We start from the raw sequence: 72089 nt of genomic DNA, 5'->3' as shown, positions 1-72089 counted from the left end.
AACCCATTATTATGTTAAATGACTTGTGTCGCAAAAGCAAGAAAACAATGCAGTACAATAATGCTGCAAGTTAGAACCAAATAGGGTCACTGCATCCCTTCAAGTAAAAAGTACTAAACTTAGGTCCTAGAGATTCTTTAATTAATTGGTATTGTGAGTTTACTAAACAAATGAACAAGTCCTCTTGGGGGCCAGCCATTCCACCTGCGGATACTTACTTCTCTTGCCCTCCATCACTTCTCCATTCACCTGCCTGCATCAGGTAAAATGCATGTAATGCCTCGTACACACGCAACGATTATCGGCCGACCGATCGTCCGACTTTTGTGCAGAGTGGTGTTTTGTTGGTTGGAATGTGCTCTAGACTGCACACGAATTTTCACGGCCAACAAAAATCTACTTCAGAAGTGATGTCATGTGCTGGTTTACTTTCCGTGGGTTTTTTCTTCTCTGAGCATGCCCAGTCTTGCTCATCAGATTTTTGTCTGCCGAAATCTGTACTGACTGACGAACAATCGGCCGTTGTGTTGACGGCCAACAAAAAGCATGCACACCAGATTTTTTCGGCCGAAAAGTCGGAGTCGGAAGCATCATACTAACAAGCCGAAAATCGGCCGATCGGACGTTGGCCGAAAATTCACGGCCAATTATCATCGCGCGTGTACGAGGCTTTACTCTGGGGTATGTGGAAGTGTGGGAAGCTATTCGGTGTCCTCATTGCTTTGTCCTAGACAGGCAACATAAGGATTCATTTTTAATTCCCATGAAGAGAAACCAAAATCTCATCCCACTTCACCTACTGTCCCTTATCTATTTTTTTTTTTTTTTATACTTTAAAAAAACTACCTAAAAGCCCCACTACTTACCTAAAAATCCAGTCTTATGATATGGAGGATTTCAGATCTTCTCTCTTTTGGCCTGTAGTGTAGGAGGGCCTGGTGTGCAGTGCCACATTGTTTCTTGGTAACATGGGCGCTGCACATTGGTCCATTGGCTAACCACTATAAGGGACAGTAGGTGAGGTGGGATGAGATTTTACTAACCACAACATACAAAGCCATTCACAACTCTGCCCCGAGCTACATCACCAATCTTGTCTCCAAATATCACCCAAACCGTCCTCTCCGCTCCTCTCAAGGCCTCCTACTCTCAAGCTCCCTTGTCTCCTCCTCTCATGCTCGTCTCCAGGGCCTCTCCCATCCTCTGGAATGCTCTACCTCAACCTGTACGGCTATCTCCTACTCTAGCTGCTTTCAGGCGATCCCTGAAAACTCATCTCTTCGGGGAAGCCTATCACACCGCCAACTAATCTGCCATCAGCTCATTCCCTACTCTTACAACCTCTTGTAACACCTGCCTGTAAGATTCTGATACCTTCGGTACCCTTCCAGCCCATTTCTTCCGCATATAGCTACCTGTCCCTTTAACTCTCATGACGTCATCACTAGGCGCCGCTCTGAGCGGCTATTTCAATCGCCGGCTTTCACTCACAAGGTGTTCGTGCAAACCGCTTGTTATACAGCCTTGTCTGACGCTGCCGAAGCCTCCAGCTATTTCCCCAGTATCTGGATAGACCGGAGTCTCGCTACTTGATCCTGTATCTCGCTACTGATCCTGTATCTCGCTACTTGATCCTTATCTCATTACCGGACCCCTCATCTCTCTAAACCAACTAGTGATAAGTATCCCACAGGGTATTCCTTCCTATCAACTTACACTATCTACTCTTGCATACTAAAGACTGTTGCTATCTATGCATTACTATTTCTATCATCTGCACTGTTACATAGATTGCTAGCTCTTGAGTCTACTACCATCTATATCCCTGAACATTACCTTTGAGTGTCTATCATTGCTATCACTACTCACGCCTGTCCTTTCAGCACATCACCTCTATACTATCATATACAACCTATCACTCCAGGAACATCTTATCTGAGTGTCTGTATATTTGCATGCTGAGGCGGGCTGGGCCACAATGATGAGTCTGGAGAGTTGGATATGGTAATTCAACACATCTCTACACGACTACTGAGTGGAAATTCTGCAGCTGCAAAGCCAGTTCACTAAACAAACGCCGGAGCGTTACAGATTGCACGAACCAGAAAAAAAAAATGGATTCAGCAGAATTAGCCACTCATGTGATACAACTAACACAAAAGGTAGATGCATTAATCCTTTCCCTTACCGAAGTGAAAAATGAAAATCAGACTTTGAGACAGCAGATAGCCCGTGTTTCACAGCTCACTGCTGCTCAACCTCGTGAGCCCAAAATAAACCCTCCTCTAGTGTTTACAGGTGATCGGAAAAAATTTGGTGAATTTAAAAACGCATGTCAATTGCTTTTTAATTTAAAATGATATGTATAAGAATTCCGCGCAATTGGATGTGATTAAGCTAATATGTTGGCTGCAGCCTACCCCAAAAATATAGATAAACTATATTTGAAAAGTAGAGATAGGATAGGGTATATTGGCGCTGCCGTTTATGGTAATAAATAGGTGGGAGACAGATATAAGTATAATTAAAATATATAATGGGCCAATAAATGATATAAATGCGAAAAAATTTTGGTCCTTATAAACACCAAATGTATCCAACCTTAAGTTTCAAATATGTCACAGATAATTATTGGTAAACACTTGACACTAATAAATATAAATAAATATAATAACTTAAAAAACAGTGCAAACAATTCATATAATAACAAGTGCATATTGGAGAGATAAAAAAATCAAATAAAGTGACTCGTGCAATAAATAATATAGCCACAAGGTGGCAGTGCCAGTGTTGAAATTAAAAAGGATATCCAACTGATGTTTCTCAATATACAAGTGTGTAGGTGAAAAAGATTTGTGCTGAGTAGTATATATTAATCACTAGAGGTAATATTTTAAAAAATGACCCCAATATACTGTGAATGTGGATATCCAGGTGACAAAGATATATAATCTGGAGAAAATATGTAAATAAAGATAACTATGGTGAATAGTGCCACATGAGTAAAAATTCCATAAAATTCCAAGGTGTAAATAATTAGTGAAATAAATATATAAATAAATATAGTATTAGAATTATGCCAAAGGGTTAATATAGTCCGTAATAAATATCTGGTGATAGAAAGTCCACAAAATATGATCAATAGGTTGATCTTCCAGAAGGTGCAATAATAGTGAATATTAAGGTGCCAGAATAAATTTTCAAAATTTATTCTGGCACCTTAATATTCACTATTATTGCACCTTCTGGAAGATCAACCTATTGATCATATTTTGTGGACTTTCTATCACCAGATATTTATTACGGACTATATTAACCCTTTGGCATAATTCTAATACTATATTTATTTATATATTTATTTCACTAATTATTTACACCTTGGAATTTTATGGAATTTTTACTCATGTGGCACTATTCACCATAGTTATCTTTATTTACATATTTTCTCCAGATTATATATCTTTGTCACCTGGATATCCACATTCACAGTATATTGGGGTAATTTTTTAAAATATTACCTCTAGTGATTAATATATACTACTCAGCACAAATCTTTTTCACCTACACACTTGTATATTGAGAAACATCACTTGGATATCCTTTTTAATTTCAACACTGGCACTGCCACCTTGTGGCTATATTATTTATTGCACGAGTCACTTTATTTGATTTTTTTATCTCTCCAATATTCACTTGTTATTATATGAATTGTTTGCACTGTTTTTTAAGTTATTATATTTATTTATATTTATTAGTGTCAAGTGTTTACCAATAATTATCTGTGACATATTTGAAACTTAAGGTTGGATACATTTGGTGTTTATAAGGACCAACATTTTTTCGCATTTATATCATTTATTGGCCCATTATATATTTTAATTATACTTATATCTGTCTCCCACCTATTTATTACCATAAACGGCAGCGCCAATATACCCTATCCTATCTCTACTAATTGCTTTTTAATTTAAAACCTCGTACTTACACTACAGACCAAATTAAAGTCTGCACCACTATCTCATACTTGTCGGGTGATCCACGGGCTTGGGCAGACTCTCTCTTTGAGAAAAATGACCCTCTTCTTAACTTCTATCCTTTATTCTTAGCAGAACTCGCTAGCTTATATGAAGACCCAAATAGGCAGAGTACTGCTGACAGCCAATTGAGGGCTTTAAAACAAGGAAGGAGACCTGTTGAAGATTTCGTAGCAGAGTTCAAAAGATGGACCCTTGATTCAGGGTGGAATGATGCATCCTTGCGAACCCAGTTCAGACTCGGGTTATCAGAAGCCGTTAAAGACGAGCTCGCCCGAGTGGATTTACCTGGCACTTTGGATGCCTTAATACAACTCCGCATCAATATTGACAGGCGACTGCGAGAAAGAAAGGTTGAGAAAATGGGAGTACTATTATCCAATCCTTCTCGGGTTTCGCCCGTTGACCCTACTCCTATGGAGGTAGGAACCATACGCCCACCATTATCGTCTACTGAACGAGCCAGGAGAAGATCTGAAAATCTCTGCATGTACTGCGCCTCCCCGGATCATTTGATAAGCGTCTGTCCCCTTGTCCGCAAAAAAGAGGGTGAGTGTTCACATGTCTTGCTGGGGGGATTAACGACTTCTTTTTCTAATCCCTATCTTTTTGTTCATTTGACCTTACAGTGGGACCACAATAGGATCACCACCAAGGCTATGATCGACACAGGATCTTGTGGGAACTACATTGACACTAGTTTTGTTGCTTTAAATAAAATACCTATTATTTTAAAATCTAAACCTGTCTCTGTTAGTTTTATTAACGGTATTCCGTTATCTTCTGGTCCAATTACCAATCAGACACAAGCACTCCTTGCTACTGCTAACGAGTCTCATGTTGAGACCACCACTTTTGATGTATTGCCTTCACCCCATTTTCCCATCATTTTGGGACTTCCCTGGTTACACATACATCAACCAATCATTGATTGGAAAACACGGACTCTAACCTTCCCCTCTCACTACTGCGAGACCACGTGTAACCTCCAATCATATAAAAAAATCCTGTCCATGGTGTCAGATGAAATTTCACCACCACCATGTTATCAGGATCTATCAGAAGTCTTCCTTGAGAAAAATGCTCAAGTATTGCCTCCCCATAGGGACTACGATTGTTCTATTGATCTACTCCCTAATAGTAAACTACCTTTCGGTCATGTTTATCCTCTTTCTCAGGATGAACTTTCTCATCTCAAGGAATACTTGGATGAGAATTTAGCGAAAGGGTTTATTAGACCCTCTACTTCTTCCACAGCTGCAGGACTTTTCTTTGTCCGCAATAAGGATTTAAGTCTCAGGCCTATTATTGACTATAGGCAATTAAATACCATTACGATAAAGGATCGCTATCCTTTACCTCTCGTTCCCGAACTCATTGAACAAGTGCGCGGAGCTACCTACTTTTCAAAATTGGACCTAAAAGGGGCATACAACCTCATCCGAATCCGTAATGGGGATGAGTGGAAGACGGCATTCAGAACCAGATACGGATTATTCGAATATCTAGTGATGCCTTTTGGGTTGTGTAATGCTCCCGCAGCATTTCAGCGATTCATAAATGACATCTTCAGAGACTTACTTGATGTTTGTGTTGTGGTATATCTGGATGATATACTCATTTATTCTCAGTCCTTGTCCGAACATGTAAGACATGTAAGACTTGTGCTATCCAGATTACTCGCACACAATTTATACGTAAAATTGAAAAAATGCCTATTTCATAAAGAAGAAGTACTATTCCTAGGATACATCATATCTAAGAACGGTATCAAGATGGATATGAGCAAGATATCGTGTATACTGGATTGGCCTGTACCAACAACTCGTAAGGCATTACAACGATTCCTTGGATTTTCAAACTTCTATAGGAAGTTCATCAAGAACTTCTCTTCTATTGTGAGACCGCTCACACAACTTACAAGTGTAAAGAAACCATTCAAATGGTCTGAAGAAGCAAATAAAGCTTTCCGCTTGTTAAAATCAAGCTTCACTTCTGCTCCCATACTACGCCATCCAGACCCATCCCTCCAATACATCCTGGAGGTAGATGCATCAAATATGGCTGTAGGAGCAGTTCTTTCCCAATGACCAACGAATACTTCACCACTTCACCCAGTTGCTTTTTTCTCTAAATCACTAAGTAGCCCAGAGGTGAATTACCCAGTGGGTGAAAAAGAGTTGCTTGCCATAAAACTGGCACTAGAAAATTGGCGACATCTACTTGAAGGTACTCCATTGCCAATACTCATATATACAGATCATAAGAATCTCCAATACCTTCAGACCAACAAGACTCTTTCCCACCGGCAGGTACGTTGGTCATTATTCTTCCTAAGATTCAACTTCCTAGTGACCTACACGCCTGCAGACAAAAAAAAAAAAGCGGATGCGCTATCACGGCTAACCGAAGATAACTGCGCCGAAATCCCTTCACTTCCTATAATACCCCATGACCGTATTATTGGTGTTGTTCGTTCCTTGAAGGAAGAGATTCTGCACAGTATAGGACTGGATTCACCACCACCACAACTAAGTGCTGATGCAGAAGGCTTCCTCTACTTTAACGACAAACTCTACATACCTCCTGGTATGCGTACCAAGATCTTGGAATTATCACATGACGTACCTATGGCAGGACATATGGGTATGACTAAGACATTCAATTTGCTCACCAGGCAATTTTGGTGGCCTGATATGAAGACGTCTGTACAAAAATTTGTTTCCTCATGTGACATCTGTGCAAGGTCCAAAATTGACACTACAAAACCATCTGGTCTACTTTGCAGTCTACCAATACCCAAAGTTCCATGGGAAGTTGTGTCCTTAGACTTTATAGTAGAATTACCACCTTCCAAAGGATTTACTACCATTCTAGTGTCAGTGGACCATCTGACAAAGATGGCACATTTCATTTCTATTCGCAGACTACCTTCATCTAAGGAAACAGCGGAATTACTAGTGAAACATGTGTTCAAGCTACATGGAATTCCAAAGACTCTTTTATCTGATCGAGGTTCACAGTTCATCTCCAAGTTTTGGCAAGCTCTATGTCATATACTACGAATTGAGCGAAAACTTACTTCTCCCTACCACCCTCAGACCAATGGACAAACTGAAAGAGTCAACCAGTGCATTGAACAATATTTGCGTTGCTACACCTCATACCTACAGGATGATTGGGTGGACCTCCTCCCTCTGGCAGAATTTGCTTACAATAACGCAACCCACAGTACTACTAAGCAAAGTCCATTCTACCTAAACTATGGGTTTCATCCCACACTTCTTCCACCACGCATACTGCCATCAAGTAACCCAGTAGCCTCTGACTATCTTACCCAAATAAAAGACTCTCTGGGTTTACTTAACACCACCATCTCATATGCTCATAGCCAACAAAAAAGGTACTACGACCTCCGTAGAAGACCCTCTCCTCAATATGCTATTGGGGATCTTGTTTGGCTATCTACGAAAAACTTAAGGTTAAAGATACCCAGTAAAAAGCTTGGGCCTTTGTTTCTAGGACCTTTCCCAATTGAGAAGCTCATTGGGAGAGCTGCAGTTCAACTCACCTTACCGGCAGATCTTAAAATACACCCCATCTTCCACGTGTCGCTACTGAAACCACATGTTCCCAACCAAGGAATAAGACCTACCATCTCGCCTCCACCTCCAGTACAAGTTGAGGGCGGAGAAGAATTTGAGATTAAGGAGATTTTGGATTCTCGTATCCACAGAGGGAAACTCCAATATCTCATAAGATGGAAAAACTATGGACCCCAAGACGACACCTGGTTGGATACTTCTGACGTTCACGCTCCCAGGCTTATACGAAGGTTCCACTCCAAATACCCGGAGAGACCAGTGCTATAGGCCTTCCGGAGCCGGCCTTAAGGGGGGGGTACTGTAAGATTCTGGTACCTTCGGTACCCTCCCAGCCCATTTCTTCCGCATATAGCTACCTGTCCCTTTAACTCTCATGACGTCATCACTAGGCGCCGCTCTGAGCGGCTATTTCAATCGCCGGCTTTCACTCACAAGGTGTTCGTGCAAACCGCTTGTTATACAGCCTTGTCTGACGCTGCCGAAGCCTCCAGCTATTTCCCCAGTATCTGGATAGACCGGAGTCTCGCTACTTGATCCTGTATCTCGCTACTGATCCTGTATCTCGCTACCTGATCCTTATCTCATTACCGGACCCCTCATCTCTCTAAACCAACTAGTGATAAGTACCCCACAGGGGATTCCTTCCTATCAACTTACACTATCTACTCTTGCATACTAAAGACTGTTGCTATCTATGCATTACTATTTCTATCATCTGCACTGTTACATAGATTGCTAGCTCTTGAGTCTACTACCATCTATATCCTTGCACTGAGTTAGCAATTCCTGTACACTTCATCTGCTGTCCCCTACCACCTGTTATTTGTACATGATTGCCAACCTATCTGCATACTATCTATCACCATCTGCTAACACTCCTGAACATTACCTTTGAGTGTCTATCATTGCTATCACTACTCACGCCTGTCCTTTCAGCACATCACCTCTATACTATCATATACAACCTATCACTCCAGGAACATCTTATCTGAGTGTCTGTATATTTGCATGCTGAGGCGGGCTGGGCCACAATGATGAGTCTGGAGAGTTGGATATGGTAATTCAACACATCTCTACACGACTACTGAGTGGAAATTCTGCAGCTGCAAATCCAGTTCACTAAACAAACGCCGGAGCGTTACACTGCCCCACCCCATTAGATTGTAAGCTCTTCTGAGCAGGGCCCTCTTAATCCTCTTGTATTTTATTGTATTGTATATGTACTGTCTCCCTCTAATATTGTAAAGCGCTGAGTAAATTGCTGGCGCTATAAAAATCCTTAATAATAATAATAATAATGATAATAATTGGCTACCACAAGTGTCCATCATAGGGTCCTTGCTAGTGTTTTCACAGGGTTTTGGATAGCACGGAGAGAAGTGTTCAATTACTGGAAGAGGCACCTTGGAGAATCATGTGACGACAAATTCAGGTGAGTATTTTTCTAGTTTTTAAAAAACACAGTACGGTGTAACGTTAGAAAACCATACCTCGTTAGAATTCCATACCCTCGTCACTTCCTGTCAGAAACAGCTGAGCAGCGTAGCAGTGCACATGCTCAGAGCCCCGGATACATCATTGAACAGCAGAGAAGTTGAAAAGTGCGCATGCTCGGAGGGTATGAAATTATCACGGTAGTGTGTGTAATGTTATACTTGCGGCGGTTACATTTAAACAGTTTGGCTGCAACAGGAGTCATCTCCGCTCCTATCCCTGTCACTTCCCAGATGTCGGCTACTAAATATAAAAGCGGCGGCGGGTGTATGAAATGTAAATGACGGAGATCTCGGCTCCGTGATCCGCTTTTATATTTATTAGCCGAGATCAGGGAAGTGACAGGGGTAGGAGCGGAGATGACTCATGTTGCAGAGGAGCTGTTTTAATGTAACCGCGGCAAGTGTAACGTTACACACACTACCGTGATAAATCCATACCCTCCGTAGCTGCACCGGAAGTGACGAGGGTATGGTTTTCTCACGGGTATGGTTTTTTCACGGAACAAGGGGATGTTTCAGGTGGAAACAGAGTGTCTTTTTCTAGCTATAGAAGTGCTTTAAAAAGGTATTATACATTTAATTTTTTTTTTTTAAAGGTTTTAGTGTAGTTATAAAGTGTGTAGTTATGTTCCCTATATACTTTTTTGCCTTACCATGTAATGATGGCTCACATGTTGTGGCTGCAGTTTGTAGAGTCATAACTGAGCGATTCCCCTATGTCCATGCATTCATTCACCTAGCTCGTTCCTACTGTATTTGCCAAAGCAACAAGCAACCTCTTGTTCGCACAGTGCCCAATCAATGCCTTGCTATCTCTCTGTGTTGAATCACATATGTGAGAGAGCTAATATATTGAAAACGCATCTCTTCACTTAATTGCTCTGTCTGCTTGTGCCTGTTTTAGATCTGATTACTATTTTTGTCCTGCAGAACACCAGGTTGGGATTGAGGGATATATAGTATCTTCACAAGAAGTGTCAGTTCTTAGAATATAGATAGGGGTCATGAATTAACCCGTGCAGTGTCATGCTGCATGCCTCATGTTTGAACATAAAATTAAAGCAGAACTCCAGGATCGAAAAAAAAAAATCCTCCAATAGTACACCCCCTACACAAAACACTAAACAATTATTACATTTGTGAAATTCCTTGCCATTGAAGAGAAAATTCTAACTGAATTTTCAGGAATTTGGTTAACTAATTTAACCACTTCCCGGCCACCCGCTGCCTTTTTACTGCGACAGGGTGGCTGTCCTGCACAAACCAACGTAGGTCTACGCCGGTCGAGCGTGGGAAGCTAGGGGGCGAGCGCATGCCGCCCCCACTCGGCAGCAGGGAAGCTGATGCACGGGTCAGGCGGCTCCGATTGCCGCCTCACACCCACGATCGTTCCCCACTGAGAGAGAGCGGTCAGCTGTTGTAAACACAGCCGACCGTTGTTCTCCCTGAAATGATCACAGAGCTCATGTGATCCTTCTATATAGGATCACATGTCTCTATGGTCATTTCACAAGCCACACCCCTCAACAGTTAGAATCACTCCCCTAGACTCACATTTAACCCATTGATCACGCAAAGGGTTAGCCCCTTCCCTGCAAGTGTCATTATTACAGTAACAGTGCATATTGTTAGCACTGATTACTGTAGTAATGTCACTGGTACCCCCAAAAGTGTCATAAATGTCAGCTAGGGGTCCGATCTGTCCGCCGCAGTCCTGCAAAAAATCGCAGATCGCCACCATTACTAGTAAAAAAAATAAAAATAAAAAAATATAATTGACATAAATCTTTCCCGTAGTTAGTAGACGCAATAACTTTTACGCAAACCAATCAAAATACGCTTATTTTTTTATTTTATTTTTTTACCAAAAATATGTAGCAGAAAACAAATTATTAAATTTTGATTTCATTTTTTTTTTTTTTTTTGAGAATGTCATAGCAGAATGTGAAAAATATTATTTTTTTTTTTTTTTTTCAAAATTGTTGCTCTTTTTTTGTTTATAGTGCAAAAAATAAAAATCGCACAGGTGATCAAATATCACCAAAAGAAAGCTCTATTTGTGGGAAAAAAAAGACATCAATTTTATTTGGGTACAGTATTGCACGACCGCGCAATTGTCCGTTAAAATAATGCAGTGCAGAATTGCAAAATAGGGCCTGGTCATTAAGGGGGCAAATCCTTCTGGTCTTAAAGTGGTTACAAGATGCCAGCATCTGTTCTGCCAAGGAGGAGGTGTTACAGCAGGGATTACATTATATCCTCTCCTCTCTATTTACACTATATTAAACCTACACTTCTCATCATGCTTTATGAAATGCAGTGAATGTGGGAGGGTACACTATGCCTGTACATGTTAAATGTGAACAAGCTCACTTCAACATAAATCACACCCCTCATTCTGCAGCCACACAGCAGGATAGGTAAGTTACAGCATGTTTGTGCTGCTATTGTCACATGTCATCTCTCCCCCTCCAGCCACAACAGGAGATAAACCTATTGTCGTTACTTGCTTTATGTAATCACTGAGCTGTGGACACATGCCAATATTTTACCCGCTGTATTCTGCTCTAATTCAGTATTATAATATTCCTCCTCCTGCTGTAGCTTTGAGATCTTTTTAACGACAATCAGTGTTTGTATGGTGTATGTGAGTACATCCCTAGCCGCAACACAGAAAGAAAAACCCGGGACATGCTGCTTTTCATCAGTATGTGGCACAAGAAAATGTCAGCATGAGAAAAAAACAAAAAAGTGCAGAGCTAACACTAATCAATACCACAATAATAGTGGAACCCTCTAATGTATGGAAATCTCAATTACCACCATACTGGTCTCTCTAATATGTAACGTCACATATAGTACACATCAAACTGAAAATAAGAAATTGAAAATGAAACTTTGCAGGGATAGTTGAAACCCCTCCTACAGATATTTGGCAGTGGACGGTGTCCACTGCTAATCAGTGCAGTTTATCAGTGCAGCATATCAAGTGCCGTCTTATTAGTGCCCATAAATGTGGTCAGATCAGTGCAGCCTCATCAGTGCAGCAGGGATCATTAGGAGAAGTGGCCATATGACACAGAGTGGGGATCTCCTGCTGTGACACATGTCTACAGTCCCGCCTCCTGGAATTGGACAGTGTGCTGTCTATCAAAGGAGCCACTGCAGAAGGCAGGACTTTTAGCGGCCAGTTTTTCACCTACAAGATGTGTCACAGTGGGAGACCCCCCCCCCCACACTCTGTGTCATCTGTCGAGCTCTCCTAATGATATCCATGCAGCAGTTACATAGTTTGTGAGGTTGATAAAAGACATCAGTCCATCCAGTTCAACCTATGATGTGTGTGTTTGCTAATAACCGTACATTGTATACCCCTGTATGTTGTGGTCTTTAAGGTGCCCATCTAATAGTCTTTTGAAACTATTGACGCTCCCTGCTGACACCACTTCCTGTGGAAGAGAATTCCACATCCTTACTGCTCTGACAGTGAAGAACCCCTTACGTAGTTTAATGTTAAACCGTTTTTCCTCTAGTTTTAGTGAGTGGCCACGTGTCTTATTGTATTCCCTGTCTCTGAAAAGTTTGTTCCTTATGCTAGGGTCGCCAGTACAGTATTTGTACATTGATATCATATCCCCCCTCAATCGTCTCTTCTTCAGAGAGAAAAAGTTCAGTGCTTGTAGTCTTTCCTTATAGCTGATGTCCTCCATTCCCCTAATTATTTTTGTTGCCCTTCTCTGGACTCTCTCCAGTTCCAGCACATCCTTCCTGAGGACCGGTGCCCAGAACTGGACAGCATACTCCAGATGTGGCCAGACCAGAGTCTTGTAGAGTGGTAGAATAATCTCTTTATTTCTGGAGTGAATCCCCTTTTTTATACATCCCAGTATTCTGTTGGCTTTGCTTGCAGCGGCTTGGCATTGCATGCCACTGCCAAGCCTGTTGTCCACTAGTACTCCCAGGTCCTTTTCCATCTTAGATTCACCCAGCAGTGACAGATGGCTGGCGGGTAGGTAGCGGGCGGTCGGCGGCGTGGGTTGTTGGGGCAGTGAGTGCTGGTAGGGAGCAGAGGAAAAGGGAGGAGAGGGACACTACCTCCATGGGCAGTATGAGGAGGGGGTCTGTGAGACCCCTCCGCCCACTACAGCAAGTAGGGATGGAAGTACATCCCTACTTGCTGTAGATAGAACTACAAATGGGCTGTGCCAAGACTGGTGGCTGGGGGAACAGGAGGAATAGCAGCTACCAGTCTTAAAAAAAAAAAATCGTCCGGCTATTACAGAGGAACTACTAAGCTAAGAAAAAGATGAATGGCATAGTTGATGAAGGTAGGAGATCAGCAACAAGGACATAGAAAAATGTTTTTGCCTGGAGTTCTCCTTTAAAATGATGACAAAATGTAAAGATTTACTTTACTATAGGCTGTGTGTACAGGACAACGCATTACACCATGAAACTGCATGATCAATGCAAATCTATTGCAGGTGAAAAACACAAGTTGCAGGTAGGAAGGTCTACAATGCCTTTACACATATCCATAGCTAATGTTTCCTGAGCTCTGAATCAAAATGTCAATCAGAGCCCCAAAACAATTTAGGAATTTGCATGTTTATGTGGGTTTCTTCCAACACCCCAAAGACATTTTGGTAGGTTAACTGGCAACTGTATAAAGTGGCTCTAGTATATGTGTTCAAATTGCATATGCATGCACATGTGTTGTCAGATTTTGTATGCTGGTCCAAAGTTGACCTATTGGGGAAGGTATAAGAAAGACCTGGCAGCCTACCGCATAAAAAAAATGTACCGAAAAAGGCTTTCAGTCTGGGTTCACATATATGCGTGCGATTGTCAAAGGTAGTTGTTCAGGTGCGATTCAGATGTGTTTCTGATACAATTCAGGGATGTGATTGTGAATACCCTTTTGTTTAATGTGAATTTAATGAAGGTGTAGAAAAAATTCCGCGCTTGTGGACAAAGGGGTGGGCTGCTGCCAACCTCAAATTATAGTCCGAAGGCTATATCAATAACTATGGAAAAAAAGTGAGGTAAAATGGCGCTGCCTAGCTGAATCCGAGTTATATAAGGGAGAGGTTAAATTAATTATCACTGGGTAAAGTGCTAGTGTGCGTGTTTAAATGATCACATGCAATCAACCAATATGCACTATACATATGTATAGTGCATATTGGTTGATTGCATGTGATCATTTAAACACGCACACTAGCACTTTACCCAGTGATAATTAATTTAACCTCTCCCTTATATAACTCGGATTCAGCTAGGCAGCGCCATTTTACCTCACTTTTTTTCCATAATGTGAATTTAATACTGGTTTGATTTTTAATCTGCCTTCAGTTGCTACAATTACAGTATCTCACAAAAGTGAGTACACCCCCTCACATTTTTGTAAATATTTTATTATATCTTTTTATGTGTCAACACTGAAGAAATGACACTTTGCTACAATGTAAAGTAGTGAGTGTACAGCTTGTATAACAGTGTAAATTTGCTGTCCCCTAAAAATATATCAACATACAGTCATTAATGTCTAAACCGCTGGCAACAAAAGTGAGTACACCACTAAGTGAATATGTCCAAAATGGGCCCAAAGTGTCAATATTTTGTGTGGCCACCATTATTTTCCAGCACTGCCTTAACCCTCCTGGGCATGGAGTTCACCAGAGCTTCACAGGTTGCCACCACAGTCCTCTTCCACTCCTCCATGACGACATCACGGAGCTGGTGGATGTTGGAGACCTTGCGCTTCTCCACCTTCAGTTTGAGGATGGCCCACAGATGCTCAATAGGGTTTAGGTCTGGAGACATGCTTGGCCAGTCCATCACCTTTACCCTCAGCTTCTTTAGTAAGGCAGTGGTTGCCTTGGAGGTGTGTTTGGGGTCATTATCATGTTGGAATACTGCCCTGCGGCCAGTCTCCAAAGGGAGGGGATCATGCTGTGCTTCAGTATGTCACAGTACATGTTGACATTCATGGTTTCCTCAATGAACTGCAGCTCCCCAGTGTCGGCAGCACTCATGCAGCCCCAGACCATGACACTCTCACCAACATGCTTGACTGTAGGCAAGACACACTTGTCTTTGTACTCCTCATCTGGTTGCCGCCACACACGCTTGATACCATCTGAACCAAATAAGTTTATCTTGGTCTCCTCATACCACAGAACATGGTTCCAGTAATCTATGTCCTTAGTCTGATTGTCTTCAGCAAACTGTTTGCGGGCTTTCTTGTGCATCCTCTTTAGAAGAGGCTTCCTTCTGGGATAACACTCATGCAGACCAGTTTGATGCAGTGTGCGGCGTATGGTCTGAGTACTGACAGGCTGACCCCCCACCCCTTCAACCTCTGCAGTAATGCTGAAGAGAAAATTCAGATTCTGTGATTGAGTGGTACAACTGTCAATGTTTATTACATAAATATATAAATTTCAATGTCATACAGAATCATACAGAAACAATCATGTTTCTGTATGATTCTGTATGACATGGAAATGTATATATTTATGTAATAAACATTGACAATTGTACCACTCAAGTCCTGGTCTTTGCCATCCAAAGTCCCACCCTAGGGGAATTTTGTCTTTTTGGTCTGCAGTAATCCTGGCAACACTCATACGTCTATTTCCCAAAGACAACCTCTGGATATGACACTAAGCACGTGCACTCAACTTCTTTGGTCGACAATGGCGAGGCCTGTTCTGAGTGGAACCTGTCCTGGTAAACCGCTGTATATTCTTGGCCACCGTGCTGCAGCTCAGTTTCAGGGTCTTGGCAATCTTCTTACAGGCCTAGGCCATCTTTATGTAGAGCAACTATTCTTCTTTGTAGATCCTCAGAGAGTTCTTTGCCATGAGGTGCCATGTTGAACTTCCAGTGACCAGTATGAGAGAGTGAGAGCGATAACACCAAATTTAACACATCTGCTCACCATTCACACCTGAGACCTTGTAACACTAATGAGTCACATGAAACCGGGGAGGGAAAATGGCGAATTGGGCCCAATTTGGACATTTTCACTTAGGGGTGTACTCCCTTTTATTGCCAGCAGTTTAGACATTAATGGCTGTGTGTTGAGTTATTTTGGATGTGGGGGCTGAAGTGTCATCTGTGCATAGCAAACCATTGAACCCTGCACTCTATAGTCCTGTGGCCAGCGCACTGTGTATTATGCAGTCCTGTGCCCAGCGCACTGTTTATTATGCAGTCCTGTGCCCAGCGCACTGTGTATTATCCAGTCCTGTGCCCACCGCACTGTGTATTATGCAGTCCTGTGCCCAGCGCACTGTGCATTATGCAGTCCTGTGCCCAGCGCACTGTTTATTATGCAGTCCTGTGCCCAGCGCACTGTGTATTATCCAGTCCTGTGCCCAGCGCACTGTGTATTATGCAGTCCTGTGCCCAGCGCACTGTGCATTATGCAGTCCTGTGCCCAGCGCACTGTTTATTATGCAGTCCTGTGCCCAGCGCACTGTGTATTATCCAGTCCTGTGCCCAGCGCACTGTGTATTATGCAGTCCTGTGCCCAGCGCACTGTGTATTATGCAGTCCTGTGCCATTTGCCAATAACCAAAAAATATGTCCCTGGATTTCAGTTTAAAAATCTGGTCGCCTTACACCTTACTGAAAGCAGCATTGCCTCTGGATGACTTGGGGGGGGGGGGGGGGGAGGGGTTACCTGCATGCTTTTGTTCTGGGATAGTGACTCCCAGTGTTAGACAAATGTGGCAACTATAATGTGCAAAATAAAGTCAATGATGGCAACATCCATGTTTCTCTAAGGAATAGTAATATAGCTGTTATGGATTATAAAAATATAAAGGTAAATTGGGTGGTGTTTAAGTCTTTAGCACGGCTGCAATGCCTCCTAAAGAACATTGAACATCCAAAATTGCTCTTGAGAACTACACACAATCCTAAACTGAGATTGTGCTTTCTACTTATTCATACTTGAGGTCAACACAGTAATGAGAATGAAAGTAGCTGAGAAGACAGTTGATAAAAAAACTGGATATATACAAACAGTAAAAGAAGAGAGAAGGGAAGTGTATAGAGAAAAGGGAGGGAGACCTGAATTGTATAATCTGTATAATGTATTATATAATGCAGGTTTACTGGGCTTCCAGCAAACTGACTGCACCACAAGTTGATTTACTGACGGCAAATAGGTTCACTTTTGCAAGGGAAGTTGCACTTTGCAAGGGAATTTTCCCCAGAGCTTAGTGAATATGTAGAAGTTTTGCTTTGCTAAGAATACCCAATCATGTTTAAGGAGAATTTAAAAAAACAAAGAAAACCAGCAATTTGGCACATTGGGACATGATTGGATGATGGACATCATTAGAGCTTCACCTCATTCACTAAGTTCTGGAGAAAATTCCCTTGCAAAGTGAAACTTCCCCCTACAAAGTGAACCGTCCCGTGATAGGATGTGTGCTACTAAGTGACTAGAACTATACCATATACTCTAAGTGTCATTATTTAGTTAAGGACCAGAAGGTTTTACCCCCCTTAATGACCAGGCCATTTTTTGTGATCTGGCACTGCGTTCCTTTAACAGACAATTGCGCTGTTGTGCGACGCTGTACTCAAATAAAATTGATGTCCTTTTTTCCCCACAAATAGAGCTTTCTTTTGGTGGTATTTGATCACCTCTGCAGTTTTATTTGTTGAGCTATAAACCAAAAAGTGTGACAATTCTGGAAAATGAAACATATTTTTTTTTTTATTTTCCGCTATATAACATTCCCAATAAAAAAAAATCGATTTTTTTCATCAATTTAGGCCAATATGTTTTCTGCTACAAATGTTTGTTAAAATCCCAATAAGTGTATTTTCATTGGTTTGCGCTAACGTTATCGCGTCTACAAACTAGGGGAAAGATTTATGTCTTATTTATTTATTTTTTTACTAGTAATGGCAGTGATCAGCGCTTTTTAGTGGGATTGCGGCGGACAGATCAGACACCTAACTGACACTTTTGAGGGGACCAGTGACATTACTACAGTAATCAGTGCTAAAAATATGCACTGGTACTGAACTAATGGCACTGGCAGGGAAGGGGTTAACACCAGGGTGATCAAAGTGTTAAATGTGTGCCCAGGGGATGCTTTCTAACTGTGTGGGGGATGTACTTACTGCATGAACACAGATATCTGTGTTCCCAAATAGGAGGAACACAGGATCCCAATGTAAACACGGCAGACCGCGGTTCTGTCTCCATGGGGAGCGATCACAGGTGCCCGGCGGACATCACGTCCGGCAGACCTGCTGATTGGCTCCCCCTCTAGCCAATCGGCGCATGCCCCCACTAACTGCTACACAAGACGACATACAGGTATGTTGCTTCGCATAACAGAGCCGACCTGCTGCAGTATAACTACAGCAGCTGGTCGACAAGTGGTTAAAGTGGTACTAAACCCAGATCCTGCATTCACTATATGTGATCTCCCGTAGTACACAGAAGATGGAAATGCAATTATTTTAGTAAATATAAACTGCTAAATACCTTTTCTCATAAGCAGTATATAGCAATCTTGTGACTTTCTATCAGTGCCTGGTTAAAGGTTGTAGGAGGAGTTTTCATATTGCACTAAGCTGTCCTATGAGGATGCAGGACCCCTGACCTTCTGTCTGGACAGTGCTGATTGGCCCTGTGATGATCACTTGTACTCTCCCAAGAAAAACAACCCTCAAGCAAAACACACCAAAACGTAGCATTCGCGGCCTGACTGCAGTAACTTTGTCTTATCTGCACATGTTATGGGGACAATACAAGAAGAGTATAATCTGTGCATACAGGATCAAACAGCCTTTTTACACAATGCAAAGGATTAACCCCCTTAGGATCCACAGTGGATAAAGCAAGCATGCATTACTGCCCATACAGACTGATTTTACTGTTGTGGGTTTAGTGACACCTTAATTTAAAAAATAGATAAGCGCAAAAATGACTGCTTCTGTATCAAAGCACAAGTTTGCAGGATTTAGTAGATTTAAACTCTATGCCTTTAAATATAACTAAAGGAAAATCTTTTTTTTTTTTTTAGTTTTGGATAGAGTGGAGAGGGATTAGAACCCCTGTCATGTTTTATTACTGTCTGTGCCCCCATTAGGGAGATTCACCCTCTCTAGTTGTCCTGTTTACCCGTATCATTAAAAGAAAAACTTGAATTTTGTGTTGTCCCCAGAAAAGTAATAGTGGGGAAATCTTCCAGTGGGGACACTAGTCCTGGTGACTTGGGGGTCCACAAGGAATTCCCTTTTAATTTGTAGGGATTTTCTTTTACTTCCTGTGTGGCTGTGGGACAGGGGGTGAAGGGAAATCTCTGCAATAGGACACACATGGCGATAAGAATCTGACATGGGTTATAACCTTTGCTTACTCTATCCAAATTGCAAAAAAAAAAAAAAAAAAAAAAACCTTTTGCCTATAGTTTTACTATAATTACGCTTATGATCACAATGCAGTGACTCTTGGAACTTCCAGATGAAGAATACCTTTTCATATTGTCTGGATGCTGCAACTTTTGCATTGCACAACATGATTTTCCAGAACCCGATAGCCCGGTGATCTCATGATTACATACTCTGCACTTCCTGGCAGTTAGGATGCTGTAATCTTTTTATGTGATTATATTTTCTCATGTTCTATTTCCAAAAAGGAAAAAAATCCCGTAATCAATGCTATTCAGTGTTTCAGCCATTAATAGCTGCTTGTGTAAAGTATTTAGAAGGAACCAGCTAGGGCAGAAATCTGGTAGGTGTGTCATTGCCGATTGGCTGTTAAAGGTGCAAGCTCTGGAGCAGTTGTAACTTTATCTAATAAGTCACTAGTAACTAAGCTATGGGTCCTAAATCATACCAGGATGGATGACCAACTACTCGGGAGCATGCAAATTAGTACATTTGATAGGTTTGCACAAAAGTTATCACAAACTAGGGAAAAGATTTGTCATTTTTATTTTATTTCTTTTTTACTAGTAATGGCAGCGATCTGCGATTTTTAGCGGGACTGCAACATTGCGGTGGACAGATTGGACCCCTAACTGACATTTTTGACACTTTTTGGGGGACCAGTGACATTACTACAGTAATCAGTGCTACAAATATACACTGTTACTGTAATAATGACATTGGCAGGGAAGGGGTTAACCTAGGGGTGATCAAAGGGTTAAGTGTGAGTCTAGGGGGGTGTTTACTAACTGTATAGGGGAGGGACTTGTAAAATGATCATAGAGACCTATGATCCTATATGGGAGGATCACAGGCGCTCTGTGATCATTTTAGAGAGAAGAACGCTCAGCTGTGTTTACAACAGCTGACTGTCCTTCTCTCTCAGCGAGGAGCGATCGCAGGTGCCCGGCGGCAATTCGCTCGCCCTCCAGCATCACACCGCACTACCGACTTAGAGCTACGTCGCTTCGCGCAGCCGAGCCACCCTGCCGCAGTAAAACAAGAAGTTAAAGTGGAGTTCCACCCTAATTTGCATTTAAATCTGCATGTGCTGCGGATCACTCCGCCTTTCCCTTTTGAATCGTTTATTTTTTTTAATATATAGTACCTTTCCTTCTAAAAAAGATCCACTTCCGTCCAAACCTGGCCGTGGCAAAGTACGTCATATCCTCTTTCGCAGTGGCTCCTGGGATACCAGTGTAAGCAATCCCAGGAGCCAATGGGCATCCTCAGCGGGTATCATCGCTTTACTTCTAAACCAGAAATGACGCGATGCTAGGCTCAATTGCTACGGCCCTGTTGGTCCAACTGCACATGCGCGAGATCGGGAGGGGCTTGCTGGGTAGCCAGCAGCACCTTATCCCGGAAGCGACTCCTAGTGGGCTTCAGATGCCCAAACTCAGGATGAACACTTGCTGGATCAGAAGGCTACAGTGAGTACTAACACTTTTAATGACACAGAAAACTTTGACATATGCAGCATATGCCGATTTCCAATACATATTTGGCGACTATCATGTGGGTGATTTAAAAAAAAAAGAAAGAAAAGGCTGGAACTCTGCTTTAAAGCGGAGTTCCACCCTGGATTTTTTTTTTTTTTTTTGTTAATACCCCCGGGACAGTCAGGGCTAGTGCATTCCACAATGGCTAGCCTCTGATCTGTCCCGGGTTGCACTTACCTGCAAGACGAAATACTTACCTTGCAAACGTCTTGTCCAGCGCTGCCATCTCAGATGTGGGCAGCTTGAAGCCAGCGCGTCCTCTTCGGCGTCTTCTTCCGCCTTCTTTGGTCCCACGATGCTCTGCGCCGGCCCCGACGTCACTTCCGGGTCGCGCGCGTCACCCCTCCACAGCTTCTGGGCATGCCCAGAAGCTGTTTAGAAGGGGATGACGCGCGCGACCCAGAACTGACGTCGGGGCCGGTGCAGGCGCAATGATTCCTGGGAGCTATGACGTCCAGCTCCCAGGAATCATTGCAGAGCCAGGAAGTGACGATGGGCCGCGGCCGAGGAAGGAGGAAGAAGGAAGTAAGGTAAGTATATTTTCTTCGCTACGAGGTAAGTAAAAAAAAAAAAAATATGCGATTATCCATTTCTTTTTCAGGTGACCCGGAGCGAGAAGATGGAGGTAAGTATAAAAATAGGGTGGAACTCCACTTTAAGAGGGTGTGGCCTATACCTACATACCTTTGCTTATAGTTGTCTGAAAAAGCCCTAGACAAACAAATGTGATTTTTGTCATCCCGTAAAATCCTTTTCTCTGATGTTTATTGATGGACACAGCTCCAGATTTTTCTTGACCATTGGGTTATGCTGCCCCCTATAGGAGTAGGACACTAGGCAGGGAAAATCTTTACCATGCCTATGGGGCAGTCCCAGGGGGTATACTCCCATTTCCTGCTGTAGGTATTCAGTTTTCATGCAAGCAGTGTCAGAAGAAAATAACCCAACTCAATAGGGGGGTGAGTGCTGTGTCCATCAAAGAACATCAGAGAACAGGATTTTACGGTAAAATCCAAATTTTCTCTTTTGTTCATTGGCGGGCACAGCTCCAGAATCTTCTTGACCATTGGGACATCCAAAAACAAAGTCAAACATGAGGGGTGGGAAAAAAACAGCAGAAAAAATTCCCAAAGGCTAATTTTAGCCAACCAGGTAACATGGAGCTCAACCAGGAACAACTGGAGCTCATCTGAAAACAATACACCCTCAAAGTGGACCAAGTCTTCTCAAACAGCAGCCTGCAAAACGTTTCGGCCAAAGGCAGCATCCGCAGATGCCAACGCATCTACTTTGTAAAATTTTGTGAAAGTGTGCACAGACGACCAGGTGGGCGCTTTACAAACCTGCGTCACTGACGCCTGATGGCGGAAGGCCCAGGAGGCACTAGAATGCTCCTTACCAGGAAAGGAGAAACCTGACCCTTGATTGAATAGGCCTGCACTACTGTCTGTCTGATCCATCTGGAAATGGTCGCAGCAGACACAGCCAACCCCTTGCAAGGTCCATCTGTAAGGACAAAAAGTGAGTCTGATTTCCTAAATGACTCGGTTGCTGCCAGGTACACCGATAGCCCAAACCACATTCAAAGAATGCAAGGCAATCTCCTTAGGAGGCCTAGGCCTAGGACACAGGGAAGGCAACACAATGTCACTTTAGTCAGCTGGAAACCAGAGACAACCTTAGGAAGGAACGACTGACAAGGGTCAAGCACCACTTTATCACTGTGAACCACCAAATAAGGTGAATGACAAGACAAAGCTGCCAGCTCAGACACCCTGCTTGCGGAAGTAATGGCCACCAAGAAGACTAACTTTTGGGACAATGTAAGCAGGGGAATCTCACAAATATTTTCAAAAAGCAGTTTCTGAAGAAATGACAGTACCAAATTGAGGTCCCACGGAGGTAACGGAGACCGCACAGGCGGAGCCAAAAGGCAAACTCCCTGAACAAAGGTGCGAACCAAGGAATGCGTAGCCAAAGGACATTGAAAGAAAATTGCCAAGGCCGAAACCTGGCCCTTGATGGTACCCAAGGCCAGGCGCTGTTCCACACCTCTTTGGAGGAATTCCAAAATTCGAGCCACAGAAAAAGAACGGGGAGAAACCCCCAGAGACTCACATCACACAATATATGACTTCCAGACGCGATGGTAAATCTTCCTAGAGGTAGATTTCCTAGCTTTCAACAGCATGGGAATCACCGAGTCAAACAACCCCTTATCCTTCTCCCCCAAGCCGTTAAAGTCAGCGACTGTAAAGCAGGATGGAAGATCGGCCCTTGGGCCAATAGGTCTTCTCTGAGAGGGAGTTGCCAAGGGACATCGGCCACCAGCTGTACCAGGTCAGCGTACCAAGTCCGGCGAGGCCAGTCTGGGGCCACAAGAATGACCGGAATTCCTTCTGCCTCGATCCTTCGCAGAAGTCTCCGCAGAAATTTGAAAGGGGAAAGGCGTATATCAGACGGTATTGCCCCCAAGGAGCCACCAGTGCGTCGGTAGCATCGTCTAGAGGATCCCGACACCTTGCCATGAATCTCTGCACCTTCCTTTTGAGAAGAGAGGCCAACAGATCCACCTCGGGAGTTCCCCACTGGAGACACAGTTAATGAAACACCTCCTTCATCCAAGGTCTGTAGACTGAGGTAATCCGCCTGACAAATTTCCACCCCTGGAATATGAACAGCCGAGAACGCTTGAACAAAACCTTGAACTGCCGGCTACTCCCCGAGCCACTTTGACACTTTTTGTGCCCCCTTGATGATCAACATATGCCACGGCCGTACCATTGTCCGATTGAATCAGTACCAGACACCCCTGAAGACGAATTTTTCAATGGGCCAGACTAAGTCTGATCGCCTGAAGTTCCAGTACGTTGACTGGTAGCCTGGACTCCTCCAGAGTCCAAACCCCCTGAGCACAGTCCATACAGGCTGGCATCCGTGGTGATCACTGTCCAGTACAGGGGAAGGAAGTATTTTCCCTGTTGAAGAGCCAGAGAGCGAAGCCACCAAATCAGGGACACTCTAGTCCCCTTGCTCAACAGGATCAGATTGTCTAGAGACTGTGGATTCTTGTCCCACTTGGCAAGAATCTCCCTTTTGCAGAGGTCCCGCATGGAACTGTGCAAACAGAACCGTCTCAAAGATAGACACCATCAGGCTCAGCACCTGCATGCAAGTCCAGAGGGACGACCGACTGCTGGACAACAGAAGTCGAATGGCACTGGAACTTGTTCAGCTGGAGAAACACCCTGGCTGAGGCCGAGTCCACAGTCAGACCCAGATAGTCCAACTTGGTGGACGGAACCAGAGCAAATTTCTAAAAATTCAGAGTCCACCCAAACTCCTGCAGAGTCCGCACAGTGATGTCCAGGTTGTCCTGTAGAGCAGTCAAAGACTCTGCTCGTAGAAGAAGATTGTCCAGGTACCCCAGCACTCCTGAGATCCTGAGGAACAAAAGGGCCGCTTGTGAGCTGAAAAGAAAGGCCCACGTTTGCGACTAGGCTCCTTGCTCCTGGTAGCCTGCGGGAGAAGAGTATTCTACCCCCCCCCCCCCCTCCCCGTAAGACCCTGAAAGATCTCATGCTTTGAAGCCCTGAACAGGCGATCTTCTCCTAGAAAAGGGAGATCCAACAGGACCTTCTTGGAAGCCTGGTCCGCAGACCAGTATTTGAGCCATATCATGCATCGAAGGATTACCGCTGTTACAGATACCCTGCAAACTCAGGGAGTCGCATCCAGAGAGGCATGACAGATGAACTGCAACCCCTGGTCCAACTGGTCCACTAGCTCCACTAAATCTGTTCCTCTTCCAAATCCTGTTGCAAAAGCTTTGCCCATTCTGCTAAGATCTGGGAAACCAAAGTTATAGTAAACACCGGTCTGAGGATGTACCCGGCTATGGTAAAAAGGTGTCAGACCAGAGATTCAGCTCTCTTGTCAAAAGGGTTTTTAAAAGACAGAGTCCTCGACTGGGAGAAGGGTGGCTTTTTTTTACCCTGGAAACCTGAGAATCCACCATAGGCGGTAGTGTTAGTTTTTATAACAGAGTCTCTTCAAAAGGATACCTTCTAGCAAAACGCTTAGGCACCCCGACAGCGTTTAGGGAAACCCCACTGACTCACGACCATTTTGTCAAAATAGGCGGGAAAGGGGAAAACCTTTTGCCACCTTTGAGGATCTGCGGGTACCAAAATGTACCGGCGTCTCCGACACAACAGCAGCTGGGTCCTCAAGTTTTAAAGTTTCCCGCACCGATACAACCAGTGCTTCCACTAGCGCCTTTTCATACGTGGCCTTAGTGGAAGAGGAATCATTCTCACTTTTAGAGCGCTTAGGGTGCGTGGACGCATACCCAGTAGGGTGACTCCTCTCTTCTCGGTTGTGTCACACCCGAGAGAGAGGGAGGGGACACGCGCGACCTGTGCACACCCGAAAGAGAGAGGGAGGGGACACGAGTGACCTGTGCACACCCGAAAGAGAGAGGGAGGGGACACGAGCGACCTGTGCACACCCGAGAGAGAGGGAGGGGACACGCGCGACCTGTGCACACCCGAGAGAGAGGGGAGGGGGACACGCGCGACCTGTGCACACCCGAGAGAGAGGGGAACATGCGCGACCTGTGCACACCCGAGAGGGAGGGGGACACACGCGCGATCTGTGCACACCCGAGAGGGAGGGGGACACACGCGTGATCTGTGCACACCCGAGAGAGAGGGACACGCGCGACCTGTGCACACCCGAGAGAGAGGGAGGGGGGGACACGCGTGACCTATGCACACCCGTGTATGCCACAGAGAGGACATGGGTGACCTGTGTATACCCGAGAGAGAGGGGACACGCGCGACCTGTGCACACCTGAGAGAGAGGGGACACTCTCTCTCGGGTATACACAGGTCACGTGTGTCCCCTCTCGTTCCCTCGGATATACACCGGTCACACGTGTCCCCTCTCTCTCAGGTATACACAAGCCACACATGTCCCCTCTCTCTCTCGGATATACACAGGTCACGCCTCTCTCTCTCTGGTATACATAGGTCAAGCGTGTCCCCTCTCTCTGGGGTATACATAGGTCACACGTGTCCCTTTTCTCTCTCGGATATACACAGGTCACGTGTGTCCCCTCTCTCTCGGATATACACAGGTCACGCCTCTCTCTCTCTCGGATATACAGAGGTCACACTTGTCCCCTCTCTCTCGGATATACAGAGGTCACACTTGTCCCCTCTCTCTCGGATATACAGAGGTCACACTTGTCCCCTCTCTCTCTCGGGTATACACAGGTCACACGTGTCCCTTCACTCTCGGATATACAGAGGTCACACTTGTCCCCTCTCTCTCTCGGATATACACAGGTCACCCGTGTCCCCTCTCTCTCGGATATACAGAGGTCACACTTGTCCCCTCTCTCTCTCGGATATACACAGGTCACCCGTGTCCCCTCTCTCTCGGATATACAGAGGTCACACTTGTCCCCTCTCTCTCTCGGGTATACACAGGTCACACGTGTCCCTTCACTCTCGGATATACACAGGTCACGCGTGTCCCCTCTCTCTCTCTCGGATATACACAGTTCACACGTGTCCCCTCTCTCTGGGGTATACAGGTATACATGGTCACCCGTGTCCCCTCTCTCGGGTATACACAGGTCACGCGTGTCCCCCCTCTCTCTCTCTCTCTCTCGGATATACACAGGTCACTAGTGTCCCCTCTCTCTCTCTCGGATATACACAGTTCACACGTGTCCCCTCTCTCTGGGGTATACAGGTATACATGGTCACCCGTGTCCCCTCTCTCGGGTATACACAGGTCACCCGTGTCCCCTCTCTCTCTCTCGGATATACACAGGTCACTAGTGTCCCCTCTCTCTGGGGTATACATGGTCACCCGTGTCCCCTCTCTCGGGAATACATAGGTCACACGTGTCATTACTCAGACACACTCAAAACAAATGGGCGTGTGGTTGCAGAAGAGCGATCGTCCTCTGATTGGCTGCCCAGGCGGTGCCGCCCTTTCCCCCTGTTCTCCGATTGGAGGAGGCGCGCTGTGAAGGCCGGACTCCGGTGACAGGTCTGTGGGCGCTGCCCTAGGTGCTGGCAGCCGGACTCTCGGCAACAGGCGGTAGGGCTCGGGCTATGGCGGCTCTGGAGTGGTACGCACACAAGGCGCTGGGGGACGGCGTGTACTGGATCCAGGAACGCTTCTATGAGTCCGGGAACCGAGCCAACATCTGGCTGGTACAAGGCTCCCACCAGGACCTGGTCATAGACACCGGCCTGGGGCTCCGCAGCCTGCCCGAATACCTGATCTCCTCCGGGCTGTTACCGCACGGCAAGGACGGGGGATCGGGGCGCCGGCCGCTCATGGCGGTGGCCACACACGTCCACTTCGACCACTCCGGGGGCCTTCATCAGTTCCAGCAGGTGGGCGTCCACCGGGAGGAGGCGGAGGCTCTGATCCAGGGGGACAACTATGAGACGGTGACCTGGCTGTCCGACAATGAGGTGGTGAGAGCCCCGATCCCGGGGTGGAGTGCCAGCCAGTTCAAGGTGGAGGCGGTGAAGCCCAGCCATATCCTGGAGGACGGTGAGACTCTACTGACCGGACTGTCATCGCTTTACTACCCGGAGATGGCAGCCAATCCGCTTCTACCTTCAACTTCTTCATCTAGACTTTGCAAATAAAAGCTAGAAGTTGATTGGTTGCCATTCACAGCTGCTCCAGAGTGTGTCAGCTATATTCCCGGGGCCACTATAATGCCATATACACCAATCAGCCATAACATTATGATGGGTAAATGAATAACATTGATTATCTTGTTCTAATGGCATCTGATGTATTAGGCAGCTAGTGAACATGTTGTCCCTGAAGTTGATGTGTTGAAAAAAGAAGTGTTAGAATTTCAGTGACAGCGGCCAAATAGACAGGTGACTGGATCAGAGCAACTCCAACACTGCACCTCTTGTGGGATGTCACTGGTCTGCTGAGGTCAGGACCCAGCAAATGGGGTCCAAGGAAGGAAAATCAGAGGATGGGCGATGGGGTCATGGGTGGTCAGGGCTCCCTGATGCAGGTAGGGAGGGAAGGTTGGCCCATGTAGTGCCATCCGATGGAAGAGAACTGGAGCTCAGATTGCTCAAGAAGTAAATTCTTCTGATAGAGAAGTGTCAGGACACCGTGCATCACAGTTTGTTGATTTATGGGGCAGTAGAGCTGCACGATTAATCAATAATAGTTTATCAACATTGCTCAGCGCTGGGAGATAACTATAAACTATCATTTGGTTCTTTTAGATCAAAGGGATGACTAACGCCCCTTTCACACAGGCGGACTGTTCAGATCTGCCTGTCCGTTTTTTTGGCGGATCTGAACGGTCCCCCCATGCATCTCTACGGGGCATCGGATGTCAGCGGAGACATGTCCGCTGACATCCGATCCGTCAAATCTGGACGGATGGAAAACCTATTTTCCATGCATCCAGCGGATCAGATCGGATGAGAACGGACTGTCCCATCTGATTCCCCCATAGAGATGTATGGGGAACTGACATCTGTGCGGAGAACAGCTGTCATTCTCCTGCTCAGCGGGGGATCGGCGGATCGATTCGCCGCTGAGAAAAACGGAGTCCGTCCAACAGACAGTGTCTGTGAAAGAGCCCTAAGCCTTTTTCTGACACTTGCTGCTTACAAGGTAAAAAGTATTTTTTGGTAGAAAATAACTTAGAACCCCCAAACTATATATAGTGTGTGTGTGTGTGTGTATATATATATATATATATATATATATCAGAGATCCTAGAAAATAAAATGGCGGTTGTTGCAATATTTTATGTCATACTGTATTTGCACAGCAGTTTTTTAGTAAAAAAAAATACACTTTAATGAAATAAAAAAATAAATAAATAAAGTCCTATATTTTTGTATAATGTGAAAGATGAATGTGTTACGTTGAGAATCATGATCTTTATTCCAAGCAAAAATAATCATGATTCTCATTTTTTCCAGAATGGTGCAGCTCTATGGGGCAGTGGATCTGCAGAACGGTCAGGGTGCCCATGCTGAGCCATGTCCAGAAGTGGTCACTTTATTGCTATCACAAGGGGTTATCAAACTCCGTATGATAGCATTGGTGAAGGTGAGAAATACTCTCTTGTACCCCAGTGTCTTCTAAACCAGCTAACTAAACACAGATCTGCTTGGTTGGCTACTTGCCTCCCTGTATCAGCCAGAGAATGGCAGCTCTGAATTCAGAAGTGATGAAATCATTGTCACTTCCAGCTTCATTCAATGCAGAGGAGATTAAAGGACAGATGTTCCTCAGTCTCCTCTCGCTCGTCATCCTGAAGCACTCTGATGTGATCTTGGGCTCCCAGTAGGAGTGGGAGAGTAACCATGGAGGGGGCATGTCAGCAGGGAGAGGCTGCAGTGCTCACACAGTGAAAGTAATCAGGTGGCTATAAAGCTGCCCTGATCACTTTCACTTTACAACTCTGATTTTGTGCTTAACTCTTCCCTCTCTGGACGTACTGCATACATCCAAAATGCTGAAGTGGTTACTGTAATTACATACCTTAGTTGTCCTCAAAAGGAGGCCCAGCAGCCATTTTGTTGTAGCATGTGTCCTGCAAATAAATCAAGAATTAGGAATGTAAATACTGGGAGTATTTCAGCCAGACTTCAACAGAGACAGAAGAGGCCTGTATTTGCATTATAATATATATTGGTATTAGTGTCTTTTTAACCTCTTCAGTACCGGGCACTTTCACCCGCTTCCTGCCCAGGCCAATTTTCAGTTTTCAGCACTGTCCCAATTTGAATGACAATTATGCTGTCATGCAACGCTGTACCCAAATTCCATTTTTATCATTTTTTTTTTAGATAAATAAAGCTTTCTTTTAGTGGTATTTAATTACCACTGGGTTTTTATTTTTTTGTCAGTTTCTGTGCACTGATGAGACAGCACTGAAGTGCACGGATGGGGGGGCAATAATATGCGGCACTGATATGCAGCACTGATGGGTACTGATAGGCAGCACTAATGAGCAGGCACTTATTGGCACTGAAAGGCAGCACTGATTGGCATAACTGCTGGACACTGACTGGCATCGCTGCTGGGCACTGTTGGGCTGCATTGAAAATCAGAGCCCCAATTATCTGTGCAGATCTCCCCTGTGAGTAAATGCCGCCGATCGGCTCTCCTCTCCTCACACGCTGTCCGTGTGAGAAGAGGAAAGAAAGCCGATAATCGGCATTTTCTTGTTTACATGGGATCAGCTGTGATTGGACCCAGCTGATCACATTGGTAAAGAACCTCATCATCAACACTTTACCAAGATCGGGGATGTGCCATTTCCCAGGAACCCAGCATACCGACGATCATCGTACTGCGCGGTGAGATTGGGATGACGTCATATGACGTCATCCCAGAACGAGAGAGCCACCTTGCCATGTAGTAAAATGATGGGCAGGAAGTGGTTAAACTACAAGGACCCCTTGTCTGCATGAGCCAGTTTATGTAAAAGATGAACTTCGCTTTTAAGGGCCCACGCACATAGATCCAGAGGGAGGTGCATTGTAGGAAAAGAGTGTATTTCTGCGATCAGGAATCCTTGGTGTTGTGTACAGCCACCTATACAAATCAATGACTGCAACTGTATTCTGATGACTGCACATTCGAATGTTTAAAAGGATAAGTTCACCTTTTGTAACATGTTGCACCCATATTCAGGGCTTAACATGAAAGGTGTTACAAATGCACTGGCCCCTTGCAGACCCTGAGCCCCTTGCAGACCCCCCCCATCACTCCTTGCCACTATCCAAAGCAACTGAGGCTGCAGGAGATCAGCAGTACTGATGTGCAAAAAAGGTTCAACTCAAGCATGTCCAGCCTGTGGGCTGCAACCCCAGGCAATACGGCGCACCAGCTGTAGATCTCCAGACAGTTTCCCGTCTTTGGCCCGCGGCTAACGGACACCCGCAAGTGCTGTAAGATCTCCCGGCTGCCGTGGGAGACTTAGGATGTCTGCAGTTAGTGACAGAGCCGCTGCTTCCTGTATGGTTCCAGCTCTGTCACAGGCGGAGTGATATGAAATGCACTCCTCCTCCACCTGTGATAGGAACCATACAGGAAGCAGCGACTCTGCTCTCTACTGCAGCCACTGCTTCCTCCAGCAGTACCCGACCTCATGACCAGCAGTACCTGCAAGACCAGCAGTGCCCGACAGCCTGTACCCACCAACACTACCCTCCAGCAGTACCCACCAGCAGTACCCGACAGCCTGTACCCACCAATACCCGCCAGCAGTACCCACCAGCAGTACCTGACAGCCTGTACCCGCCAGCAGTACCCACCAATACCCGCCAGCAGTACCCACCAGCAGTACCCGACCAACATTACCAGCCAGCAGTAACCGCGCCAGCATTACCCACCAGCAATAACCGCACCAGCAGTACCCACCAGCAGTCTGCAAAATAAGTAGAAAAGGTATGTGCATTAGTGTGTGTTAATTGTTGCAATATGTTTTTTAATAACTAGTTGTGTTTTGTCATAATATGTCATATCCTTGTTCATACATGTATGAATAAGGACATGACATTTTCTGGCTGCCTAAGTCACATATGCTAGGGGTGCAACTATCCCCCAGCACATACCTGTAAATATCCCAGCATGTGCAGTGTTCCTGACTCCTCCCACCTTCACCACTTCAAATCACTGATCATTGTGGTTACAGTGTTCCTTTAATATCTCTCAGAAGTAAACCTCTGTATACTGATTTCATTTAACCACTTGCCGACCGCCGCAAGTAAATATACTGCAGCGGTCAGCCCCTCACAGGCAAAGTGACATATATATATAAACGTCACTAGCCTGGGAGGGTCTGGGGAGCGAGTGCGGTCACTCGGCGATCGTCGGGGGAGAGGGAGAAAGGCAGGCAGCTTGTGTAAACAAGCTGCCTGTCATTCTCCCCTGTGTTGAAACACTGATCATACGGTTCTACTATGTAGAACCGTTGATCAATGTCCCTACACCTCAAGCCACAGCCAATCACAGTTAGAATCACGCCCCTAGGGACACACACAGCCCCTCCCTCTCAAATAAAGTTAACCCCTTCACTGCCAGTGTAATTTTACAGTAACAGTGCATATATATAGCACTGATTACTGTAGAAATGTCACTGGTAACCCCAAAAGTGTCAAAAATGTCAGTCAAGGGTCCAATCTGTCCGCCGCAATGTCGCAGTACCGCTAAAAAAATCGCAGATCGCCGCCATTACGCGTTAAAAAAAAAAACAACAAAAATGACAAAAATCTTTCCCTTTGTTAGAAAACGCAATAACTTTTGCGCAAACCAATCAAAATACGCTTTTTGCAATTTTTTTTTTTTTTTTTTTTTTTTTTTTTACCAAACATATGTAGCATAAAACAAATTGGCCGAAAAAGTTAAAAAATTTTGATTTTTACTTTTTTTTTTTTTGGGGAATTTCAAAATTGACGCTCTTTTTTTGTTTATAGCGCGTGATCAAAAAATCGCACAGGTGATCAAATACCACCAAAAGAAAGCTCTGTTTGTGGGAAAAAAAAGGACGTCAAATTAGTTTAGGTACAGCGTCGCACGACCGCGCAATTGTCCGTTAAAGTCATGCAGTGACGAATCGCAAAATACCCCCTGGTCTTTTAGCAGCCAAATCCTCCGGGGCTTAAGTGGTTAATTTCATCATCCTCTAGTTGTGTTAAATTAGTGCTGGGGGGAGGGGGGGGGGGGCGTTTTATTACTTGTATACCTAAACTATAGTATATATTTTATATGCGGCCCGATTTCTCTACACTCAATGTGGCCCAGAGAAGCCAAAAGATTGGACACCCATGGTTTAAAATCGTTAAATGATGGTGAAAATTATTATTTGAAAAAAAAGTATACCTGATGTTGGTTTATGATATGCAGTGCTTTAACAAATGTATTGTCATTTAGGGTTTACATCTATTTGTTCTGAATAGGTGTACCCCCCCCCCCCCCCCCCGCAAGGGACAGAACATTTTTATTGAAATGCTTTTGTCATTCACCAACTAATAACAATGTAAAATGTGCTGTGCTTGTGTGATGGAGGCTGATAGATAAAGTCCCTTTGTGATAATGGCGCGGGTCATTTTCCCAGTGCTGCATTCCTTTTGTTCAGCTCATAATGCACTCCAGGTCTACCATGCATCGTTTACAGTGTTTTTAGCCCAAGCAGCTAGCCTATGTAAAAGGCCCCTTTCACACGGCTGTTCCAATCAGATCCGCCTGTCAGTTTAGTGGGCAGGACTGAACGGAAGTTCATTGTCAGTCTATGGACAGGTAGATACAGACATGCATACATTTTACATCTGATTAATTCTGAAGCCATCTAGGTACAGAGCTAAATAATAAAAAAAAAAAAAAAAAGTGGAAAAGGTTTTGTTCAGACCTAAACATGACCGATTGGAGGTTAAAGAATGTAAATCTATGCATTTCCATTTACATCCTCCGATCCACAGATCGAACATACAATAAATTGATTCTGAAGGTTGTAATAAAAAAATAAACGTGTAATGGCTTTGTACAGAGCAGCCCGGATCCTTTTCTTTTTGGGTCCCCTGCCAGCGGTCCTGGCTCCTCCCCCCCCCCCCCCCTCCCAAGTGCCCCCAATCAGTGCTTTAAGTGGCCCAAAAGAGGTGCCGGTACTCTATTATAGCCTATACATTTTATTGCCCCCACCCCACATCAGGGTCCCCACAGAGCACCCCCCCTGGCCTGGGCTGGGACTCCGGAGCAGAGGGACTCACTGGTGGCTCTGGAGTGGGAAATATTCTTGGGGGGGGGGGCAATTGAGGGCGCAGATGTCCAAAATGAGCGTACTGGTACGCTAAGGCGCAACGAGAGGTGGTGGTATGCTCAAGAGCCATATTTGGAAGTGGCGGTACTGACCCACTTAAAGCACTGCCCCCAATAGCAGCCTCTTGCTAGGGGGCACTTGAGCAAGCTCACTCCCAGGCTGCGCTCTGTGTGCCCATTCACACACACAGCGTGGCCCAGCCCTGCCCCCGCTCTCCCCTCATTGGCTTACTGAGGCAATGGGGAGAAAGACACTTGGGGAGCATATCGCTGGATTGAGATCTATAGACACTTGGGGGAGCATATCGCTGGATTGAGATCTATAGACACTTGGGGGAGCATATCGCTGGATTGAGATCTATAGACACTTGGGGGAGCATATCGCTGGATTGAGATCTATAGACACTTGGGGGAGAATATCGCTGGATTGAGATCTATAGACACTTGGGGGAGCATATCGCTGGATTGAGATCTATAGACACTTGGGGGAGAATATCGCTGGATTGAGATCTATAGACACTTGGGGGAGCATATCGCTGGATTGAGATCAAGCTCTTAGAAGTGGAAGGGGGGGGGGGGGCTGCACCCAGAAACGTTTTTACTTTAACCATTTAAGGACCAGGCCTATTTCTGACACTTGTTGTTTACAAGTTAAAATCAGTATTTTTGGCTGGAACATTACTTAGCCCCCATCCCCCCCCGCACAGTGGCAAACGCATTTATAGGTTGCGCATAGGTAAACGGTGTTGGTACTACACATGTGAGGGAAAGGAGAGGAGGGTGCATGGGCCTAGCACATTATTCTCAATAAATGGCTTTATTAAATGAACAAAGGTAAATTTACTCACAAACCAATGCTTGAATAAATAATTACCGTATTATACAAGTCATCTGCTTAAGTCCATGTAGAAGTGTTTACTTCCCATGGGATTAGCTTGATTGGCTAAGACATTTCAAGGTTTCCCTCTTCCTCAAAGGAAGATTGTGTGGGACCCTATATAGACAGGTGTGCGCCTTTCCAAATCATGTCCAATCAACTGAATTTACCACAGGTGGACTACAATCAAGTTGTAGAAACATCTTAAGGCCCCTTTCACACAGCAGTCTGTCAAACGGACTCCGCTTTTCTCAGCGGGGATCGATCCGCCGATCCCCCGCTGAGCAGGAGGATGACACAGCTGTCAGTTCCCCATGCATCTCTACTCTATGGGGGAAATCGAATGGGAATGGACCGATCCGCTGGACGGATGGAAAATAGGGTTTCCATCCGTCCAGATTTGATGGATCAAATCGGGTGTCAGCGGACATTTCTCCGCTGACATCGAATCCACTATAGAGATGCATGGGGGGACCGTTCAGATCCGCCAAAAAAACGGACAGGCGGATCTGAACGGTCCGCCTGTTTGAAAGGGGCCTAAGGATGATCAGTGGAAACAGGATGCACCTGAGCTCAATTTTGTGTTGTGGTAAAGGCTGTGAATACTTATCTACATGTGTGTGTTGGTTGTTTTTCTGATACATTAGCAAATATTTCAGACAAACTTTTTTCACATTGTCATTATGGGGTATTGTTTGTAGAATTTTGAGGGAAATAATGAATTTAATCCATTTTGGAATAAGGCTGTAACATAACAAGATGTGGGAAAACGTGTACCCAAATGGAACGTTATATCATTTTTTTTTTTTAGACAGATGGGACTTTATATGTGGTATTTTATAACAAAGCAATTTTTTATAATATAAAGGAAAAAGACCAGAAATTTGGATTTGCTCACATTTGTCTCTCATCTCTTTACTTTAGAAAACAATCCAACAACCATAGGTGGTCAGCGGCACTTTAAAACCCCCCAGTGCTGTGAGGGGGGGGGGGGGAGAATGCTCTGAAGGGGAGGGGTGTGAAAAAAAAAATGCGAGGGCAAGTCCAGTGAAGGGAAAGGGTAAATAGGGGGAGTGAGGAGAGTGCTCTAAAGGGGGTGAATAAAATGGGGGGGGGGGGGAGTGGGGTCCAGTGTGTAGAACAGTGCTTTGAAGGAGAGGGGAGAATACATTGGGGGGGGGGGGGGTTAAGCACAGCACCCTGAAGTGGAGAGTTGAATAGGAGGTGTTAGGACAGTGCTCTGTAGGGGGAGTAAATAAAATGGGTGGTAGGGGGGTTGAGGACTGTGCTCTGAAGGGAGGTGGGTGAATAAATGGGGGGGGGGGGTTGAGGACTGGGCTCTGAAGGGAGGTGGGTGAATAAATGGGGGGGGGGGGGGTTTGAGGACTGTGCTCTGAAGGGAGGTGAGTGAATAAATGGGGGGGGGGAGGGGGGTTGAGGACTGGGCTCTGAAGGGAGGTGAGTGAATAAATGGGGGGGGGAGGGTTGAGAACTGTGCTCTGAAGGGAGGTGGGTGAATAAATGGGGGGGTTGAGGACTGTGCTCTGAAGGGAGGTGGGTGAATAAATGGGGGGGGGGTTGAGGACTGGGCTCTGAAGGGAGGTGAGTGAATAAATGGGGGGGGGGGGAGGGTTGAGAACTGTGCTCTGAAGGGAGGTGGGTGAATAAATGGGGGGGTTGAGGACTGTGCTCTGAAGGGAGGTGGGTGAATAAATGGGGGGGGGGGGGGGTTGAGGACTGTGCTCTGAAGGGAGGTGGGTGAATAAATGGGGGGGTTGAGGACTGTGCTCTGAAGGGAGGTGGGTGAATAAATGGGGGGGGGGGGGGTTGAGGACTGTGCTCTGAAGGGAGGTGGGTGAATAAATGGGGGGGGGTTGAGGGCAGTAATCTGAAGAAGGGGGGTGGATGAGAGGCTGAAGACACTGCTGTGAGTGGGGATAGGGGTAAATGGAGCTGGAGGGCAGGGGGCACTGATGTGAAGGAGAAACTGATGTGGGGGGGGGGGGGGGGACAAGGACACTGATGTATGCAGGGGAATGTGATACAAATGTGGGGCTGTGATGTGAAGGATTTGGACCTCTGCAGCTCAGATCACAGTCCTTCAAGGGCATCGGCACACTGGCCTCCTAAGTATGTTTTTGGAAGCACCGTTTATAAACGGCACTCCAGAAGTACATGCCTACCGCTCCCCAGTTTTACAATACAGAGTTAGTGAGATAGTTAAGAAAAAAAAAAGTGATAGCCGAAAAGATATTTTCTGTAGTAAGCTGTTTACCTGGAGATCTGTAAGGTTGGGCTTAGTGGGGAAGGCCTGGATTTCCATTATTGGAATCTAGAGGCACACTAATTGTTCTTGTTTACCTGGCCCTAAGCTGTCTTAGAATATTGTGACACATGTAAATAGCCAAATATTAGAGGCTGATGTTGATGCAGTACAGTAAGCCCCCGTTCACACTAAGGCGACCTGTGAGGCGACCTGGTCGCCTCACAGGTCGCCGTAGGTCGCCTCCCATAGGGAAGCTGCGGACCCGTTCTAATAGGAGCGACACAAGTCGCTCCGACTTAGAAAAAGGGTCCGGAGCTTCAATGTTATGAAGTCCGTGGCGGCCGCTCCGAGTGGGTTTGCTCAAGAATATCCCTGTATTTAGCACCATCCATCTTTCCCTCCACTCTGACCAGTTTCCCAGTCCCAGCTGCTGAAAAACATCCCCACATCATGATGCTGCCACCAACATGTTTCACTGTGTGGATGGCGTTCTTAGGGTGATGTGATGTGTTGGGTTTGCGCCAGACATAGCATTTTCTTTGATGGCCGAAAAATTTAATTTTAGTTTCATCAGACCAGAGCACCTTCCTCCATACATTTTGGGAGTCTCCCACATGCCTTTTTGCAAACTCAAAACGTGCAATTTTGTTTTTTTGCTGAAAGTAATGGCTTTATTCTGGCCACTCTGCCATAAAGCCCAACTCTATGGAGCGTATGGCTTATTGTCCTCCTATGTACGGATACTCCAGTCTCTGCTGTGGAACTCTGCAGCTCCTCCAGGGTTACCTTTAGGTCTCTGTGCTGCCTCTGTAATTAATTAATGCCCTCCTTGCCCAGTCCATGAGTTTTGGTGGGCAGCTGTCTCTTGGCAGGTTTGCTGTTGTGCCATGTTGTTTGCATTTGGTTATGATAGATTTGATGGTGCTCCTGGGGATCATCCAAAGATTTGGATATTTTTTTATACCCTAACCCTGACTTGTACTTCTCAACAACATTGTCCCTTACTTGTTTGGAAAGTTCCTTGGTCTTCATGGCAGTGTTTGGGTAGTGGTGGCTCTTGCTTAGGTGTTGCAGGCACTGGGGCCTTTCAAAAAAGGTGTGTATGTAATGACAGATCATGTGACACTTATGCCTGGTACACACGCAACGATTATCGGCCGACCGATCGGCCGTCTTTTGTCCAGTGTTGTTGTGTTGGTTGAAATGTGCTCTAGACTGCACACATTTTATCGGTCAACAAAAACCAACTTCAGAAGTGATGTCATGTGCTGGTTTACTTTCCGTGTGTTTTTTCTTCTCTGAGCATGCCCAGTCTTGCTCATCAGATTTTTGTCTGCTGAAATCTGTACTGACTGACGGAAAATCGGCCGTTGTGTTTACGGCCAACAAAAATTTTATAGCCTGCACACCAGATTTTATTCGGCCGAAAATTCGGAGTCGGTTGTCGGAAGCATCATACTAACAAGCCGAAAATCGGCAGATTGGACGTTGGCCGAAAATTCACGGCCAACTATCGATGCGTGTGTACGAGGCATAAGATTGCACACATGTGGACATCATTTCACTAATTTATGTGACTTCTGAAGGTAATTGGTTGCACCAGAACTTTTTATGGGCTTCATAACAAAGGGGGTGAATACATATGCACATGGCAATTTTCTGTTTTCTATTTCTAAAAAATAGTTTTATGTATATATTTTTCTCATTTCACTTCACCAACTTAGACTATTGTGTTCTGATCCATCACATAAAATTCAGATTAACAAAACATTGAATTTAAGACTGTAATGTAACAAAATTTCTAAAAAGTCAAGAGGGGGGGGGGGGGGGTTGAATACTTTTGCAAGGCACTGTAGGTTTGGCTTTAGGAATTGGGTTAGAGCTACAATATTCTTGTACAACTTTCTTTTTTTCGATTTACCAAAACCATATAATGTGAGGTGAAACCTAAACCCTTTTAACTTGTATGCAATCAGACAGACCCTTACAGTACACAGTTGAGGGTAAATCTAAAGAAGATTGAATACGAAAATTGTCTAATGTATGGCCAGCTTTAGATTCAGTTTGAGCTTTAGCTTTTGTGACTGGTTTAAAGGTTAGGTTGTGGATAAAAGTGGATCTTGCATAAAATCTTTTTGTGGTGTTTTTCATGTGCAAATTTCATTAATTCTAAAAGTCAGTCTACCAAAAAAATACAACTCCTAACTTACGCTATATCAACGAATAGTCATAAAACTGGCCATCCACTATACATACTGAGGGTACAATTTCTTTTAGGCTCACAATACACATTACTTTTTTTTTTGATACTTTTTATTGGAAAATTTGATGTTAACCACTTCAGCCCCGGAAGGATTTCCCCCCTTAATGACCAGGCCCTATTTTGTGATTCAGCACTGCGTTACTTTAATGGACAATTGCGCAGTTGTAAAACACTGTACCCAAATGAAATTGATGTCCTTTTTTACCCACAAATAGAGCTTTTTTTTGGTGGTATTTGATCACCTGTGCGATTTTTGCGCTATAAACAAAAAAAGAACGACAATTGTGAAAAAAACAATATTTCTCTTACGTCCTCCGACAGTCGCCGCCTCTTCATATTCGTCACATATGGGGTATTAGACTTTGCTCCGAAGGAGTAGCTAGGCAACAGAATATGTTAACATTAAAGCTTTTAACATATCCCACCCTCAAGGGGTGGTCCCCTCAGTCAATACCCTCCTACTTCCTGCAACCATATCTCAGTTTCAATGTCTAGCTTGTCAGGAGTGGCTGGCTCTCTCTGTGCTGGGGCTTTGTGCCCCAGACTCTTTCTTCTTTTTTGATTTTTTGTTTGAGTTTTCTCTCTACCTTTTACTTAGCTGTTCTTTTTGTCAACGTTAGTTAGTTCTTCGGATGAAGAGGATCATGCGGGCTGGGTCTCGGGCTGATCCCCCTGGTCGCAGGTCGTGGGTCAGTGGCTTCCCAGCCTGCCATCGAGCGTTCAGCCAGGTAACGCTCCTGGCACAGTGAACGACCCATCCCTGTTCGGTGCAGGGATGATTGGTGAGGTGGCTACGTCACTGGACGCTGTGCGGTTTCTTAACCCCCATTCTGTGCGTCTTGTATGCGACTCTCCCTGCCTCATGTGCAGCGGCTTGTTCGCCTGTGCGGGTCCCCCACGCCATTGTGAGGTAAGTGTATCCATGTGGGGACCTGTCTGTCTGGGGGGGGTGTCAGTCTGGGACTGTGTAACCTGCCTCTGTTCTCACTGTTTGTCTCCCTATCACTCGGCTGCATGCTGTGGGCTGCAAGGGGGGGGGGGAGCTGTGTGACAGTGTGTGTCAGCCTTGTCAGTGTGAGAAGCTGTGTGCTGTGGGGCATGTTTTGTGGCATGTTTGGGCACTATACAGCGATCGCGGCGGCGATCTAACATGTTTTTTCTCTAGCGCTCATCGACAGACGTAGTCCTCGGTGATACACCACCTTCGGGTTATGTTACCTCCGCAGGAGCAGGACTAGACAGGAAATTAAAAAGCTCTGGCCACACCCTAGGGGCAGTCCCAGAGGGTATATCCTCTCTCTCTCTGCCTCAGCAAATCAGTTATTTTCTGTCTAGTTAGGAGTAAGGACCTAGATACCTTGCTGGGATCTTAGGTCCTGGCAAGAATTTTTTTCTAAAAGGATTTTTGGACAGCTTTTTTTCTCCAGTGTTCCTGTGAGATCTTCAAGCAAGAAAGCTGAACTGGGCGACGGGCTGGATGTTGAGATCCGGTGGTCACCCCAGTTCAGCCTACGAGCGCGTGCAGGCCATAGCTCCGCGCTGGGTCGGCCGCGACAAAGTCCCATTAAAAGGACTGAACCCGCGAGTTAAACGTCTCGCTGAAACGCCAAAGACCATGAGTCACGGCGTCCGTATCGGTCGACAGCCCTCCCGCCCCGGTGGAGAGGGGTACTGTCAGGAGTTGGTGCCCGCCTGGTTCCGGTATGGTGAGTAGTATGTTCCCCCTTTTTTCCCTGACGGGTTTTGTGGTGAACGCGGGCCCCTCTCTGTATGGTAAGAAAGAGTTCTTTCTATCCTATAACATGTCACAAATCCTCCTACTTTGAGTGTGATTTTATGTGTGCAAAAAGCCAGGAGGCTTGGTTTGGGAGCTAACAATCTATTGTATACATGTTTTAAAGATGTAATCTGTGGCATTCTGGGAATCTTATGGGTTAAGTATAAGCTACCTACCAGTCAGAAGCCATGGACATGTAGACTGCCTTCCAAGTCAGATCTCCAGCTAATAGCAGGCCTCCCGAACGGCCATGCGGTCCGCCAGGGCCGGTACCGCCAACCACGCCATATCCCCATGCAGAGAGAGTGTTGTGTGCCTGCAGCACACCGCTAGTCAGCACAGGCCGCCGCCATTTTTTTTGCTGGATCGCACGAGCCGCCATTTTGGCGTAGCCTCGTGTCTCCAGCATGGGGGCGGCCATGTTTGAGGTGATTCTACACCTCGTGGAGCTTGGGGGAGGCGCCGGAAGGCGTGCAGAGGGGCGGAGCCGCCTCCTTTCTTCCTGGGCAGCCAGCCAAAAGACTTCCTGTTTGTCAAGACAGCGCTGTAAGCTGTTGCAGTTCAACTCTGAACATCAAGTGGTGAGCCTGGGGGTCTATCTCTCTCTCTCTCTCTCGATCGATAGGGATCCCTAGCAGGTAACACTAAGGGGTTTTTTGTGGCGCTGAGGGTCAAAAAAAAAAAAAAAAAAAAAAAAGTTTTTTCTTTACTTTGAATTATATCATCCAGGAAGTAACTGGAGTTATTATGGACCCTGCCACACATATTCCCCCACCTGTTTCCCTCGAGGGGGCCTCGGGACCCGCCGGTGCACAGAGTATAGAGTCATTTACAGCAATTTTGGAGTCTATGGTGGCTCGGGTGGAGGCGGCCTGTCAGGGACGGGGGTCAAGGAAGCGACCCCCGCCTACCCCTATACTATCTGACACCTCTGACTCTGATTCAGAGATGGTCACTGCAGTTGCAGGTTCCTCTGCAAGGGCTGTTATCCCAGGTAAAGCCCCCTCAGACAGTGAGGAGGACGCTTCTTCTCCTGCTATAATTCAGGAAGAAGCATTGGTGGACGCACTAGTTGTGGCAGTGCAAGAAACCTTAAAACTTGAGGCTTTACCGGCAGAGGCAACTGAAACAGAGAGGCCTTTTGGGACTAATAAGCCCATCAAGACGGCGAAGGCTTTTCCTGTACCTAAATGTTTTGGTAATCAGATTAAAGGAGAATGGGAGCATTCTAAACGTACCTTTACTATTTCCAAGCGTATTGCTAGACGCTATCCGTTTGAGGAATCCATCATTAAGAAATGGACGGTACCACCAGTCGTGGATCCGCCTATTTCCAGGCTGAATAAAGCCACGGTTATTCCAGTGGAGGACACTTCGTCCTTTAAGGATCCGGGGGATCGAAAGATAGAAGCGGAGTCCCGCACTATCTTTTCTCTGATAGGGTCAGCATTTAGACCAGTAATTGTTATTGGTCTAGTTTCCCAGACACTTCCGGAATGGGCGAAAATGGTACGCCAAGATCTTAGGGGAAAAGATATTCCCCAGGAGACATCTGATTTGATAGAACAGATCATACAAGGGCTACGGTTTATCTGTGACGCAGCCTTGGACACTACTCCCTTGTTAGGGCATGCATCTAAGTTAGCAGTGATCCTCAGACGTGTGCTGTGGTTAAAATGCTGGTCAGCTGACCTAGGTTCCAAAAAGACTTTGACCAATCTCCCTTTCCAGGGGAATCGTCTATTTGGAGCCAACCTAGATGAAATCATTAAGGATGCCACCGGGGGCAAGAGTACTTTTTTGCCACAGGCTGCAAAAGCTAAGGGACCTCGCAACAAGCGAGGACCTTTCTTTACCGCCCATAAAGGGCGCCCGGCTGGTACTCCCGGGAAAGGCAAGACTCCTCCAGGAGGGTTCAAGAAGGGCTGGTCGGACAAGCAGAGGACCAACCCAGCCAAACCCGAAGTAAAGGAGTACACAGCCTGAAGGTGCGCCCCCACCCGATTTCAGGGTGGGGGGACGTTTTCACCGGTATTCAGGACATTAGATCGAGCATCAACCACTACTACCGGTGCGATTCTTCCCTTCCAACATTTAAGTACAGGAAGCGGTAGTTACCGTTCCCTGTATAGATCTTTTCCTTTACCTTTTCCTAAGATTAGTCCCGATACCTCACAGGAATCGGATCTGATTGACCAGATAGGCCAAGTAGCCTCTAGTCGGGTGACTTCGGTCCCTGAGGTTCAACCAGAAAAGATCACCTTTCCTGATAACTATCAGGTATCTGATAAATGTGTGGGAACAGAAAACGACCAGACTTTCTCGGATGGTCGGGGCCAGATAGCTCTAGGGACGCCTGGTTCAGATCCAATCAGCGCCAGTGGTCCTAGAAATTCTAGGCTGGCCTCTTCAAGCCGGCCTGGCCGACTTGGACATGTTAGTCGCAGACGTTCCGTGGGAACTTCGTCTCAGGGAGTGTCTGTAGTCTCAAGGACCTATTTACCTTCGTGCTTTACAGTCGCTGGTTTTAATGGCCTGGCCATTGAGACCCAAGTACTGAAGGACAGAGGTTTGTCTACTTCAGTCATTCCTACCCTTATTAAAGCAAGGAAAGCGACTTCCAGCAAAGTCTATTATCACACATGGAAGACTTATATTGCGTGGTGCGAATCTTTAGGATTTCCTCCACGTACCTATTCGGTGTCTCGAATATTGGCCTTTTTGCAACAAGGGGTTGAGCAGAAGCTAGCCTTGAGCACCATCAAGGGTCAAGTTTCAGCATTAGCAATCTTCTTTCAGAAACCTTTAGCTACCAAATCCTTGGTGCGGAATTTCATCCAGGGGGTGCGGCACCTGGCTCCTCCAGTCCGCGCGCCCTTACCGCCCTGGGATCTTAATTTGGTTTTGTCGGTTCTACAGAAACCTCCCTTTGAAAACATCAGGGAGATTCCCTTGCTTACTTTATCCCAGAAGGTGGCCTTCTTGGTGGCTATTACTTCTGCTCGCAGGGTGTCGGAACTGGCTGCATTATCATGCCAGTCCCCATACCTAGTGATTCATAGGGATAAGGTAGTACTTCATCCTAAGCCATCTTTTCTTCCTAAGGTGGTTTCAGATTTTCATCTGAATGAAGATATTGTACTACCTTCCTTGTGTCCTCAGCCCAAGCATCATCGGGAACATGCGTTGCATTCCTTGGATGTGGTTCGGGCAATCAGGGTATACCTGAAAGCTACGGAATCATTCCGTAAGACGGATTCACTTTTTGTGATCACGGATGGCCCCAGAAAGGGTTTGCCTGCATCTGCCGCGACCATTGCCAAATGGATTAGACAAACGGTGGTACAGGCTTATTCTATTAAGGGTCAGAGTCCTCCGTTCCCTGTTAGGGCGCACTCCACTCGAGCGCTCAGTACTTCCTGGGCCTTTCGCCATCAGGCGTCAGTGGTCCAGGTATGTAAGGCGGCCACTTGGTCGTCGGTACATACCTTTACTAAATTCTATAAAATTGATGTGATGGCATCGGCGGATGCCTCATTTGGTCGCAAGGTTTTGCAGGCCGCAATTTGAGGAGACCGGTGGTCTACCTCGAGGGTTTTTTTCTGTTTGAAAATTTTTTTGTTGAGTCTCATCATTAAGGATGAGCATTGTAAACTTCTAGTTGGCACCGGTTGGGCCTTCTAGATTGGGATTTGATTTCCATTTTCCCACCCCTCAGTTGTGATACTGCTCTGGGACGTCCCGAAGGTGGTGTATCACCGAGGACTACGTCTGTCGATGAGCGCTAGAGAAAAATGGATTTTTGTAAAATCTTACCGTAAAATCCTTTTCTCTTAGCTCATCGACAGACGTAGTCCCCGCCCCTCTGTTTTGGAGTTGGGTTGGGTTAAATTCTCTAAGCACTGCTTTTTCACATAACTGATTTGCTGAGGCAGAGAGAGAGAGGATATACCCTCTGGGACTGCCCCTAGGGTGTGGCCAGAGCTTTTTAATTTCCTGTCTAGTCCTGCTCCTGCGGAGGTAACATAACCCGAAGGTGGTGTATCACCGAGGACTACGTCTGTCGATGAGCTAAGAGAAAAGGATTTTACGGTAAGATTTTACAAAAATCCATTTTTTATACATGGATAACATGTGTGCATTACTGTACTGTGGAGCGGCGGTTTCGGCGCCAAACTGCGCCATTTTGCCTACACTCGCTCCGGCCGCATGTTCTACATGCATGGCGGCCATTTTCTTGTAGCCTCCCATAGGCTTTATTAGAGCGCCCTGGCCGCATCACTTCCTCTTCTCCAGGATACACCGATCGAGGCAGCAGCAGCGGCGAGGGTCTCCTCAGGTTATATCCTTCTTATCCATTGCCTGTGTCAGTTTTATTGTCCCTGTGGGGGTCTCATTGCTTGTGTGTAGTGCGGTGGGCTGCGCTCGCCGCGCTTGTTAAGTGGCAGTTAACCCTTTATTATCCGGCATTTGTAATTGGGGCAATGGATTCTCAGGAGGGCAAATTTCCTACCGTCTTGGTGGAAAGCCAGGGGACCGCTGTTTCCCCCCCAGGGGGGGATTTAGCCACTATTGTAGCTGGCCTTGCTGCTCAGGTGCAGATGCTGGTGGCTGCTCAATCTACTAAGAGACCCAGAGTTTCTCTTTCCTCTGATTCTGAGGGTGAAGGTGATGGGGCTGTTATGGCGGGGGCCTCCTTATCGGGGTCCCGCTCCTCCCTGGATCTAGTGGGGTCCGAGGTGGAGGCTGAAGTTGAAGGGGTTGATAATTCTCCCCCTGGCTCGCCTGAAGAGCTTGCAATCATGGATGAATTGATTGCTTCCATAAAACAAACGCTGCGTTTGCAGGATGAAGTGTGTCCCCCCGCTGCCTTGGCGGCTTATGGGACGCAGAGAAAACGCAGGACGCCGCAGGTTTTTCCCTGCAATGATGATTTTCAGCGCGCTGTTAAAGAACAATGGCGCAATCTACGCAAACCTTTTGCTGTACCAAGTAGGTTCAAGCTGCGTTATCCTTTCTCGCCTTCCACTGATGAAAGGTGGTGTGTGCCACCCCCGGTGGATCACGCAATTGCGGTTTTAAACAAATCCACTGCGATTCCTGCAGAGGATTCCCCTGTGTTCCGTGATGCCACGGATAGGAGATTGGAGTCTCTTGCCCGTCATACTTATTCTGTTACGGGTTCTATGCTTAAGGCTCTGTTTGCCTCTCTCATGGCGGCCCAGGCTGTCGCAAGTTGGACTCAGATGCTTAGGCGCGTCCTAGTGGCCGATTCGGCCTCGCCGGCGACCCTGGATATGGTGGATCAAATCCACCAGGGTGTCATGTATCTGTGTGATGCGGACTTGGACCTAGTCCCGTTGGCTGCACGTGTGCACAGCGTGGCGGTGTTGTCTCGCCGTCTGGTTTGGTTAAAATGTTGGTCGGTGGACCAATCTTCACGTAAGACCTTAGCCAATCTGCCTTATGATGGGTCTCGCCTTTTTGGGGAGTCCTTGGATGTGTTGATTAAGGGGTTCACCGGAGGTAAGAGCACTCTCTTGCCCCATTTCCCCAAGGCTAAGGGGGCTTCTGGGAAGAAGCATGCTAATTTTCGGCCCCCTCAGGGGTCCTTTCGTGCCTTTCGGTCGCACTACAAGGGCAAACCGTTCAAAGGTCAAGGCTCTCAGAAGAAGCCCTGGTCTGGGAAACAGAAGTCCGGTCAATCTGGATCTGCAGCCCATAACAGTGCGGCCTGAAGGGGCGCCCTCACCCAGTTTTGGGGTGGGGGGACACTTGCTCGGTTTTCTTCAACCCTGGTTGGCCCGCGTGCGGGACAGATGGGTTCAGGAGATCGTTCGATCTGGTTACAAGATCGAGTTTCTCTCTCGGCCGGAGAGCAGATTTTTTCCCTCAAATCTTCAACTGTCTCCGGAGCGTTTACGGGACCTGCACCTGGCGGTGCGGGACCTGAGGGCTCAGGGAGTGGTGGTTCCGGTGCCTCATCGGGACAGATTTCGGGGGTTTTATTCCAATCTGTTCACCGTGCCCAGAAAGGAGGGCAAGGTTCGTCCAATTCTGGACTTGAAGGCTCTGAACCGCTCTGTGCGGGTTCGCAATTTCCGCATGGAATCCCTGCGGTCGGTGGTGGCTGCCCTGGTTCCGGGGGAATTCATGGCTTCCATCGATTTGAAGGATGCGTATCTTCACATCCCCATTTTCGAGGGTCACCAGAGGTACCTTCGATTCGCCATTGCGGAGGATCACTACCAGTTCGTGGCATTGCCTTTTGGTCTCGCCTCGGCTCCGCGGGTCTTCACCAAGGTGCTTGCACCGGTTCTGGCATTATTGAGGGCCCAGGGCATTTCTGTCCTGGGGTATCTGGACGACATTCTGGTTCGGTCTGCGACCAGCCAGGGTCTGGAGAAGGACCTGTCTGTCACGATGCAAACTCTGCAGGAGTTTGGTTGGACGATAAATTTTCCAAAGTCGACACTGAGTCCGTCGGTTCGTCTTCCCTACCTGGGAATGATTCTGGACTCGGTGCAGGCGAAGGTCTTCCTGCCGGAAGACAAACTCAGAACTCTTCAGGAGGAAGTCAGGTCCCTCAGGGACGTTCCGCACTCGTCTCTGCGGACGTGCATGAGATGTCTGGGATTGATGGTCTCGACCTTCGAGGCGATTCCCTTCGCCCAGTTTCACACGCGGGGTCTCCAAGCGGAGATCCTGTCCATGTGGGACGGGCGACCTCAATCTCTGGATCTTCAAATCTCGTTGAGTCATCGCACCAGAAGAGACCTTCTGTGGTGGCTCCAGTCCCCGATGGTGTCCGGGGGCAAGTCGTTTCGTCCTATCTCGTGGATGGTAATCACCACGGATGCCAGCCTGTCGGGCTGGGGTGGTGTTCTGGGCGTTCTGTCCGCCCAGGGGACTTGGTCGGAGGGGGAGTCCTCCCTTCCGATCAACATTCTGGAATTGCGTGCGATCAAACTCTGTCTTCATCGCTGGACGGACCGGCTGCAGGGCTGCCCGGTTCGTGTGCAGACGGACAATGCCACGGCGGTGGCCTACATCAACCACCAAGGGGGCACCAGGAGTGCCCGAGCGGCTCGAGAAGTGGCCGACATTCTGTCTTGGGCCGAGACTCATGTCCCGGCGATAACGACGGTTCACATTCCAGGGGTGGAGAACTGGCAGGCGGACTATCTGAGTCGCCAGACCCTGGATCAGGGGGAATGGTCTCTCCACCCGGCTGTCTTCCAGATGTTGTGCGCGAAGTGGGGTCTTCCAGATGTGGACCTGTTCGCGTCTCGTCTCAACAACAAGGTGAGGAGGTTCGTGGCAAGGACGCGCGACCCTCGGGCAGACGCGTCGGACGCGTTAGTGGCCCCGTGGCATCAGTACAAGCTGATGTACGCGTTTCCACCGATTCAGTTGCTGTCCAGGTTTCTTCGCAGGTTACACTCGGAACGCAGCACGGTGGTTCTTGTGGCACCGGACTGGCCTCGCCGGTCCTGGTACGCAGACCTCGTGAATCTGGCGGTCGACGCCCCGTGGCGTCTGCCTCTTCGAGACGATCTACTGTCTCAGGGCCCGATATTCCATCCTGCTTTACAGTCGCTGGCTTTGACGGCCTGGCTGTTGAGACCGAGGTCCTGAAGGAGAAGGGTCTCTCCCCAGAGGTCGTTCATACCTTGATCAACGCGAGGAAGTCTTCCTCGGGGAAGGTTTATTACCGTACTTGGAAGGCCTATTTTGCCTGGTGTGAGTCCAGGGGGTTTTCACCCCGCTCGTACTCGGTTTCCCGAGTGCTGTCCTTCCTTCAAACGGGTATCGATCAGCGTTTGGCGCTGGCTACGATAAAGCGTCAGGTGTCTGCGCTGGCCGTTCTGTTTCAACGTCCCGTGGCTTCCAACTCCTTGGTTGGCACTTTTGTTCAGGGAGTGCGGCATCTGGTTCCTCCTAGGAGGGATCCTCTGCCCCCTTGGGACTTGAATCTCGTTCTATCTGTGTTACAACGTGCTCCTTTTGAACAGATCAGGGAGATCTCGTTGTCTATGTTGTCCAAAAAGGTCGCCTTTTTGGTTGCGATCACTTCGGCTCGCAGAGTGTCGGAGCTGGCGGCTTTGTCCTGCAAGTCTCCGTATCTGGTTGTTCATTTGGATAAGATGGTCTTGCGACCTAATCCTTCTTTTCTTCCGAAGCGAGTTTCGGAATTCCATCTTAATGAAGATATTGTCTTGCCTTCGCTGTGCGCGAAGCCTAAACATCCAAAGGAGGTGAGACTACATTCTTTGGATGTTGTTCGGGCGATAAGGGTTTACCTTAAATCGACTGAGTCTTTTCGAAAGACGGACTCCTTGTTTGTTCTTCCAGAGGGTCCTCGGAAAGGCATGGCGGCGTCGGCCTCTACCATCGCCAAATGGATCAGGCAGACCATTGAACAGGCCTATGCTTTGCAGGGGAAGGTTCCTCCTGTGCCTGTGAAGGCGCACTCTACTAGATCTCTGAGTACGTCTTGGGCCTGTCGTCATGGGGCTTCTGTAGCCCAGGTGTGTAAGGCGGCGACCTGGTCGACCGTGCACACTTTCACAAAATTCTACAAAGTAGATGTTCAGGCATCGGCGGATGCTTCCTTTGGCCGCAAGGTTCTTAGTGCGGCAATTCCCTAGGGTCCCTTGTTGGGGACCTCTGGCTGTTGGGATAAGTTTTTTATCCCCTGGTTATTTGTCTTTTCCTGGGTTGTTGCTCCTGTTGAGCAATTATTTTTCCTGTAGCCCAGCTGGTTTCCTTCCTTTGGTAAGGTTCCTTTCTTTGATGCGGAGACTGCGTTGCCTTTCGGCGCGGATGCGTTTCCCACCCCTCATGTTTGCACTGCTTTGGGACGTCCCCATATGTGACGAATATGAAGAGGCGGCGACTGTCGGAGGACGTAAGAGAAAACGGAATTTTTGTAAAATCTTACCTGTAAAATTCCTTTCTCTGAGTCCTCCGACAGTCGCCGCCCCCGCCCCTCTTTTGGGGTTTGGTTGTATACGCTACTGCTATTCCAATGAAACTGAGATATGGTTGCAGGAAGTAGGAGGGTATTGACTGAGGGGACCACCCCTTGAGGGTGGGATATGTTAAAAGCTTTAATGTTAACATATTCTGTTGCCTAGCTACTCCTTCGGAGCAAAGTCTAATACCCCATATGTGACGAATATGAAGAGGCGGCGACTGTCGGAGGACTCAGAGAAAGGAATTTTACAGGTAAGATTTTACAAAAATTACGTTTTTTCACATTCTGCTATAGGACATTCCCAAAAAAAAAATTTAAAAATCAAAATTTTTTAACATTTTAGGCCAATTTGTTTTCTGCTACATATTTTTGGTAAAAAAAAATCGCAATAAGCGTATTTTGATTGGTTTGCGCAAAAGATATCGCATCTACAAGCTACTGGAAAGATATTTATGTCTTTTTTTTTTTTTTTTTTGTGTGTTGTTTTTTTTTTTTTTTTATACTAGTAATGGCGGCGATCTGCAATTTTTAGCGAGACTGTGACATTGCGGTGGACAGATCGGAACCCAAACTAACATTTTTGACACTTTTGGGGGTACCAGTGACGTTACTACAGTAATCGGTGCTAAAAATATGCACTGTTACTGTAATAATGCCATTGGCAGTGAGGGGGTTAACCCTGTGGGTGATCAAAGGGGTTAATGTATGCCTATATGCTTAGTAAATGTGTGTGGAGGGGAGGGGGGGGGGGGGTTCTGCACAGACAGATCGCAGTTTCAGCTTAGCTGAAACTTCAGATCTGTCCCTGACTGTCTCACAGAAGATCGACCTGCTTTGTTTACATAAGCAGGCGGGTCTTCTCTCCATTTACCGGACGATCGGGGGAGGAAGGCGGCAATCGCCTCCTCTCCTTCCATGGCCCGTCTCCTGCTGTGTCTAAACACAGCAGGAGCGCGCCTCCGGCGAAACCCCTTCCCCTCCAGTCACGTAGTACTACGTGACTGGACCCAGGGGAGGCGCACTGCTGCAGTATTATTACTGTTCGCAGTCGGCAAGCGGTTAGGGTACAAAACATAGCCTTGGGGCATATCCCGGCTAGGAAGTGTACATAACCATGTACATACCAAATTATACACTCACAAACTTACTCTATACAATCTTTGTACAATTAACCTTCGGTCAACCAAAGACCCTATCTACACCATCCAATCAGTGTCTATCCATTGAGGCAGGCTCTTCCACTATAAACTTTTTGGGAGATTTAGAGTGTTACTAAACCCAGGACCCTGCATTCACTATATCTGGTCTCCCGCAGTACACAGAACATGGAAATACAATTATTTTAGTAAATATAACCTGCTAAAAACCTTTTCTCGTCAGCAGTATATAGCAGTCTTGAGACTTCTATCCGTGTCTGGCCGAGCATTGGTTAAAGCTTGTAGGAGGAGTTTTAATTCTTTGACTGTCTCTATGAGACTGCATGACCCTCTGTCAGGACAGTGCTTATTGGCCCTGTGCTGATCACATGCACCCTCCCAAGAAAAAAAAAACAACTCTAACAAAACGCCCCAAACTGAGCATGTGCCTCCAAGGCTCCGTAGTATCAGCAAATGGATTGGGGACTGTGGAAGAAGTGAAGGATCAGAGAAGACAGGATCAAACAGCCTTTTTACACAATGTGCAGGATTAACCCCTTAGGTTACACGGTGAGTATAACAAGCATGCTTTACTGCATATACACACTGATTTTACGACTTTAAGGGCTCTTTCACACGGGCGTTCAGTTTTTTTCATCCCATCCGTTTGCGGATGAAAAATTGACATAATGTATCTCTATGTAAATACGGATGTCAGCGGATGACACCACTGACATCCGTTTTTGCATCCGTTCCATTTTTTGAACGGAAGAAAAAATAGGGTTTTCTTCCATTCAAAAAAACTGAACTGAAAGGACCAAAGGATGATCATCCGCTTACATCCGTATTTACATAGAAATACATTACATCCGCAAACGGATGGGATGAAAAACGGACATAGGGAACGCCCGTGTGAAAGAGCCCTAAGGCTGCATTCATGATTTGAAATCACGGGCAGAATTGCCTCAATTCCAAATCATGCGTCAATCGCTAGACAACATGCAACACCGAGCGCGGTGTGGTTTATCCGATCCTGACAGGTGACAAGATAACACGGCAATCGCAGAAAACCGGGCCTTTCAAGATTGCATGAAATTTGTTGCCCAAAAAAGGAGCAGGAGCTTCTTTTCAGGTGACAAAGGTGAGTAGGGCAGCCCTATGCGACACGCAAAATTTATTGCAAGATGAATAATGAATTACAGGCAAAATACCTATTTTTTATTGTTCTGTGGTCTGTGCAGCCTTGATATTGAACCAAGTGATTTCTGCTTCATGTCATTGGATTTTCTAAAGCTATAGAAATATTGCCTCTAAATTGCCTATCTCTGGATTTCATCAAAGCTGCAATAAATGGCAATGCAATTTTGCCATTTAGCAACACTCCAGATGCTCTTGTAACGGGGAGAGACAGGCTATATTCTAGTAGGTGCTAAGCTCCGCCTACCCACCCACCACTGACCTATAAATAAATTCCAAGCTGGAAGGGGGGTGCTTCATATACGCTAAGGGAGAAAAGATTGAAAAAAGCCGTTCTAACCTATTCGGATATATTTCAGCTATCAATATTGTCAGGATCCACCCTTATGCTTGATTGAGGCTCTGCCTTTTAGTCTATGGCTGAGAGCTAGAGCCTTTTCCCCAGCCTGGCACTCCTGTGATGGAGTGGATGAGCAGAGTGGGGTGCAGAGGTCATGCGATTCTCAGTCGCAGCCTCGATTTACACTATGAACTGCATGTGAATCACACAGGAACTGCACTCCAGTCTTGTTCAATTCACATGCAATGCAGTGGGATTAGAGGACCTCTCCTTGTGCAGGGTGACTGGTCTTGTCTCCGCCCCCTCCTATAGTTTCTGCATGCAGCCTGTAGTGGGTGGAGCCTGCTGGGTACCACCCACAGCTCTGCTCTTTGCCCATGCTATGTACAGCACAGTGGACATGTGACTGTTAATTTTGCAAGGTAATACCTGGGTCTGTAAAGACATTCGGTGCACATAGCATGGATTTATATCCTTTTTAGTTATTGAAGAATGTAACAAAATGAGAGTTTTTGTGTCCGGGGTTTAGCTTTAATGGTCAGGTGAGGGGTTGGGGTTAAGGTAAAATTTGTTTTATCCTACTCATCTGCTGTGTGTGATGGTTTTTCACAGAGCAGCCCAGATCCTCCTCTTCTCGGGTCCCCCGGCGCTTCTGGACCCTCCCTCTTGCCAAGTGCCCCCAGAGCGGGAAGCTTGCAATGGGGGCACCCAAGCAGGCTCATCCCTGAGCCGCAGCTTTGTGTGTCCATTCACACACAGATCAGTCTATATTCACAATTTTACACATTCCTGGAATGACCTCCTAAGGTACCGGGTGCTGTAGCAACTGCCAGCTGGATACTGGAACATATACCATATAATGTAGATATTCGCCAGCACACCAAGGATCTCCCAATTCCATCCAAACGTGTAGTGCAACGTTTTGGAGCCACGCAGGACCTCTTCGTAAGGCATGTGATAAGTGCATGCAGTTGTGTAGAAGAAAAATTAGAGGGAAATCCACCAATCAAAACCAGAGGGCAAATGGCCCCTCCCATCCCACTACATCATATGACATCATCAGACCTGCCAAAATACATATACAAAATGAAGGTAAAAAACCTTGAGTCTTTAGAACCACTTTAACCACTTGCCGACTACCCGCCACAGATGTATTGCGGCAGGCTGGCCCGGCTGCGCCAACCGACGTATGGATACAATGGTTCGAGGGAGTGCTCCTGGAGGCCAGCAGCGCGCGCCCACCCCCAGTAGGCAGTGGGGATGCCGATCCACGGGGCTGGCAGTCGCGATAGCCGCCGGGCACCTGCGATAGTTTACCGCTGAGAGAGAACGACGATCTGCTGTTGTAATGATCACAGAGCACCTGTGATCCTCCTATATAGGAGTCCCTCCCCCATACAGTTGGAAAAAACTTCCCTAGGCTCACACTTAACTCTTTGATCACCCCTGGGTTAACCCCCTCCCTGCCAGTGTCATTATTACAGTAACAGTGCATATTTTAAGCACTGATTATTGTAGTAATGTTACTGGTCCCCCCAGAAATGTCAGTTGGGTGTCCGATCTGCCCGCCACAATGTCGCAGTCTTGCTAAAAATCGCAGATCGCCGCCATTACTAGTAAAAATAAATAAATAAAAATGACATCTTTCCCGTAGTTAGTAGACACGATAACTTTTGCGCAAACTAATCAAAATACATTTATTGGGATTTTTCCCCCTAAAAATATGTAGCAGAATACAAATTGGCCTAAAAGGATGAACAAATTTGTTTTTTTTTAATTCTTTTTTTTTTTTTTGAGAATGTTCTATAGCAGAAAATTAAAAATTAAAAAAAAAAAAAAAAAAAATCAGAGTTGTCGCTTTTTTGTTTATAGCGCAAAAACTAGAAATCGCACAGGTGAAAAAATACCACCAAAAGAAAGCTCTATTTGTGTGGAAAAAAAGACATCAATTTTCTTTGGGTACAGTGTCGCACGACCGCGCAATTTTCATTTAAAGTAACATAGTGCCGAATTGCAAAAAAATGGCCTGGTCATTAACCGGTTGCCGACCGCCGCACGACTATATACTGCGGCGGTCAGCCCCGGCCAGGCAGAGTGACGTATCGGTACGTCACTCGCCTGTCACTGACTTGCGAGCCTATCGCGGGCGGGCGCGCGCCCGCCGAGGCGCGCGCCCGCCGCGGCTCGTTCACAGGCAAGTCAGTGCGTGTGACCGGCGGACTCGATGTCCGCCAGTCACACTGCGATCGCTCCTGTGAAGGGAGAAAGACAGAGCAGCTTGTGTAAACAAGCTGCCTGTCAGTTCTCCCTGTGTAAAAGTGAAGATCTGTCCGTTCTACTATGTAGAACGGTTGATCTTTGCTTTTACACCAATAGGAATGTCCCTACACAGTTAGAATCACGCCCCTAGGACACACTTAACCCCTCCCTGTCCAATAAAGTTAACCCCTTCCCTGCCAGTGTCATTTTTGCAGTAACAGTGCATATGTATAGCACTGATTACTGCAGTAATGTCACTGGTAACCCCAAAAGTGTCAAAAATGTCAGTCAAGGGTCCGATCTGTCCGCCGCAATGTCGCAGTACCAAAAAAAAAAATCGCAGATCGCCGCCATTACGCGTTAAAAAAAAAAACACCAAAAATGACAAAAATCTTTCCCTTTGTTAGTAAACGCGATAAATTTTGCGCAAACCAATCAAAATACGCTTTTTGCGATTTTTTTTTTTTTTTACCAAACATAGGTAGCATAAAACAAATTGGCCGAAAAATGTTAAAAAATTTTGATTTTTACTTTTTTTTTTGGGGAATTTCATATAAAAAAATGTGAAAAATATTGTTATTTTTGCAAAATTTACGCTCTTTTTTTGTTTATAGCGCGTGATCAAAAAATCGCACAGGTGATCAAATACCACCAAAAGAAAGCTCTGTTTGTGGGAAAAAAAGGACGTCAAATTCGTTTAGGTACAGCGTCGCACGACCACGCAATTGTCCGTTAAAGTCACGCAGTAAAAAATCGCAAAAAAACCCCTGGTCCTTTAGCAGCCAAATCCTCCGGGGCTTAAGTGGTTAAAGGGGCAAATCCTTTCGGTCCAGAACTGGTTAATGCTTGGGTTATAGTGGCACTAAACTCTTATTCTCCAAAACTAATCCATATACATTAATTTACTACTTAGTGTTGTTTAAGCCTCAATGTTGTTGTTTTTTTTTTTTTTCTTTTTTTTTTACCTTTTAATGCATTGTATGCATGAAAGTTAAAAAAAACCTGTGTGCAGCAACCCCCCTTAATACTTACCTGAGCCTTAATCTGATCCAGTGATCTGCACGAGAACAGTGGCTCTCATGGGTGTTTTCGTTCTCATTGGCTGAGACGGCAGTGGGAGCCATTGGTTCCCACTGCTGTCAATTACAGCCAGTGAGCCAATGAAGAGAGAGCAGGATGAATGGACACACAGAGCAGCAGCTCGGAGATGTGTCGGTGGGGGACCCAAGAAGAGGAGGATTTGGGCTGCTTTGTGCAAAACCACTGCACAGAGCAGGTAAGTATAACATGTTTGTTATTTTGAAATAAGAAAAAAAAAATGCCTTTTAATATTCCTTTAGGCCCCTCTTTCACACTTGTGCGACTTAAAAGTTGCGTGATTTTTACCGTGATTTTGTTGACGCAATTTTGACGTGACTTGAAGCAATGCCTATGTCTTTGGACCTCCAAAACGCAATAAAATCGGACAAAAGTAGTGCAGAGACTACTTTGAAGTCGTTGCGACTTGAAGTCGTACAGATATGAACGGTACTCATTGGAAATCATGGAGAACGACTTATGTGACTTTGCAGTCCCAAATCGCAGGACAAGTCGCACAAGTGTGAAAGGGGCCTAAATGGCCTTGTAATTATTTTATTTTTTTTAACTAGTTTGTTACTGTGTTTTTTTTTTTTTTGCCTCGTTCTCTCTATGAGCTCTGGAACATCTCCCCCTCTCTACTCTTTTTTTGGAATGAGCAGAGCACATTGGTTATGATCATGTACACTACCTCACTGCCCAGTCCATCCCGTAAGGCTCGGGTTCATACTAGTGCAGGCTGTACGTTCCGGTTGCGGGTGCTGGATTTCGCATCAATTCCCCCACCCGCACCCAAATCGCACTGCTCTTTCGAGGGGGCTGTCATTCAGTCTGCATGGCAACCTCATGCATCTCAGCCCACAATGCTATTGCAGGTGGGGGAACCACAAGGAAACCGCATGGTCAAAAAGTTCCTGTGGCTGCCTTTTTAAAAAGGTGCATGCAACTTTTTTGTGTTTCACATGGCACAGCAGCCTATTCAAATGAATGAACTGCCGTGCCTGAGCAAAGGCGGGACGCACGGCCCGCACTTGTGTGAACCAAGCATGAGGGTGGCCTACATACAGGGGGGCCATGGAGAACAAATGTAGCCACCCTCTAACAGGAAGTTGGATCAGAGCAGCAACAAAAAAAGGAATTTGGACTTTTGGAGGAGGCTGAGGGCAAAAGAAGGTGTTTTTTGAGTTCGGAATAAGTAATTGAAAAGATTTTTTTTTTTTGAACCAGAGTTTAGTGTCACTTAAGGTTGGTGCTTGGTTTCTGCTGTGTTTGTAGAAAACCAATAGCGGATCCAATGCATGTCGTTTAACGTGCAAGACGAGATGTATTTATTTGCTAATTTCCTTCCACTGACACTTGCTGAGAAAGTAGCAGACAGATTCTGGAGATGTTCTTACAGTTTTTTCCCCATGAATGCATAATAGAGACATTTACTTCTTTGAATCGATTCACCATAATACAAATTGAGGTGGTCACCCCTTTTAGCTGTGTGTTTAGCAGGCACATGAAAACGAATGCGCTGGATGGGGTTCTAAATACAGGCCAGCGGTTTATGTCTTGCATAATAGCTTTTAAATGTTTGTTCACACTGAAATAATCATGAAATAGATGATCATGCATTATGTATGTGATGGTGCTCGGAGCTTGCTTGTGCATATTATATCTGTGACCCATAATTACTCACAACAGCAGAGAGATGATGACATTGTTTCCTGAAAGCATGTACGTTACAAGGATTTCACTGGGGACCATTTAGCGGTCACGGTACAACACATTATGGATTCCAGCTTTTGTAAGGAAACCTTTTAAACTTGAAAGGAATAATTCACCGAAGTTATTGCAGTGTTTCGCCATGTAGTGGAAAAAGAAGAGGTGTTTTTGTAATAAAAATATTCTAATTTCAATACTGGGAATTTTAAATGACTATAACATCTAAATGTCCATTAGAATGACAGTCCACCCAGAAGTCATATTTCTGTGTTTGGCGGAGGCCGATGGGTTGAATTGCTTCCTCTAAACTTGCAGCAGAAATGTAGGTCTACCTTTTGTAGGCTCATGTGTACCCGTGTCTTATTTTTACAACCTAGGGATTGCTGCTTCAGGAGTGATGCTGGCCAGAGATTACTTGTTCTTTTTTCGATCAGACGAGGGGGAAACTGAAGTGGATGGAGGAATCCTCCTTATTCGAAACTTGTATTCTAACAGCGGCTTGTTTTTTTCACCACTTCCCATTCAACAGAAGTCGATCCAGATGAAAAATTTGGTCGGTCTTGCCAACTGGCCAAATTTTCTATCCATCAATATCCAGCTGGAGACCGCATGTGATGTTGGAGCGGAAGTGGGAATGAATTGCACAATCCATTTAGCTCCCCCATCACTGCTTCCTTTTATTATGGCACCCATCTTATAGGGAACAATGGCTGGTGATGTGCTGCTTCCTTCATTGCTCCTTCTTCCCCAGCCTGCTGACTGGATAATAAATTGGCTGTAGCGCACTGATGATGTCATCCCTGTGCTCTCCCCTCTTCCATAGACTGAAGCTTGGTCAGCGCGACAGCAGAGGGGCAGATGCCACGTGAGGCAGTGATTTTTGATGGCCCCCAGGAGGCTGGCAGCTGGGCCGCACCGCATCATTGGTTGCTAAGATGGCTAGTTCAGGTGCCACTCATGGAGTTACGATGAGGGTGGCACTGAGGTTGACACATTGTCCTCAGTGCCACCCCCCACCATACCTCCATGAGTGCCACCTGAATTATCACTCTCAGTTGACCTCATGGGCAGCACAGGCGATATCCGGGCAATGGAGGCTGGCACAGAGAGCATCCAACATTCCCAAAAGTGTTGTATCTAGTTAAAAAATTTCTCTTTTGTATTCTCCTTGCTGTTGTCCTGCAAACAGTGCTAACAACATCAGTTAGTACTATGCAAGTACATTTACACGTTATTAGAGTGCTTGTAAACCCTTATATAAACCCAGTAAAGTGATTGGCCTCAAATGATACACAGAGAAGTAACAAATCCTCCTACATAAGTTGTACCTGTCTATCTGTGGTCTTCTCTTTTCTTAAGCTTGTCTGAGAGTTCAGAAAAAAGGGGGGGGGGGCGGAAGTCACACTCTACAGTGCTCTGAGAGCTGATTGGAGGGACACACCCTCCCCTTCACACAGCACACAGGAACAGACCTAAGAATGTCAATCAGCTGGAGGTCCCCTCCCCTGTCACCTTTTTTTTTCTTTGCTGTCAGGAAAACTTGTCAGACGTGATTTATGCAGATAGCAGAGGAACAAAGCAGCAGACAGAAATTACACTTAGTGCTCTTAATTGATATAAGTACACGCTATAGAGAGATAGGCTTTGTTCATATTTCATGGCTGAGGTTTACAACCACTTTAACCACTTCCCCCAAATGGACATACCCATATGGTAATGTGGTAATACCGGGATGATGCCTGCGCCTACAGGCATCATCCCTTTTATCTTTTTGCATCTGAATGGCCAATTAGTCACTCGATCACTTCTGCGGGTGGTGGAAGGGGCTTCCACCCCCTTCCCGCCGCCGCCTCTCCTGGGCTCTCCAGTCCCATCACGGAGGCCAGGGGCGATGTGGCGATGGCTTTTTGACAGCTACTTTGTTCCCTTCTGCGCTTTTTTATTACTGGAAGCTTTTTTTTTTTTTTTTTTTTTTTTTTTTTTGTAGTACAAAACTAAGCAACAAATGAGCAACACTTTATAATGATATATGATCTATTCCATGGCAGTGTTGGGGGTAACTAGTTACAAAGTAACTAATTACAGTAACTAAATTACTAAAGTAACTAGTTACAATACTAATATTGGTAACTACACTACTTTACTAGGCTATAAGAAGTAACTACACTACTTTACTAGGCTATAGGAACGCGCTTTCCTGCCTTACCCAAGCCACGCGATACAATCGTTATTTCGAAGAATAGAAAGGGATGAAGTTTATGACTTTTTGTTGCACTTTATGTTTTATTCTGTTTTTTTCAGGTTTTGTTCTCATGTTTCCCAAAGCCTGTGTTTATACAATAAACTCTATGCAGAAAGAGTGTCATGTATCTTCTTCTACACGGTCAATTAAGAAAGAGGAAAGTAAAGTAATAAGTAGTGAAGTTACTTTTCAAATGCAGTAACTAGTAAAGTAATCTCATTACAATTTACAGAAGTAACTAGTAACTAGTTACATTTTTTGAGTAACTACCCCAACACTGTTCCATGGTACAAAAATAATATTAATATAATTATTATTATAGTTCCCTATGTAGTTCTGTCAATTTACGCAGCACTTTACATATTTGTGGTACATTCACATCAGCCCCTGCCCTTAATAGACAAAAAATGTATAATTTTTGAAAATTAGGTCAACTGTTGCCAATTTTCACTGGTGAATTCTACTAATCAAAGTGTACATTTCTGTCCTTGGCAGGTGACATCATCAGCCTTGGCGACCGACAGCTGACGGTGATGCATATGCCGGGACACTCCCGCGGTAGTATCTGCTTACATGACAGAGATCGGAAGATGCTTTTCAGCGGAGATGTGGTGTATGATGGATCCATGATCGACTGGTTGCCTTACAGTAATATCTCTGAATATGTTAGGTCCTGTGAGCGCCTCAAGGGTTTGGTGGACAGGGGATTGGTGGAGAGAGTGCTGCCAGGGCACTTCAATACATTTGGAGGAGAAAGACTACATCGCTTGGCCTCCAACTACATTACAAATGCCGGGCTGTGCCACAAGGTCTCCACCTGTGCAGTAAAGTCTGTAGCCGGGATAGCACTTCGTGTAACGAATTCCCGGAGAACAACCTAATATGCTGGATGTACCGTGCCAACAATAAACTAAACAGAAGGATTTCTATGCAAACATCTAATACCAAACAAGACAACCAAGCATTCTGTTAAGTATATAGATGCCATTAATGCTGCCCATATCCGCTTATATTATAATCAAACTGCAAGCATACCTGAAAAATACATATAAATCTAATATTTAAATATCTTTATCAGTGGAAGAAACTGGAGCTGACAGTTGCCTATTACTAAATGGAATAGATTGATGCTTTATTCATTCCGAGTAATGTTGGGCTAAAAATACATAGACCGCTATGTACTGGGAAGTAATCCTAATGAAAGGGTATACAGGTAAATACTGCAAATTATGCTATTACTGGTCTGTAGAAGCTTCGTTCTTGGAGTATAAATTGATTGTTAAAACCCAACACTTCTGTGGTTGAATTGCCTGATGGAAAGCAATTCTGTACTTTGCATTGACTAAATAATGTAATAGCAGGCATCACTAAGGGTTTAGACATCTCTGCATTCTGCCTCTGTTCCAAACTCAAACTGCATCCCAGATAATTTATGGTTTCTTGCAGTGCCCCCAGTTACTGGACTACTGTTCCGTCTGAGCCACTGTGAAAAAACATATACCCAGGAACCCTTTAGATATGAATGTTCCAGGGAGAGATCTGGCCACTGGATAGTGTAGACCAGGGGTAACCAACTCAATTTCATTGTGGGCCGCATCAGCATTATGGTTGCCCTCAAAGGGCCAGTTGTATCTGCATCTGCACCACCCCTTACATCAGACATCAAGAGCCCCATCAACAATCAGAAGTCAAGGGTCCCCACCCTCCCTTACATCAAAGTGCACCCCCTTCACTTGTGCTGCAGCTGAGAAGAAGTTGTGGGAAGAGCTGTTAAGCCAAAAGTGCAGAGTCTGGAGGAGGACCATAGAAAATCAGGAGTCCAGGGGTGGCAGAGCCAAGGGGTTGTTGCAGTTGCAGAGAGGCACATGATCTGTCGTAGGAGTTCTGTCCTCCTCTCTGCTGCTGACTGCTTTGATGGGGTGGGGGTACAGACGAGCCTTCCACAACTGCACAAGAGGTGTACCGCAGCTGCAGGAGAAGTGTGAGGGCCAAATGAAATGGCTTGGGGGCTTGATTCCGCCCGTGGGCCTTGTGTTTGAGAGGTGGTGTAGACTTTAGCTATGCAGTCTGCCTATCAATTGAATGGTTATATTCAGACTTGCTTCTGGAACAGTAATCAAGCAACTGATTAGCACAACTAAAGTCTGCACCATCAAGTGGCCAGCAGGGGGGAACATGATTGTGTAAAGTAATGCCGCTGATGTTTTCTTTCACTCAGGCTTATCACTTACATTTGCTGTCTCTACTCAGTGCATCTCATTGGGTGGCTAAAAGAGAGATATTGAGAGTGCAGAATGAGTTGTTTAGACCCAGGCATAAATTACCGTATATGAATGCAGCTGGGTAGTATATCACTGGAATGATTCTAAGATATTTATATAGAATGTACACATAGTATTGAAGAAACAGGATAAACAATTGATAAATGAAACCTATGTGTTATTTTGTTTTTTACTTTAATTACTCTTTAATTCCTAATGGTTTATTGCTATCAAGCAGACCTGTTACATTGCTTATTCTAGTGTAACAAAGTGCTTTAAAGGTCTAGTAAATCTAAAGGACATATCCACTATAGGTAAACACACTGTCAGAAATGTATGCACCTTTTTTTTTTTTTTAATCTGCATGCAATGTGAAATATTTGGCACTGAAATGTTTTTTATAAAACAAATAAAAAAACAAGATCAGTGGGCTATACAAGTATCTAGGCCTCTTGCACATGGACGCCAAAAATGCTCCTGAGCCTTGAAGCATAAAACCTAGGGTGCTGCGTACAGCCACTAATACAAGTGAATGGTCGTATGCGGCTGGCACTGCATGTATATGTTTCTGCATCGGTGTTTACCCACATACTGGGGTTGATTTACCAAAACCCTTTCATTGATGGCTGTGTGTGGTGCCGTAGCTTCCCAGGTACAGGAGAGTGTTGAACGTTTTTTGCTTTAAAGGAGTTGTAAAGTCAGAGTTTTTTTTATCCTAATGCATTCCATGCATTAGGATAAAAAACCTTGTGGGTGTAGCAGCTGCCCCACACCCTCTAATACTCATCTGAGTCCCATCTCTGTCTAGCGATGTGCACGAGTCCCTCGGCCGTTCAGGACTCTCTCCCCTGATTGGCTGAGACACAGCCGTGGTGCCATTGGGTCTTATGGCTGTCAATCAAAGTCAGTTAGCCAATCAGGAGAGAGAGGGGGTGGGGCCAAACAGCAGCTCCATGTCTGAATGGACACACTGAGCTGCAGCTCGGCTCTGGTGCCCCTAAAGCAAGCTGCTTGCTGCGGAGGCACTCGGCAGGAGGGAGGGGCTAGGAGCAGCAACAGGGACCCGAGAAGAGGAGGATCTGGGCTGCTCTGTGCAAAACAAACTGCACAGAGCAGGTAAGTATAACATGTTTGTAATTTAAAAAAAAAAATCACTTTAAGACTCAGGAGTGTGTAAATGTTCGTGTGCTTGAGGCCTTACAGTGCAAGTTTCAGCCATCCCATTTATACCTACTGCCCCCCTACTTTTAGGCAGTAATAGGTAGATTGTGTGCCTGACTCACACTGGAATGTAGATTTGAATGTTTTGTGAAGGCATCAGTGTATTTTTATAGCAATGGTAACTAGTAAACCCCTGCTTACATGCAGTAGCAGTTACCTCTGGATGACTGTTTATTGCCCCCTAACCAGGGATGTTCTATTTTGCTATTCCCAACTTCAACTAGGAAAGTGGTGCTTTGGCTTGCATCCTGGGCCTTCCTGTTGGTCCATGAGTGCAGTAGGGTCCTCCGTAATACATGAGAGATGACAACCCAAAACCTCACATACTAGTTGGTCAGTTTATATACTCTAAAGCCATGCTGTAGGGGAAAGTTGGAGCATTGTGCAGGTAACTGGAGGTGATGGCTGTATCTTATGTATTGTCTTAAACAGGGCTACCAGTAAATTTATCAGTGTTGGGTTGTAATTAACCTGGCAAATTTGTAGTCTTTGTGATCATTTGTGTTTTCTCCTAAGCCTGGTGTAACTGTGGTTCCTCTCTTCTGTCAGTACTGTAGGTGGCACTGTTACCTTTGGCATTAGTATGATGAGCTACAGTAAAGCTAGGTTATGAATATGCATATTTCTCTCAGCCAATCAGTATGAGCTTCATGGCCACTGAGCATGCTGGGAGAGAGTATAACTATTTGGGGAGGTCAAGTGATCAGAGTTCGGTCACCCAGACCTTAGTCTGGAGTGAATGTGTGAGGAACAGCTGTGTTGGGTTAGCCATGTGCTTGAGGCTCTGCCAGAGAGAGTCTGTTTGCTGCCTGGAGGCATGAGGAAAGGGATGGAGCTCTGAGATGAAGTACCAGAGGTTACTCTTCCGAGAGCCTGGGAAAGCACCAAGACTGGCTCATCCAAAGAATCCCTGCACCTACGTTGCACCTAGATACATAACATGGGGTGCAGGCCTAAGGCCCTTGTTCTGTACTGCTGTCTTCCTGGCTTTTTTTGTCTTTGGAGTCTGCAGGTCTATTTGCCTACTGTCCCAGGTTGTGCTGTGCCCTATCCCTCTCTCCCTACATTTTGTTGTAATCATAAAACTCCCTTTTGTTCTGCTTAAAAGTGACTGGCGCCCATTTTTGCTGCAACGGCCCATGCCAAGGTAAAATGTCAGCCCTTCCCGAGGGCAGGGGGTCAGGGGGGGCACTACAATTGCAAGGGGGGTTTATTGATTTTACAGCTGTGGTCTGCTTATTGTTTTTGCCATCAGCCATGTTAGAAGGAGGCGGGATTATCCAAGGTTGTTGGAGACCACTGCTATGTTCCTGAAACGTTTAGATGTAAACGTTTAAGCGTCGGGTCGCCTGCCATTGATTAGCACAGGACCCGTTCTAATAGGAGCGACACAAGTTGCTCCGAATTAGAAAAAGGGTCCTGTACTACTTTGGGGCGACCTGGAGGCGACCTGCATTGACTTCAATGATATGAAGTCTGTGCATGTCGCGCCGAGGTCGCGGTGCACGCTGTGACTTGCACCGCGACTTCAATGGTCGCCCCCAGCAAGTAGCGTCGCCCCTATGTGAACGGGGTCTAAATGTTCCTTTGTGGAAACTCTAATCTCTAAAGATCTAATGAATGTTTCTTAGCCTCTTAATGAAATAATGGTAAATAAACAATAGCAAGGTGGTTGGTTACAATAATTAATAGTGTAAACCAAGAAACATTATGGTGATACATAAAGTGGAACCCCTCCAACACCACCAACAAAAATAAAAATCAGAGTTGCACACAACTCTGCACGCTGGTGATGTAGCTAGGGTCCTATAGATGCATCCTGGGAAGGCTACCTCACCCTATGCCTTCCTGGGAAATCTCATGAATCATGAGATTTCTGACAAAGATTTCTGACAAAGACATTCTTATTTGACCCATCTTTTCTTTACTAGAAGAGGTTTAGTGTCACGTGGACAAGGGGGTGGGTTAGGGGAAGGCTCCCTTAAGGCCTCATTCACACGGGCATTGTGGCCTTTACAGCGTGAATCCTCCATGCGTCACCTGTCCCAACTCGCCTGTGGAATTAGGTCCAGTGGCTGTGTCTGTGTCCCACTGCATCCCCATAGAGTTACATGCATGTAGCTCCTGGCTGCTTCAGCCACAGAAACGGCTGACGTGCTGGACAGGCCATAGCACCTGTGTAAAGATCATACCACTCTATTTCAATTTAATATAAAAAAAAAAAAATCATCTGAGTACCTTATTTATCATTGCTGCTTAGAAGATACATGACATTTGTCAGGTCTGTCCTGTCCTCGGAAAAAGTTGTGAGGGTGGAGTTTCTAGGACGCTGCTGATGTATGAATCGGTCTCTCCACAATGCTAAGCCGGTCACATGATGTAAAAAAGAAAAGCTATCAGAATAGAGAATAATAGAATTGAGAAAAAGAATAGCTACAACATGTCTTAAAGCTTCATACACATCTATATTTTAAACCAAATGTTTATTTTTATCTTTTTTGCAATACCATGGCGTAGGCGGAGTTTAAGTTGAGTGACAATAGCTTTTACTTTGTTCACACTGTGAAGAGATCTACAGAAGGTTCTGCCAATAGTAGGATGTCACGCCCCCAGCCTGTGTCTAGGGTGCGTATGTGCTGGGACTAACAGCGAGGTGAAGCTTCTATCAATCCCCTACTTATACCCTGCCCCCATAGTGTTTAGCAATATGAGACAGAAGAGGAGAGAAGGAGGGGAGTGTCAGTTACCACTGTGTATACGCCCACGTGTGACTCTGTAGTCACATGGGCTGCACAGATAAGAAAAAGGAGGAAATAAAGAGCTTAGAAGAGAACTGAAACTGGGGCATGATCAGTAGAGGTCAACAGCTGGTCTACACAATCTCAGATTGCAGTGAAGACACAGATGAGCAGGGAGGGAACAGCAGGATCAACCAAGTGTTTTGCTCTCCACAGAAAACAAATGCTCTAGTGGATTAGCGTGAATATAATATAATACAGCATGTATTGTCCGTTTTTGATGATTTGGATTTAATGATATTTTAAAGGCTAAGTTCACCTCCATTATTTTTATTTCACAGGGGCCTGCAAAGTATTGCACCTGCAATCAGTGGATTGCGGTTGCAATGTCAGGCTCCTGCAGACTCTTCCTCCAGTTTTCTGCCTGTGTATTCATATGGGCTGTCAGTTAGAGAGCTGAAGAAAGTGTCAGTGGACAATGAGTGTGCTGATTATACCTATTGGGTGTCTGTAGGGAACCAACAATCATTAGAATGGTGGAAGCATTGATTTGTGAAGCTGAAAAGGAAGTAATCTCTTGAAACAAGTCCCTAGACCCTATTGTCTCCTGCAATAAGTCCCTAGTATCTAATCGCACCTGTAGCATGGATGCATTTTGTGACAACTTACCTTAACATTCCATATTATGTGTGGTCTCTGGGTATTGTCAGGGGCCACAGTTGAAATCACATTTATCTAGTAGGTTGACAACCACTTTTTTTAAGGACTACGTTGGATGTATAGGAATTGTACTGCGGTGAGTGACTGCAAATCCCTAATCTCACAATACTTTAAAAATACCAAATTGTGGCGTTTGTGTATCTAGCAGAAAGTATTGTGTGAAGAAGGTACTGGATGTGTATTTTTTACTTGCAGAGAAGAGTAACTTTTATCAAATATGGGCCACTCTGCAGCAGTAACAAAATGTAATGTCAAGATTTTTGTACTTACTGTTAAATTTATTTCTGGGAGTTCATTAGGGGACACAGGATTCCAGTGATATTAAAGGCAAATTAAAAAAACAAACATGTTATACTTACCTGCTCTGTGTAATGGTTTTGCACAGGGCAGCCCCGATCCTTCTCTTCCCGCCTGTGCTCCTGGCTCCTCCCTCCTGCTGAGTGTCCCCAGAGCAAGCAGCTTGCTATGGGGGCACCCAAGCAGGCTGGCTCCTGAGCCGCTGCTCTGCGTGTCCATTCACACGGCCACAGCTCTGCCCCACCCCCCTCTCTCTCCCCTCGTTGACTCACTGGCTGTGATTGACAGCAGCGGGAGCCAATGGCTCCCACTACTGTCTCAGCCAATGGAAAGGGAGGGTCTCTGGAGAGCAGAGGCTCTCGTGCACATTGCTGGATCGCAGTGGGACTCCCGTATTGGGGGGGCTGCTGCACAAAGGAGGTTTTTTTTTACCTTCATGGACAGAATGCAGGAAGGTTAAAAAAAACTTTGAGCCTTTAGAATCACTTTGTTATTCTGAGACAATGAGGGTATACTGCCACCTACAGGAGGTATTCCAAAAATGACTACTATCACTGTCTCTCAATGAATGATAGAAAAAAAAAATGTATATTTTATTTAATTTTTTTTTTTCATGAAGTCCATTGAGGGACACAGAATAGTAGTAAGTCTTGGAATTCCTCATGTAGGCAGCAATAAAAACCATTTGTCTTATAATAGGTGAATTCTGTGTCTCTTAGGACCTTTTACACTGCTATGTAGCAAAATTGCAGTAAAAACGCATTTTACTATGTTTCAGGTGTGTTTCCAGTGCTCTTTCGGGTTGCCTGCACCATTGAAATATGGAAATGTGTCTCAAAAATGCACTGAAAACGCAAATTGTGGTGTGTTTTTACAGCGACTTTACTGTGATTTCCATTCATTTCGATGAAAAGCTGCCTTTTTGGCGCAATTTTTCAAAACCACACCAAAGATACAGCATGCAGGACTTTTCAAAACGCACCGCACCTGTAAAGCAATGGTGTGAAGAGTCCCAAAGGATTTAAAGGGGAACATTTTTTTGTGTTTTTCTTGCAAGGTGAAAACGCAGGAAAAACGTATCCGTGTGAAAGGGTCCTTAATGGTAGAGATCTTCAGCTCCATCCTGTGGCTGGTTTGATTAATCAAACAAGCTTGCATATTGTAAAAATAAGAGGTTAGGGAACAAACTGCCTTGTTTTTGTGTGAGTAATATGAGTGTATATTTTGCTGATGTTAGTGTAATAGTAAAAGCAGGATTCTCATTTTTTTTCAATGTTTTATATTTATGAAAAATATATATTCTTTTAAAGTGTGAAATGCAATGTGTGAAAATATTTTTGGAGGTTATAATTAAATATTATGAGCTATGGTTGTTAAAGTTATAATAAAGTATTTGTATTCCTGAGCTAAATCTATAAATATACAGTATATTCATACATATATATAGTATATGCCATAACATCATTTTAAGAATGTATTTTTTACAGATGCAGAGAAAAACGTTGCAGAATGATGGGACGTGCATTAATTGTTTCCAAAGTATCTTTATAAAGCTTTGCTATAATATAAACACAAATAAAATAAACTTACTGTATCGAAGATACTTAGTTTGTGATATTTTTTTATGTTGAAGGACCTATAAAGTCTGGTTACATATACAGTAGTTTAGTGTCATATATGCAATTATTAGCAACTAAATGGGTAAGATTTATATTTTAACGGATAAGTTCACCTTCAGGAACAACATGTTCCACCAGTTTTTAGGGTGGAATATGTAACATGCTCCTGCAGCCTCTTCCCAGTCCCCTTTCTAATTGTGACAGCGGTCCAGGGATCTTCTCCTTGCATCCGCTGTCACAATTTGAGAAGAGCACTCCGCCCCTCACACCAGTGCTGGGGGTTATTATTGTATCCACTGACACCAATGCTGTGGGTTATTATCATGTCCACTGACACTAGTGCTGGGGGTTATTATTGTATCCACTGACACCAATGCTGTGGGTTATTATCATGTCCACTGACACTAGTGCTGGGGGTTATTATTGTATCCACTGACACCAATGCTGTGGGTTATTATCATCATGTCCACTGACACTAGTGCTGGGGGTTATTATTATATCCACTGACACCAATGCTGTGGGTTATTATCATGTCCACTGACACCAATGCTGTGGGTTATTATCATGTCCACTGACACTAGTGCTGGGGGTTATAATTGTATCCACTGACACCAATGCTGTGGGTTATTATCATGTCCACTGACACTAGTGCTGGGGGTTATTATTATATCCACTGACACCAATGCTGTGGGTTATTATCATGTCCACTGACACTAGTGCTGGGGGTTATTATTATATCCACTGACACCAATGCTGTGGGTTATTATCATATCCACTGACACCAATGCTGTGGGTTATCATCATGTCCACTGACCCCAATGCTGTGGGTTATTATCATGTCCACTGACACCAATGCTGTGGGTTATTATCATGTCCACTGACACCAATGCTGTGGGTTATTATCATGTCCACTGACACCAATGCTGTGGGTTATTATCATGTCCACTGACACCAATGCTGTGGGTTATCATCATGTCCACTGACACCAATGCTGGGGGGTTATTATTGCGATCACTGACACCAATTCTTGAGGTTAATAATACAGTCATAGATACAAGTGCTGTGGGTTATTGAGGTCATTGACACTAATGCTGAAGGGTATTACTGTGTCCTCTGACACCAATTAGGGGGTGATTGGTTCCACTGACACCAATTCTGTGGGTTATCATGTCCACTGACACCAATACTGATGGTTATTATTGTGGTCAATGACGAGAATGCTGGAGGTTTTTATTGCTGTCACTGACACCAGTGCTGTTGGTTATTACCATGGTTATGAACACCAATTTGAGGGGTTATTATGTCGGCCACTGACACTAATGTTGGCTGTTATGTCCACTGACACCAATGCTGAAGTTATATATGTGTCCAATGACACTAGGGGTTATCACTATCAATGACCCCAATGGTTTGAGGTCAATAAGTCCACTAACACCAGTACTGGTGGTTATGATTGTGGTCACTGATACCAATGCTGGGAGTTAATATCGCTGTCATTGACACCAGGGCTGGGGGATGTATCCAAGGACCCAGTCCCACCTATGTGTTTTTAACACAGTTCAATGCATGCACACAGGTTAACTATTGTTTTGAATGGTTCCAGTTCACGTGTTAATGTGAATTGTCTATTTTCTGATGCGTCCGAATAAATCTGGTTGCTAAAATGTACCCTTGTTGGCTGCTATTTGGCTACCAGTAGACCATCTGCCACTCCAAATAGCCCTTCTATAGAGTTCATATAAATGATAGCAAAAAGCTGTATAGATGTAACCGTTCTACAGATGGAGAGCAGATTATCCTGCTGCTGTCAAATGAGATTAAGACAGAGAACAGATAAGACAGCAGCATTCAATCAGCTCTCACCTTAGAGTTTATTAATCAGGGAGAATCTAGTACAAAGGTCTGGGAGTACCTTACCCACAGCAACCACCTGCATTACATTTGGAAGTGCAGAATAGAAAAAAGTGAGAATCTGCTGCAGGCAACAACCGCATTTTACTTTGATTAATTTAAAGAAGTTCCCATAGAAATCAACTGGACCAGACCTGATGAAGGGCCCTGGTCCTGAACACTCAAAGCAATGTGCTGCCAGTGCTGGCTTGTTTGAACTCTTTGATCAGTTTTATTCTCCTGGTCCTGATAAGCCATTCACTGGATAAGGTGTGCACTGTCATTTCTCCCTCCTGTACGCAGGAACAGCAGTGCATTCATTCTCCCATGTGTGAAGTGGAGGCGTGCAGGTTAAAAAAAACATGCATTTATTTTTTTTCATGTGCATTACACCTGCGATCAGCAGATCTCACTCCCAGCATAGCTGTCTGCTCATACCTCGTACAGGCAGGTAGTTACCTAAGAGCAGGGAGATCAATGGACTATGAGGACGCTCACCAGTGCGCTCGTAGTTCATTGAGAGTTACAAGCTGTCAGCTGCAAACTGCTAAAGAACGTTGTGGACGTGTGGGCACTGTTTTCATATTTTGACAGCAGGTGCGGAGAGAGGATCCCCCACCCGTTGTCACAGGGAGGGTGGGAGAGAGGGGGGAAGATGCTGCAACATGTTACATGTTCCACCTGAATACTAGTGGAATATGTAACATGTTTCAAAGGGGAACTTATCTTTTAATATTTCCTGTATGCTGGGGGTTTGGCTGCCATGGAGGAGCTCTGACCTGAACCATAATACAAGTCAATCACATAGCTGTGCCTACTGCAGCCACTGCATACTGAAGATCCACTATTGGTAAATAACAGTCTTGTGTGCCTTTAAATTATTTATTACAGGTACTTACTGTATATAGTGCCGTCAATTTATCAGCACTTTACACATACAGTGTATTGTACATTCACATCAGTCCTTTCCCTCAAGGAGCTTACAATATAAGTTCCCCAAGGGTCCTTTCACAAGGGCGGTCCGATCTAGTCTTCCTGTCAGTTTTTCAAGAGGACCTGTTAGAACCCTCTATGCATCCCTATGGAGTGACAGAGGTCAGCAGTGACATGTCCGCTGACACCCACCGCTATGTGATCCGATCCTGTCTGCCAAATCCAGACGGATAATGACCCTATTTTCCATCCGTCTGGAGGATCGGATTGGAAAAGATCAGGTGAAAACAGACAGGCGGTCCGTTTTCACTAGTGATGCACCGAAATTTCGGC

At 45.5% G+C, this 72089-nt stretch overlaps 1 protein-coding gene across 1 annotated transcript; it reads left to right on the top strand.

The window, feature by feature from the left end:
• The first annotated feature begins 27147 nt into the window (after window positions 1-27147).
• Window positions 27148-61225, top strand: MBLAC2 (metallo-beta-lactamase domain containing 2). Its single transcript, XM_082269936.1, has 2 exons — window positions 27148-27689; window positions 60573-61225. The coding sequence occupies exons 1-2, from the start codon at window positions 27239-27241 to the stop codon at window positions 60956-60958; spliced, it is 837 nt and encodes a 278-aa protein (XP_082126062.1). The 5' UTR covers window positions 27148-27238; the 3' UTR covers window positions 60959-61225.
• The last annotated feature ends 10864 nt before the right edge of the window (window positions 61226-72089 follow it).

Source organism: Pelophylax lessonae (genome assembly GCF_965119305.1).
Source record: "Pelophylax lessonae genome assembly, chromosome: 1".
In the NCBI taxonomy this organism is placed as follows: domain Eukaryota; kingdom Metazoa; phylum Chordata; class Amphibia; order Anura; family Ranidae; genus Pelophylax; species Pelophylax lessonae.
Note: the sequence above shows the minus strand (reverse complement) of the source record. Positions and strands in the feature narration are given on the sequence as shown.

Excerpts from the sequence above, each read along its gene's own strand:
- MBLAC2 (XM_082269936.1), top strand. The coding sequence starts at position 27,239 with ATGGCGGCTCTGGAGTGGTACGCACACAAGGCGCTGGGGGACGGCGTG. Across the intron at positions 27,690-60,572 it reads CAGCCATATCCTGGAGGACG|GTGACATCATCAGCCTTGGC; the intron begins GTGAGACTCTAC and ends TGTCCTTGGCAG.